Source organism: Helianthus annuus, chromosome 13 (genome assembly GCF_002127325.2).
Source record: "Helianthus annuus cultivar XRQ/B chromosome 13, HanXRQr2.0-SUNRISE, whole genome shotgun sequence".
NCBI classification, from domain to species: Eukaryota; Viridiplantae; Streptophyta; class Magnoliopsida; order Asterales; family Asteraceae; genus Helianthus; species Helianthus annuus.
This window is the reverse complement of record NC_035445.2, coordinates 155220770-155292858: the sequence shown is the minus strand read 5'-3', so window position 1 is coordinate 155292858 and position 72089 is coordinate 155220770. Positions and strand designations below refer to the sequence as shown.

The following is a 72089-nucleotide window of genomic DNA, read 5'->3' as shown; positions in this document are numbered from 1 at the left end:
TGGTAAACGACTGAATAGCGACGGACTATCGCCCTCATGATGTGTCGGGTCAGATTCGTCAGTGTGTGTGTCCCAATTTCATTCATGTAGCGCGTGTGACAACCCTCAAAATTTCAGGTACTGTACAAATCAATTAATTCTAATTATGTGCTTAATGACTGTTCTTGATTACAACTGACACTTTAAACTGCTTACTGATTTATGTTACATACATACATGTGCATCACTTTACATACAGTCGCTCCATTTATCTCATACAGACTCTTAGTGATAAACCTGATGCACAAAGCACAGTTGGCACAGTGAGCGGATAACTCAGACACATGCTGACAATGCCAGCACATAGACAGACACTATACTGAGGCCAGTATGAGCCAGGGATAGAGGACTACACTGGTATGGAGTGTAGGGAAGTGAGGACCATAAGGCTATGTCACTAGGCGATAGTTTGAGTGCTGGAAAGTGCCTAAAACTCGTTTTAAGTACAGAATTCTGCATTCTCAGCAACAATTCAGCTTTTAACACACTCGTACTATACAGATAATTGACTAAATGGTCCTGAACACTTTCCTAAGTGTTAGAATTAAAATTCGTTACAAAAAGATGCATAAAAGACACTATGCAGTACAATTAAACGCTTTAACGGGACAGTACGTAACCGAACAACCGGACATTACCCGGGACACCAAAATTTTGTCAGAAACATTATTCTATTATTTGTAAATAATTATGGTCATAAAAATCCCCACACACTATAGAAACATGACATACACCCACTATTCTAGAAAATACCCGTAACCTCCTAATTATTTACCTCCTAACTATCAAAGTTTACACTTAACCCCCCCCCCCTCACAAATTTTTGGCCCACATATGGGACCCACCCATAATCATCACTAAATCCCCACTAAATATTCCTTTTTAATGTGATTGGACCCCCTTTGATTGCTACAAGTGCCAAGAAATTTGACATCATTACATGTAGAAGAATATCATCACTTCAAAGATCCTACACTCTCTCACTTGCTCTCTCTCTCCCTATTTCGGTTCCCCCTAGCTGATTTCACCATCACCACCACTTAATCACCTTTATCTTCATCATACTCAAGCTCCATTCAAGCATTGAAGGTGGTTCATGAAGGTAGCAAGTTGAAGGAACTTCAAGGAAGCTTTGTTCTAATCTTATCATCACCTCTTTCACCATCATTTCTTGTTCACAAGTTCATCCCTAGCCCTTGTGCTAGTAGTAAGTCTTCGATCTAGCTCATGAATCATTTCTACGTTGATTGTTCGAAGCATTGTTGTTTGAAGCTTAAAATAAGAACACAAAGAGAAAGTGAACAAGGAACCTAAACACAAACTTATGTAATGACAAAATCTGGTTGTATTATGTTGGAATAAGTATGCATGTTGTTTGATCATTGATTTCTCGATAAATCCGTTGTTAGACCAACCGTTGACGCGTTTTTAGTAACTTTTACATTGTAAACAGCAAGCTGATTGGTATTTCCAGCCAACTTCAACAGGCTGTAACTGGACCATTTTAAATCGAAAAACTGATTTTCTGAAGCCTAAAATGTGTATTTTGGAATAACTAAACAAATGGCACTGGAATCGTATTTTTTCGAGACCGTTTACTATTTTTAAGGGACTGTTTTTGGACAGCAGCTCAAGCTGCATTTTTACTGTAGAAAAAGTGTGTTGTATTCGGAGTCATAACTTGAAACCTGAGTGAAACCGACTCATGGAATTTTTACAGTAGATGGTCACCGTTGTCAGGATGACCCTCCAACTGGAATTTCGTCAATCGGACTTACGGTTAATTTTTAGTTAATTATTCCGTAAACTGCAATCAGAAAGTAACAAATCTGATTGCATTTGGGTAAATGTATTTCTATAAAATATTGGTAACGAACTGGACCCTAATATTTTTACACAATAAAATTTGGATCTTATGAGTCATTCTGTAAAAATTTGGGAATTTTTGGAAAAGGTTAACTATTTTATAAAAATCCTCGAAAACAGTCCAGTTTTGGGTGATGAAGCTGAAATAAAGTAAGTAATGCTTTGTATGTCTATATGTCGGTTTGATTGTTGAAAATGATCTACGGGGTATATGTAAAAGAAAATGATATGCTATTAAAGCATGGACACCTCCATTTACAAAGGAGACCATGGCGAAATTTTCCGAAAATCCTAACACTTAGTAAATATTTTCTAGACAAGAGTTTACTAGTATATTTTCGACTATGTTTTGCAAACATAAAACTCGCCATAATTTTTGTAACAAAATACCGTTACTAGGATATTTTGGATGGATAACATTTTAATAAACGAAATTTATCACAACATATAACGTATTTATGAAACAAGTAGAAATATATTAGTTTGAAAGTTATGATATATTTTTCTAGAAGACAGGGAAATATACATTATGTATGTGTTATTTTCGGACAAATAAGCTATTGTATATTTTTCTAAAGTGGGACTTAGGAATGTATAATGTCAATACCTTAATCACAAAATACATGTATAAATACCTCCACCTTTGGGACGGAAGCACGAAGCTAAAATACTTGAGAAGTATTAATACAGAATTATTGTATAAACAATTATTCCAAAGCTAAAACATAATTATTATAACTTGGAATAATACCAGAAACGTAACTCAAAAACATAAATACAAAGGCAAGGCACGGCCCGTTCATCTAATAGACCCTAGTACATTTCTAGGCTTAGCTGGATACTATAGACGATTTATTAAAGATTTCTCTAAGATAGCTTTACCTTTAACTAAGCTAACCTGTAAAGCCGTTAAGTTTGAATGGGGATCTAGACAAGAGGAAGCTTTTAGGATTCTAAAGCACAAATTGACAAATACTCCAATTTTAGCTTTACCCGAAGGAACCGAGGATTTTGAAGTATACTGTGATACTTCAAAATTAGGATATGGATGTGTGTTGATGCAACGCAAAAAGGTAATTGCGTATGCCTCTAGGCAATTGAAAAAGCACGAAGAAATTTCACGACTCATGACCTAGAATTAGGAGCCATAATTTTTGCTCTTAAGATTTGGAGACATTATCTGTATGGAAGTAAGTTTACTATCTATATGGATCATAAGAGTTTAAGGTATATATTTGGGCAAAAAGAGTTAAACATGAGGCAAAGAAGGTGGATGGAAATCCTAAGTGATTACGACTGTGATATTCAGTAACACGAAGGAAAGGCAAACGTAGTCGCAGACGCCTTAAGTCGTAAATATCATGAAAAGCAAAAACGAGTCCGTGCTCTTAGGATAAATCTACAATTAGATTTAATGGAACAAATCAAGGAAGTTCAAGAAACGGCAATCAAGGACGATGCCGAAGGAATGAAAGGTTACCTAAAGGAACTAGAACAAGGAAAAGATGAAATTTGGAGATTCCACAAGAAACGAATTTGGGTACCTAAGCAAGGAGAGTTAAGAAATAAAATTTTAGAAGAATCACATAAATCTAGGTATACTGTACATCCAGGAAACAATAAGATGTACCAAGATTTAAGAAATAATTTCTGGTGGATAGGAATGAAACAGGATATAGCCGAATACGTATCTAAGTGTCTAACCTGTTCACAAGTTAAAGCCGAACATCAGAAACCTTCAGGACTACTACAACAGTTAGAAATGCCTGTATGGAAATGGGAACTCATAACAATGGATTTTGTTACTAAGTTACCCAAAACCAGAAAAGGTAATGATGCTATTTGGGTAATTGTGGACCGATTAACCAAATCAGCTCATTTTCTACCAATAAAGGAAACCTTTAGCATGGAAAGGTTAGCCAAGTTGTATGTAGATGAAGTAGTATCCTTACATGGAGTCCCCCTCTCCATTGTATCGGATAGAGATAGTCGTTTTACTTCCCGTTTCTGGACAAGTTTCCAAGAAGCAATGGGAACTCGACTTAATTTAAGTACCGCATATCATCCTCAAACGGACGGACAAAGTGAAAGGACGATACAAACCCTGGAAGACATGCTCCGAGCATGTGTAATTGACTTTGGTGGTAATTGGGATAGCCATTTACCATTAATTGAATTCTCCTATAACAATAGTTATCATTCGAGCATCGAAGCTGCTCCATTCGAAGCACTGTATGGACGCAAGTGCAGAACTCCCGTATATTGGGCAGAAATAGGAGAAAGTCAATTATCAGGTCCAGAGATTGTGCAAGAGACTACAGGTAAGATAACTCAAATCAAGGAAAGACTGAAGACTGCTAGAGATCGTCAGAAGAGCTATGCAGACAATCGCCGCAAGCCGTTAGAATTCCAAGTCGGAGACAAAGTACTATTAAAAGTATCTCCTTGGAAAGGAGTAGTACGATTCGGTAAGAAAGGAAAACTGAGTCCCAGATATATTGGACCATTCCCAGTGATCCAACGAATAGGACCAGTAGCTTATCGTTTACAACTACCAGAAGAATTAGCTGGAGTACATGATGTGTTTCATGTATCCAATCTCAAGAAATGTTTATCAGATGAATCCCTGGTAGTACCTCTTCAAGATATAGAGGTAAATGAAAAGCTGAAATTCGTAGAGAAACCTTTACAAATAGAAGACCGGAAAATCAAGTTTCTCAAACACAAACGACTAGTGCTAGTAAAAGTCAAATGGGAATCCAAGAGAGGACCAGAATATACTTGGGAACTGGAATCAGAGATGAAGCGAAAGTACCCTCATCTATTTCAGTAAATCTCGAGGACGAGATTTTTCTTAAGGTGGGGAGGATGTAACAACTGCCACTAAAATCAATAGTTAGGGCAATAATTAGACAATAAGAGAACCCTAATTGGGACACCCAAGTAATTCTGCACTAGCCCTAAAATTTTCAGAACAATCAGAATCAGGATCAGGGCCCCTAAAACTCGAGGGGGGTAACCCCTAGTTGAATAGTTATCTAAATATTACGTTGCTTAAAGCTGATTGGCCAATTTTGTTGATTCATGCAAGCTACTCCCGTGCATGGCAAGTCTAGGACCTATAGGTATCCCTTACGGACCGTAAGGGATCAGGCTTACGGTCCGTAAGCAAGGCCAAATTTTGGCTATAAATAGCCGACCTTGGGACTTGAACAGGGGACTTAGAACGACGTAAGTAGCCTCTGTGTACGTCGAGTTAGAACTGTTATACTACAATTAAACACACATGATCACGAGGTGCTGCCGCAATCAGGGTAATAACTCGATCGCTATTACGATTCAACGTCCGATCGATTATAACTATCAAATGATTGTCCGAGTGCTGCTCAAATTGAGCTTGTACTTTGTTATTCATTGTGATTTCAACTTGAATGTTTGAGTGTTGTTCGAATTCGGACTATGCTCTGTCATTCGTTGTGAATCCATTGAATTGTTAAGTATCGCACTTGATAATAGTTGTGAGGGTTTAATCTCGTGAATTGACGTAACTGCTGAATTAGTTACTAATCCCGTTTGTGTGTGCATTATTATTTAAATTAGGTTAAAAGGATAATCAGTAAAGCTTATACTCTGCTCGTAAATCTGCCATGTAAGTCATTCCACTTTTATAAACTCTTTTCTCACAGTTTGTGAGTCATTTTATCAACTGTTTTACAAAACTCCAAGTTATTTTCAAAGTTATAGTTACAGGGATTAAGTCTATGTAATCACCAAATTACAGCCGGTATGTGGGGTTTTGTATACATTACTTATTTCCCGTCACACTTGGACAAACGGGTGGCCAAGGGGTGATCTGACCACAGTCACAGACACCATTGGACAAATGGGCTAGCCAATGGATGGTCGAGTGACAAATACTGTGGGTAGTTGGTTTGATATCAGAAACATTGTAATTCCCCTTAATACTGTAGATTATAACAAATGTGTCGTTTTCAGTAAACTGAATGATTCACTCAGTATTTCCCCGCTGACAAAACCTTTTTCAAACATGTTTCAGGTGATATGGTATGAGCAAAGAAAAGTGCCGTGGAGCACTCCCAGCTTAGAAAAGTGGCTCAATGTAAATAAATAAATGAACATGTTTTGAAAATAAAGATTTCCCTGAGAAATCACATTATTGTAAATTTCGGGAATTTATCCCTAAGTTATGAAACGGGCAGTTTAAATTGTTAAAAGATCCTGTTTTAAAAAGACTTCCGTTGTCGCTTAAATTAAATACCACGGGATTCCTGTCCCGCGGCTCCTGAAACGGGTCAAACCGGGTCGGGGGCCGTGACAGGAAAAGGTGGTATCAGAGCCACTGTTTTAAGCTTACTAATTAAGCTCACTGTTCTAATTGATTTAAACCTATTACAATTAGGAAAATATTTATTTGTCATTCTGTGAATATATGTGTATTAACTGATTAATTGTTAAAATTACAGTATGGGTAAACAAAAGATTTCTGCTATCTACCGCAAATTAGATAGTACACCTAAAGAACAGGGAACCTCTTCTTCCACCAATTTAGAAGAAGGAATCTTTGTCTGTAAGGCAAATTATGAAAACCCACTTACACCAGAGAAAAGGAATTCAATCCTTAGAAAAGGTCAAGAGAAAAAGAAACCCCGAACCAAGAGAGTGAGGTTTAACCCGGAAATTCAGGAAATTAACAGTAATCCACCAAGGGAAAATAACTTAGATGAAAAATGGGCAAATCTGTATCTGCTCGCTACTGTAGCAGAAAATGCAAATCTTTAAACTTTAAACTCCAGAAATATTTACTTCCTAGTAAATAAATAAATAGATCTGAGTATGTTCTGTTTGCTGTTATGTTGTACAAATTGGTGTGCAATAAAAATGTTTATTTGTTAAGCTTTGTTCCAAAGTTTTAACTTCACATTTTGTTCATTTTGCATATATGCCGTACAGCATGAATGAGATGTCGGAAGCATTTCAGAACCTCAACCTCTATCCTGTGCCAATTGAAGTCTCCCACAACTTCACTGGTTACATTGCTGACATAGAGGAACCGCTAGAATTCCAAGCTCCACCGCTGGAAAAAGCAAAACCTAAAAAGAAGAGAAGATATGTAGGGTGGCGAAAGGTGCGCCGAAGGAAACCTAGGAGACTCCCTAAAATAGAAAATCCTGTGAGTGTGAGCAAGGGAAAAGAAATAGAAACCGGAGAAAGTTCCAAGCCAGCAGAAATAGGGATAGATTTAAAGCAAAAGGGAATAGAGATCGGAGAAAGCTCTAAACAGTCTGAGGAAATCACATTCCAGGACGAAATAGACCGCCTACTGGATAATTGTGATGTTCTAGAGCCTATCAACGATAATCTCTTTTCTTATCCTGCTACAGCCCAATTCCCAATAAACCTAGGACCAGCTATTCCAGACCCACTAGTTCACACCCGACCATTAGGCCAAATGGAGGAATGGTGGACCAATGACTGGCAATTCCAAAATATAGTTAATAGTCCCTATAGTTTTCTCCCACAGTTTGATCCAGAACCTATCCCTAATCCGCCAATGAGCTATGAAAATTTAGCTGAACTACGTCAGTTTGGTGAAGAACTGATAGGCACCGGGAATAGGATTCGGGAAATGGGGGAGCAGATTTCTTGGAAGTACGATGAGAGGGAGCGTCGTTACTGAAACTGCCAGTGAACCAAAAGATAGGAGGGGTTTGGAGAAGTTTGTTTGTATTATAACTAAAATAGTAAAACTGACTTTGTAAAATGGGCAATAAAACACTGTAAGATAAAAAGTGTGTATTGAAGCAGGTATAATATATAAAACAAAACAGAAGTCGAGGCATCGACAATTTTGGCTATGCTTGCATGTTATACTGATCTATGTGTTTATCTGTGATTCTGGTATTAATAATTAGACACTAATAATTTCTATTAATACTAAATTAGCAGATGGAAAACGCTAATAGTGAACCAGTTAATGAAGTAAATCAGTCTGAGCAAAATCAGGAAGATCAATATATAACTAGACAAGATATTGAGCACTTTATTGCTCAAGGGATAGCCAATGCTATTCCAGAAATTGTGGCTGCTGTTCAGAGACCTGCTGAACCACAATTAATTCCTAGTAAACGTATTCCGGAAGATAATGGCAGTAACAGCATAAATGGAGGCGGCAATCATGACGATCATGATCCGCAACAGGCCCCACTCCCTAAGAGAATGAAAGCTGCAACGCCTGGTTGCACTTACAAAGAATTTCTTGCCTGTAAACCCGCAGAATTTGCAGGTAATGATGGGGCAACTGCAACACTGCGTTGGTTAGAGAAAACCGAGGCAGTAATTGCAATAAGTAAATGTGCTGAGGAAGATCAAGTGATGTATGCGTCAAACTTGTTCAAAGAAGGGGCGTTAGAATGGTGGAACACGGTACTACAAGCAAAAGGAAGAAGGGTGGCCTATGCGATGAATTGGGAAGAATTTAAGAGTCTTGTCGAAAGAAAATTCTCTCCCGAATACGAGAAGGAACAAATGGCAAATAAGTTCCTGAGTCATCGTATGTTAGGAGTAGACTGTCGAGGATATACTTCGATATTCTTCGAGTATGCGAGAGTGCTACCTTCCCTGGCTTCGCCAGAACCGGTACTTATTTCCCTTTATATTTGGGGATTAATTGGAGAAATCCGTAACATCGTTAAAGCTGCGAGACCACGCACGATTGACGATGATGTGGAATTAGCTAATACTTTAACCGATGAACTAGTCCACACCAGAGAAGATGATCGCAAAAAGGAATTGGCTCAGAAGATTACCCAAGGGTTTCGCGTGGGTAATAGTAATAATAAGTTCCAAAAGAGGGGAACAGGGCAATCCTCATCTCCTCCTTTCTGCAGAAATTGCAAAAAGAAACACTATGGACAGTGCAATATATTTTGCAACTTCTGCAAGGCGAAAGGACATCGGGAAGAAGACTGCAGAAGGAAAACAAGAATTTGTTATAACTGCAGAGAAACGGGACATTTCCAGTCTGAATGTCCTAAGTTAGCTAAACCAGCTGACAGTAGAGCTAAAACGACTGAAGGAACTACTAAGAAAAATGCACGAGCATTCCAGCTGACCACTCAAGAAGCCGAACTCATTCCAGACGTGATAGCGGGTACGTTCTTAGTGCATAACGTCTATGCAAAAGTATTATTTGATTCTGGTGCAAACCAAAGTTTCATTAATACTGCATTCTGTCAAGCTCTTAACTTACCTCTAACTACCCTTAGGCAGATTTATACAGTCGAAACGGCAGATGGAAATTCTGTCAACATAGACAAGGTTTTGCAAGAAGGAAAGATAGAACTGTTAGGTCATAAGTTTTCTGCAAACCTATTACCTATGAATTTAGCCGGATTCGATGTAGTGTTAGGAATGGATTGGTTAATAGCCAACCATGCTAGAATCCTGTCTGATAAGAATTCTGTAGAAATCCGTACCCCCACAGGAGAAGTAATTCAAATTACAGGAGATAGACCTCGAAAGCCACTGAAATTCATTTCAGTAATGAAATTGGCTAGTTATTCAAGGAAACAAGAAATGGTGTATATGATTTCTGTAATCATTAACACTAAAAGTAAGGAACTTCAGGACATCCCTATAGTTTCAGAATACCCAGATGTTTTTCCAAAAGAATTACCTGGTTTACCACCTGATAGAGAAGTAGAGTTTAGAATTCATTTAATTCCAGGTACTACACCAACAGCTAAGACACCTTATTGATTAGCACTTACTGAGATGCTAGAATTGAAAAAGCAATTAGATGAATTACTAAGCAAAGGATTTATACAACCTAGTTCATCCCCTTGGGGTGCACCAGTGTTGTTTGTGAAGAAGAAAGATGGATCAATGAGAATGTGTATCGATTATAGGGAATTGAATAAAGTTACAATTAAGAACCGATACCCATTACCTAGGATTGATGATCTTTTTGATCAATTACAAGGAGCTGGGTATTTCTCTAAGATAGACTTAAGATCAGGATATCACCAGCTGAAAGTGCAAGAGGAGGACATACCTAAAACTGCTTTCAGAACTAGGTATGGTCATTATGAGTTTACAGTCATGCCCTTTGGATTAACAAATGCTCCAGCCGCATTTATGGACATGATGAATAGGATCTGTAAACCATACTTGGATAAATTTGTGATAGTTTTCATTGACGATATACTCATTTATTCCAAAAGTCAGGAGGAACATTGTAAGCACTTGCATGCACTCTTAACATTGTTAAGAAAGGAAAAGCTTTATGCCAAATTCTCGAAGTGTGAATTCTGGCTACAAGAAGTGCAATTTTTAGGTCATATGGTGAATCACGAAGGAATTCACGTAGATCCTGCTAAAATAGAAGCAATCACGAATTGGAAAGCTCCACGAACGGCTATGGAAGTTAGAAGTTTTCTAGGCTTAGCTGGATACTATAGACGATTTATTAAAGATTTCTCTAAGATAGTTGTACCTTTAACTAAGCTAACCTGTAAAGCCGTTAAGTTTGAATGGGGATCTAGACAAGAGGAAGCTTTTAGGATTCTAAAGCACAAATTGACAAATACTCCAATTTTAGCTTTACCCGAAGGAACCGAGGATTTTGAAGTATACTGTGATGCTTCAAAATTAGGATATGGATGTGTGTTGATGCAACACAAAAAGGTAATTGCGTATGCCTCTAGGCAATTGAAAAAGCACGAAGAAAATTTCACGACTCATGACCTAGAATTAGGAGCCATAATTTTTGCTCTTAAGATTTGGAGACATTATCTGTATGGAAGTAAGTTTACTATCTATACGGATCATAAGAGTTTAAGGTATATATTTGGGCAAAAAGAGTTAAACATGAGGCAAAGAAGGTGGATGGAAATCCTAAGTGATTACGACTGTGATATTCAGTATCACGAAGGAAAGGCAAACGTAGTCGCAGACGCCTTAAGTGGTAAATATCATGAAAAGCAAAAACGAGTCCGTGCTCTTAGGATAAATCTAGAATTAGATTTAATGGAACAAATCAAGGAAGTTCAAGAAACGGCAATCAAGGACGATGCCGAAGGAATGAAAGGTTACCTAAAGGAACTAGAACAAGGAAAAGATGGAATTTGGAGATTCCACAAGAAACGAATTTGGGTACCTAAGCAAGGAGAATTAAGAAATAAAATTTTAGAAGAATCACATAAATCTAGGTATACTGTACATCCAGGAAACAATAAGATGTACCAAGATTTAAGAAATAATTTCTGGTGGATATGAATGAAAAATGATATAGCCGAATACGTATCTAAGTGTCTAACATGTTCACAAGTTAAAGCCGAACATCAGAAACCTTCAGGACTACTACAACAGTTAGAAATGCCTGTATGGAAATGGGAACTCATAACAATGGATTTTGTTACTAAGTTACCAAAAACCAGAAAAGGTAATGATGCTATTTGGGTAATTGTGGACCGATTAACCAAATCACTCATTTTCTACCAATAAAGGAAACCTTTAGCATGGAAAGGTTAGCTAAGTTGTATGTAGATGAAGTAGTATCCTTACATGGAGTCCCACTCTCCATTGTATCGGATAGAGATAGTCGTTTTACTTCCCGTTTCTGGACAAGTTTCCAAGAAGCAATGGGAACTCGACTTAATTTAAGTACCGCATATCATCCTCAAACGGACGGACAAAGTGAAAGGACGATACAAACCGTGGAAGACATGCTCCGAGCATGTGTAATTGACTTTGGTGGTAATTGGGATAGCCATTTACCATTAATTGAATTCTCCTATAACAATAGTTATCATTCGAGCATCGAAGCTGCTCCATTCGAAGCACTGTATGGACGCAAGTGCAGAACTCCCGTATGTTGGGCAGAAATAGGAGAAAGTCAATTATCAGGTCCAGAGATTGTGCAAGAGACTACAGGTAAGATAACTCAAATCAAGGAAAGACTGAAGACTGCTAGAGATCGTCAGAAGAGCTATGCAGACAATCGCCGCAAGCCGTTAGAATTCCAAGTCGGAGACAAAGTACTATTAAAAGTATCTCCTTGGAAAGGAGTAGTACGATTCGGTAAGAAAGGAAAACTGAGTCCCAGATATATTGGACCATTCCCAGTGATCCAACGAATAGGACCAGTAGCTTATCGTTTACAACTACCAGAAGAATTAGCTGGAGTACATGATGTGTTTCATGTATCCAATCTCAAGAAATGTTTATCAGATGAATCCCTGGTAGTACCTCTTCAAGATATAGAGGTAAATGAAAAGCTGAAATTCGTAGAGAAACCTTTACAAATAGAAGACCGGAAAATCAAGTTTCTCAAACACAAACGACTAGTGCTAGTAAAAGTCAAATGGGAATCCAAGAGAGGACCAGAATATACTTGGGAACTGGAATCAGAGATGAAGCGAAAGTACCCTCAAATCAATAGCCCCAAAATTTTCTTAAGGTGGGGAGGATGTAACAACTGCCACTAAAATCAATAGTTAGGGCAATAATTAGTCAATAAGAGAACCCTAATTGGGACACCCAAGTAATTCTGCACTAGCCCCAAAATTTTCAGAACAATCAGAATTAGGATCAGGGCCCCTAAAACTCGAGGGGGGTAAACCCTAGTTGAATAGTTATCTAACTATTACGTTGCTTAAAGCTGATTGGCCAATTTTGTTGATTCATGCAAGCTACTCCCGTGCATGGCAAGTCTAGGACCTATAGGTATCCCTTACGGACCGTAAGGGATCAGGCTTACGGTCCGTAAGCAAGGCCAAATTTTGGCTATAAATAGCCGACCTTGGGACTTGAACAGGGGACTTAGAACGACGTAAGTAGCCTCTGTGTACGTCGAGTTAGAACTGTTATACTACAATTAAACACACACGATCACGAGGTGCTACCGCAATCAGGGTAATAACTCGATCGCTATTACGATTCAACGTCCGATCGATTATAACTATCCAACGATTGTCCGAGTGCTGCTCAAATTGAGCTTGTACTTTGTTATTCATTGTGATTTCAACTTGAATGTTTGAGTGTTGTTTGAATTCGGACTATGCTCTGTCATTCGTTGTGAATCCATTGAATTGTTAAGTATCGCATTTGATAATAGTTGTGAGGGTTTAATCTCGTGAATTGACGTAACTGCTGAATTAGTTACTAATCCCGTTTGTGTGTGCATTATTATTTAAATTAGGTTAAAAGGCTAATCAGTAAAGCTTATACTCTGCTCGTAAATCTGCCATGTGAGTCATTCCACTTTTATAAACTCTTTTCTCACAGTTTGTGAGTCATTTTATCAACTGTTTTACAAAACTCCAAGTTATTTTCAAAGTTATAGTTACAGGGATTAAGTCTATGTAATCACCAAATTACAGCCGGTATGTGGGGTTTTGAATACATTACTTATTTCCCGTCACACTTGGACAAACGGGTGGCCAAGGGGTGATCTGACCACAGTCACAGACACCATTGGACAAATGGGCTAGCCAATGGATGGTCGAGTGACAAATACTGTGGGTAGTTGGTTTGATATCAGAAACATTGTAATTCCCCTTAATACTGTAGATTATAACAAATGTGTCGTTTTCAGTAAACTGAATGATTCACTCAGTATTTCCCCGCTGACAAAACCTTTTTCAAACATGTTTCAGGTGATATGGTATGAGCAAAGAAAAGTGCCGTGGAGCACTCCCAGCTTAGAAAAGTGGCTCAATGTAAATAAATAAATGAACATGTTTTGAAAATAAAGATTTCCCTGAGAAATCACATTATTGTAAATTTCGGGAATTTATCCCTAAGTTATGAAACGGGCAGTTTAAATTGTTAAAAGATCCTGTTTTAAAAAGACTTCCGCTGTCGCTTAAATTAAATACCATGGGATTCCTGTCCCGCGGCTCCTGAAACGGGTCAAACCGGGTCGGGGGACGTGACAATATGTTATGCATTTTCTAAATTATTTTAATGGATGAACATCTTACGTTTTTATCATATAGCATTGTTGTGATTGTTGCTATGATATTAAGAAGTCACACCAAATAAACCACGCTTCCGCAAAAGCCAAGGTGTGACAGCGCGGGCCAAGACGGTTGCTCACCAGTGTTCGTCTATGTGAATGAGTGTGATGGTTATCATAATGCCTTTTTGTGTCAGGGCAAGTATCGCACGTGGTGCTGACGTTTTGTGGTGGACCTCCCCTTGGTGAGGGTGACCGGTAAAGTCGGTTTCTATCTGTTCATTCTAACAGTACGTACGAGGGTGTGTGCTCCCGTTGGGTAGAGCTGTAATCTAGCGGCCTAGGTGTTGAGGTCACCGTAGGAGTTTGTTGCGTTTGAGCTTGTTTGGAGATGGAGGTTGTTGGCGCACATCTGTGCATAAATGGCTTTAAGTATTGCTTGGCTTTTAATGAACCACAAGGTAGGAGATTCCCCCTCTGGTAATAAAGATGAAAATTGCGTCGATGGTCCAGTACCATGGCTTGTTGGGGTCACGTTCTTGTTGGTACGAGTACCACAGATGTGCATGCCCAACTTAAGTGTATTCTCCTTCGGTATGCTCGTCATCGGGTGGTTTTGGACGTGTGCGTTGTCCGCTACCATCCTGACTGAGAGGTTAAACCGAAATGAAGGAAAGCGCCTGTTTGATCTGCCATGATATCGAAAAATCCCGAAAAAAAGATCAAAGTTGTAGTAAAATCGGTGGGCGCCAATGAAGATACACCAACTTAATCCAAAGGTTAACTTGTGGGATTAGTCTTGTTCAAATAAGGTTAATCTTCTTTCTTTCTCGCCTAATAATTCCTTTATGCTACAAAACAATACAACACCATGAAGCTCGTCACAAGGAGGAGAATTAGGGAGTTCTCCTTGTACCCACCCTTCGGGTGAGAATAAGAGTGCAAGAGAGTGATCCGTAAACCTGTAGGTGAAGTCCTCTATTTATAGCCTGAAGAGGGTAACAAAGGAGATATGGGCTGATGGGCCTTGGGCTCGACGTCGACATTAACGAATATTCCATTTGTCCCCTTGGACACAACCGTTAGTGTCTGCAGGCCAATGGGGAGATGGCACATGTTGATTGGATCCACGTGGCCTGGTAGTTGTCCTTGTTGTCGGTTCTGTCATCAGCGGTTAATGGAGATCATGGAGAAGTGGTTGGCGCACGGTGATTGGTGACACCTCACTGTCCTTTTGTACTACTTATCTCTTGCACGATTGTTCATCGTGAGGCTCTACACAGCCTGGCGTGCACTGCTTGCGTCGTAGAAACTTGAGCAAAAGTTCTTGAAGGTGACTAAGTTTGAAGTTCAAATATTCAGTTCACTTGTTTTGGGTATGGCCTCATGCGCGCGACTTAGGCTTGTTTGTACGCATGTCGGCTCAGGGTTTGGGACCATACTCGTTAACACATGATCTAGCAACAGGCCTTAGAACACTACTTTTGGATGCACCTTTGTTTTTGTTGAACATAATTCAAATAAATTGATGTAATGGTGACTAGATTACTTCTGTGTGTGAATGAAATTTGAATGATTATTTTAAGTTTCTGGTAAACAGTGGATAGGTTATCCGAAAGGTCACACCCCGTTTCTACCCTTCCAATACGATGTAGGGTGTGATAATTCTATTAACTGATTGTCTAGGTTCTGCATGTTGATGTGACTATTATGCTCAAAAACATGAAAATTCTGCATGTAAAGATGTATTGTTTGACGCATTTACCAACAATTTGGGGGAATAAAGTTTCATAAATGTCACACCCCCAAAATCCACCCGCGGATAACACCCGCTTCGAGGGCGTGACTGACCAGGATCCAGCCACCAATTATACTAAGCATTGGTTAATATCGAAGTAATACTTACTAATCATGAGATTAGCAATATCAAGTTCAGAGTTTAAAGTTTTAAAGTTCAGATTAAAAAGTAGCGGAAGCATAAGTAAACAGTTTTAAACAAAGTTCGAAAGGTAGACATGATAAATGCCCAACAGACGGGCCGACGACCACTACACATCCCAAGCAGCTGCTCCAGTCACTGGCCACCTGCAAAGCATGCAGTAAGGGGGTCAACAATAATGCTGAGTGAGTTCACTAGTTGTCCAGTTTTAATTACCAAAACTCGTTTCACCAGTTAATTTATCCGTTTATACATGCCATGGGGAGCTACCCCAAAAGTTAGCGACTAAACTGTTTTCCAATACCGAACACTAGGTAACCGAATGCGTTTCCGCAGGATGCCCCGATGTCAATGTTCTATCATCATTGACGGATGCCTGAGTACATTAGTTCACGACCGATCCCATACCATGGCACGGTGTGAGGCTGGTAAGACCTAAATAGCGCTATCAACTAATAACCCGTTCGCCTGGCACCGGCGACTAATCGGTATTATGTAGTAGGGACTTGAGTGATAGAGTTGCGTTTAGTGCCGTTAGTTGCAATCCGTATAAACAGTAATTAACTAAAAAGGTTTCCCAATACAAGGGAAGATAAAGTAAGTTTGTTTCCCAATAACTAGGGAAGGAATGTAGACGGTATCCTCTTTACAAGGGGATAGGGTTATTTTAGTCTCGTGTCCCAAACCACCGGGACGCATGCTTTTAAGTTGTGAACTCACCTTGGGTTGCTCGGTATGATACGTTACTTGGTTAAGTATGTTGGTCACCACGTCCTAACATGGTTACCAAATATGGGTCAAGTCGGGTACAAGTAAACACGTATAGCATGCACGTATACAAACAGTTACAGGCAGAAATACAAACAGTAACATATACACATGCAGTAGCAGATCAAAGTGAAGTCCAGTCAACAGTAGGCCCAACAGTTGAAGCTCAAAACAACAAGACAAACGGTCAAGGCCCAATAACATAAAACAGCCCAGTCGAAACTAAGGTGGTTGCGACTCGCAACCGAGGTTGCGACTCGCAACTGCGGTCTCGGTCCGTCATGCTTTGGTTACGACTCGTAACCGGAGATTGCGACTTAGCAGGTTCGGTTGCGACTCGCAACCAGGTTTGATGCGTGCTGATTGCGACTCGCAACTGGGAGGTTTCGACTGGTCACGCGTGTTTTCGAGTAGCAACCAAAGGTTGCGACTCGCAACTGTGATAACGTGCATGGCAAACTTCTAGAACCTGCAGACTTGTACTATCCAATGAAATTGCATTTTCATGTAAAAGTTGTACCATTTCCACTAAAACATGTTTGTTTGTCTGATCATTAGCCAAAACAGATCAAATATACACATTTCAAAATATTTCAAAGGCATCCAAATTGTTCTTCATGTTCATCATCATTTTACATAACATTCAAGCAATAAACTGAAAATCATTCAAACAAAGACATATTACTAAAACCGTGCACTTAAAACCTCATAATCAAGCCCTTGATATGATCATTCGAGCAATTTGCACATATCCGAAACATACATTTATAATGGCCACAAACCATCTAAACTTCCTAACAAATCGAGATACACACAAACATCTTTTTAATCATCAACATTAACAAGCACAAACCAATAAGGATCATATAAAAGCTCAAACACTAACCGGTTACCCATTTAACACATTTTGATCCACACAAACATGTCAAACAAACATCATCCATACACAAGAATCATAGTAACACATAACATATATTTGCCCTAGTGACCTTATGAACATCTAGAAAGAGCTAAAACCACTAACCGGTTATAGATTCAAGATGTGCGGGTATGATGGATCGATGGATGAGCTTCCGGTTGGCGGTTCCGAGCTAAAGCCGAGTATGTTCTTGATGTTGGTTGAACCCGAGAAGAAGGAGAAGGATGAGAAGAGTGGTCTTGGTTGCTAGAACTTTAGGGTTTTAGGGTTTAGTGAAGAAGATGAGAGGAGAGTGTGAGAAGAGAGTGTGTAAAATGATTAAGGGAGGTGGGGTTGGGTTTATATAGTGCACCGAGTTGGGCTAGGGGTTTCCGGGTTGGGTTTCTCGGCTACACGGCCTTAACCGGCCCAAGTGCTTCACTGTTCACTCGAGACCGTGGTCTCGAGTCGGGTCTCGGGTTTGGTTCACATATATATAACACTTATATATATATACATACACATAAGTAAATCGGCACATAACACATAATAACAAATAGTTTTTCATATATTTTTACTGTTAGTCGATTACGTACACGTTCGTTACATCGAAAGGTTATCCGGAAAGATCCGAGGTGTCACATTATCCCCAAGTTTTAGGAACTTTCGTCCCGAAAGTTAAGGCAGCCACTGTCGAGCTAGTGTAAGTGAAAGCGTTTCAACGGGGTGTCACATCATCCCCCCGTTAGTTTGGAATTTCGTCCCGAAATTCGTTCGTAGCTTCAGTGCTGGGGTTTTCGTTAGGGAACAACTGGGGATACTTGTGCTTCATCTGGTCTTCCCGCTCCCAGGTATACTCTGGGCCACGTCGCGAGTTCCAACGAACTCGTACAAGAGGTATCTGGCTACGTTTGAGGATTTTGATCTCTCGATCAGTGATCTCAATCGGTTCCTCAGTAAAGTGTAGCTGTTCGTCAATCGTCAGTTCCTTAAAAGGAATCACAAGTGTTTCATCCGACAAACACTTCTTCAGGTTGGATATGTGAAAAACGTTATGTACCGCACTCAGTTCTTCAGGCAGGTTCAATCTATAAGCAACCTTACCGATCTTCTCGGTAATTTCGAATGGTCCGATATATCGCGGATTAAGCTTGCCCCGTTTACCAAAGCGAACCACACCCTTCCAGGGTGAGACTTTAAGTAGAACCCGGTCACCGACCTGGAATTCCAATGGTTTCCTACGCTTATCAGCGTAGCTCTTCTGACGGTCACGAGCTGCCGCCATGCGTTGTCTGATCTGGGCAATCTTTTCCGTTGTATCTACCACCATCTCTGGGCCCGTGATTTGACTATCACCGATTTCCGCCCAGCAGAGAGGTGACCGGCATTTACGACCGTACAATGCCTCAAAAGGTGCTGCCTGAATACTAGTGTGGTAGCTGTTGTTGTATGAGAACTCTACTAACGGTAGATGCTTCTCCCAATTCTTGCCAAAGTCGATCACACACGCTCTAAGCATGTCTTCTAGAGTTTGGATGGTACGTTCAGACTGTCCATCCGTTTGCGGGTGATAAGCAGTGCTCATATCCAAACGTGAGCCAAAGCATTTGTGCATAGCTTGCCACAGTTCCGAAGTAAATCGAGCGTCTCGGTCGGAAATAATTGAGGTTGGCACTCCGTGCCTCGAAACTACTTCCTTTAAGTAAATATCTGCCAAGGTAGAAAACTTGTCTGTTTCCTTAATAGCCAGGAAGTGCGCGGACTTGGTCAATCGATCTACGATTACCCAAATAGCATCATTTCCGCGTTGAGATCTAGGTAGCCCTGTAACAAAATCCATGGAAATTTGCTCCCATTTCCATTTCGGGATTTCTGGTTGTTGGAGTAGACCTGCTGGCTTCTGGTATTCTGTCTTGACTCTCGCGCAAGTCAAACATTTGCTAACGTATGTTGCTATGTGGGCCTTCATACCAGGCCACCAGTAGGTAGTCTTTAAATCATGGTACATCTTGTCCGAACCAGGATGTACTGAGTAGCGGGACTTGTGGGCTTCGTCCATCACGAGTTCGCGTAAATCTCCAAAGAGTGGAACCCAGATACGCCCTGTCACATAGTAAGCACCATCTTCTTTCTGTTCCATTTGCTGTCTCGATCCACGCAGAGACTCAGCCCTGATGTTTTCCGGCTTCAATGCTTCAACTTGAGCATTTCGAATCTGGGTAGGGAGGTTAGACTGGATGGTAAGTTGCAGTGCTCGCACGCGCTTTGGTACGGTGTCCTTTCGACTGAGGGCGTCTGCCACGACATTGGCCTTGCCCGGATGGTATTTGATGGCGCATTCGTAGTCGTTCAAGAGTTCGACCCATCGACGCTGTCTCATGTTCAATTCCTTTTGCCTAAAGATATGCTCGAGACTTCTGTGATCGGTGTAAATGGTGCACTTGGTACCGTACAGGTAATGTCTCCATATCTTAAGAGCAAAAACCACTGCTCCTAGTTCCAAGTCGTGCGTCGTGTAGTTCTTTTCATGCGTCTTGAGTTGTCGTGAGGCGTAGGCAATAACTTTCTCGCGTTGCATTAACACGCAACCGAGTCCATGAATAGACGCATCGCAGTAAACCACAAAGTCGTCAGTGCCGTCAGGCAACGTGAGAATAGGAGCGCTACAGAGGTTATCCTTAAGCCTCTGAAAAGCAGATTCCTGCGCTGCATTCCACTTGTAGGCGACGCCTTTCTGAGTGAGTGTTGTGAGAGGTTGTGCAATCTTTGAGAATCCCTGAATGAATCTGCGGTAGTAGCCCGCCAAACCCAAGAATTGGCGTACTTCAGTGGGAGTCTTAGGCGTAGGCCAGTTCTTTATCGATTCGATCTTAGCTGGGTCGACATGAATTCCGTTCTTATTAACTACATGGCCGAGGAAATGGACTTCTCGAAGCCAGAAGTCACATTTAGAGAATTTGGCGTACAGTTGCTCGTTGCGAAGAAGTTCGAGGATAAGGCGTAGGTGCTGTTCATGCTCTTCTTGACCTTTCGAATAAATCAAGATGTCGTCGATAAACACAATCACGAATTTGTCGAGGTAAGGCTTACATACGCGGTTCATAAGATCCATGAACACTGCAGGCGCGTTGGTCATTCCAAAAGGCATGACGAGAAATTCATAGTGACCATAACGGGTCCTGAACGCAGTCTTAGAGATGTCTTCGTCACGTACCCTCAACTGATGGTAGCCTGATCGCAGGTCAATCTTTGAATAGTAGCTCGATCCTTGCAACTGATCGAATAGGTCGTCGATGCGCGGGAGAGGGTAACGATTCTTGATGGTAACCTTGTTCAACTCACGATAGTCGATGCACATTCGGAATGTGCCGTCCTTCTTCTTGACAAAGAGCACTGGGGCTCCCCAGGGTGATGAACTAGGACGGATAAATCCTTTATCCAATAGTTCTTGTAGTTGCGTAGAGAGTTCCTTCAGTTCTGCAGGGGCTAGACGGTACGGTGCACGAGCTATGGGTGCTGCTCCAGGAGCTAGCTCGATTTGGAATTCGACCTGACGGTGGGGTGGGAGTCCAGGTAGTTCCTCAGGAAATACCTCGGGATAGTCGCGTACTACAGGAAAATCTTCAATCCTCTTTTCCTTATCGTGGGCGTGGGTGACAAGTGCTAAGATAGCGGTGTGCCCTTTCTGCAAACACTTCTGGGCTTTTAGAAGCGAGATAATGCCTGTGACTTCTCCACCTTTGTTGCCTTTGACGATGAGGGGTTGACCAGAACGACGAGGTATACGAACTGCTTTCTCTTGACAGAGGATCTCAGCGCGATGTTTGGATAACCAATCCATACCAATGACGACGTCGAAGCTTCCAAGTTTGACAGGGAAGAGATCGATACTAAACGTATGGCCAGACAATTCTAGGGTGCAGTCGTGGATCACGTGCGTGGCCTCGATGTTCTTACCATTAGCTATCTCGACGGTGTGCTTAGAACTTAATAATGCAGGCGAGTGCTTAAGTTTCTTACTAATGCGAAGGGATACATAACTGGCATCGGCACCGGAATCAAATAACACAGAAACATAACGATCATCAAGTAGGAACTTACCCGCCACGACGTTGGGATCGTTCCTCGCTTCTCCAGCTCCAATCACGAAAGCTCTGCCCCTTGCATTTCCAGCATTGTTATTCTGCTCATTGTTCCCAGCTCCCTGGTTGTTGTTGCGATTCTGATTCAGTTCAGGGCAATCCTTTCGCATGTGCCCTGTTGCCCCGCATTTAAAACAAGCTCGGTTGTTTCCCTGCTGCTGTTGCTGTTGGGGTTGTTGCTGATTCTGCCTTGCTGGGAACTGACTTCTGCAATCCTTGGCTTCGTGCCCCATCTTGTGGCATCGCTGACACTGACCCTTGTTACATGCCCCATTGTGGTGCCTGTTACACTTGTTGCACTTAGGGTAGTTTCCCCGGTAGCCACCCTGTTGCTGAGCGCCTTTGTTGTTGTCAGTTTTCCTTTGCTGAGCTGGGGCTTGAGTAGGGTTAGCATCCTTGCCCTGATTTCCATCCCACTTTCGTTTTCCATCACTAGAACTTCCTTCCGCAGCACTGATCCTTTTGGGCAACCTGCCCTCTTCCACAGCCTGATCCGTGAGTTTGTGAGCAAGTCGAACGATCGGCTGAATGGTAGTGTGGTTGGCTGAAGTTACATGGCTTCGGATTTCTGGGGCCAGACCCTTGATGTACAGTTCGATCCTTCGGTACATGGGTCGAGACATGTTTGGACAAAGAGCAGCATAGTCGTTGGACAGCTTGGTGTAGGTCTCAATCTCTGACCCAACCATCTTGAGTTCATAGTACTCATTCTCCAGCTTGTGGATGTCATCCCTGTGACAGTACTCTTCCTTGATCATATCCTTGAAATCTTCCCATGCAGTAGCGTTTGCAGTCTCCAAACCAAGCATTTGAATTTGCGCTTTCCACCATGAAAGTGCGCTTCCCTCTAGAGTACCAGTAGCAAACTTCACCCAGTTAGCAGTTGGGCATTCACAGACAGCAAAAACAGCTTCGACCTTCTCAATCCAGTGCAGAAGGCCTATGGCACCCTCCGTGCCATTGAAAGGAAGAGGCTTGCAATCCATAAAGGTCTTGAAGGTACAAACACGTGGTTGCACAGGTGCAGGCTGACCTGTTGTGAGGAGTGAAGCGAAATAGGTTTAGAGGCGAAAAGACGATGCGGCGGTAGGATCTAAACATCCTAAGACAACGAGTTTACCTATAGGGTGAGCTGCGAAAGCTGCAGCCACAGTGTTGAGCAGGCTAGTGAACTGAGCCGGGGTCATGTTGACGTTTCCTCGTCCGCGTCCACTCATTGTCTTCATAACCAGAAAACATAGTATGAGTGCGTGATAGCGAGAATAAGATAGAAGAGAGAAGATGTATCTATCTAATCAGGCAACTAGTACGTATAGCAAGCAGAAAGCATAAGACAAGTAAGCAAGTAACTATGGGTCCGAGCTATGAGGTCAGATAAGTCGAGCCTTGTACTTGGAGTGTAGGGTCGTCACGAGTCACGGGTTATAGTCTGGTTTTTCTCAAAAAGATTTTTCCCCTTTTTAAAACCAAGTTCACTATAACCAATGGCTCTGATACCAATCTGTCACACCCCCAAAATCCACCCGCGGATAACACCCGCTTCGAGGGCGTGACTGACCAGGATCCAGCCACCAATTATACTAAGCATTGGTTAATATCGAAGTAATACTTACTAATCATGAGATTAGCAATATCAAGTTCAGAGTTTAAAGTTTTAAAGTTCAGATTAAAAAGTAGCGGAAGCATAAGTAAACAGTTTTAAACAAAGTTCGAAAGGTAGACATGATAAATGCCCAACAGACGGGCCGACGACCACTACACATCCCAAGCAGCTGCTCCAGTCACTGGCCACCTGCAAAGCATGCAGTAAGGGGGTCAACAATAATGCTGAGTGAGTTCACTAGTTGTCCAGTTTTAATTACCAAAACTCGTTTCACCAGTTAATTTATCCGTTTATACATGCCATGGGGAGCTACCCCAAAAGTTAGCGACTAAACTGTTTTCCAATACCGAACACTAGGTAACCGAATGCGTTTCCGCAGGATGCCCCGATGTCAATGTTCTATCATCATTGACGGATGCCTGAGTACATTAGTTCACGACCGATCCCATACCATGGCACGGTGTGAGGCTGGTAAGACCTAAATAGCGCTATCAACTAATAACCCGTTCGCCTGGCACCGGCGACTAATCGGTATTATGTAGTAGGGACTTGAGTGATAGAGTTGCGTTTAGTGCCGTTAGTTGCAATCCGTATAAACAGTAATTAACTAAAAAGGTTTCCCAATACAAGGGAAGATAAAGTAAGTTTGTTTCCCAATAACTAGGGAAGGAATGTAGACGGTATCCTCTTTACAAGGGGATAGGGTTATTTTAGTCTCGTGTCCCAAACCACCGGGACGCATGCTTTTAAGTTGTGAACTCACCTTGGGTTGCTCGGTATGATACGTTACTTGGTTAAGTATGTTGGTCACCACGTCCTAACATGGTTACCAAATATGGGTCAAGTCGGGTACAAGTAAACACGTATAGCATGCACGTATACAAACAGTTACAGGCAGAAATACAAACAGTAACATATACACATGCAGTAGCAGATCAAAGTGAAGTCCAGTCAACAGTAGGCCCAACAGTTGAAGCTCAAAACAACAAGACAAACGGTCAAGGCCCAATAACATAAAACAGCCCAGTCGAAACTAAGGTGGTTGCGACTCGCAACCGAGGTTGCGACTCGCAACTGCGGTCTCGGTCCGTCATGCTTTGGTTACGACTCGTAACCGGAGATTGCGACTTAGCAGGTTCGGTTGCGACTCGCAACCAGGTTTGATGCGTGCTGATTGCGACTCGCAACTGGGAGGTTTCGACTGGTCACGCGTGTTTTCGAGTAGCAACCAAAGGTTGCGACTCGCAACTGTGATAGCGTGCATGGCAAACTTCTAGAACCTGCAGACTTGTACTATCCAATGAAATTGCATTTTCATGTAAAAGTTGTACCATTTCCACTAAAACATGTTTGTTTGTCTGATCATTAGCCAAAACAGATCAAATATACACATTTCAAAATATTTCAAAGGCATCCAAATTGTTCTTCATGTTCATCATCATTTTACATAACATTCAAGCAATAAACTGAAAATCATTCAAACAAAGACATATTACTAAAACCGTGCACTTAAAACCTCATAATCAAGCCCTTGATATGATCATTCGAGCAATTTGCACATATCCGAAACATACATTTATAATGGCCACAAACCATCTAAACTTCCTAACAAATCGAGATACACACAAACATCTTTTTAATCATCAACATTAACAAGCACAAACCAATAAGGATCATATAAAAGCTCAAACACTAACCGGTTACCCATTTAACACATTTTGATCCACACAAACATGTCAAACAAACATCATCCATACACAAGAATCATAGTAACACATAACATATATTTGCCCTAGTGACCTTATGAACATCTAGAAAGAGCTAAAACCACTAACCGGTTATAGATTCAAGATGTGCGGGTATGATGGATCGATGGATGAGCTTCCGGTTGGCGGTTCCGAGCTAAAGCCGAGTATGTTCTTGATGTTGGTTGAACCCGAGAAGAAGGAGAAGGATGAGAAGAGTGGTCTTGGTTGCTAGAACTTTAGGGTTTTAGGGTTTAGTGAAGAAGATGAGAGGAGAGTGTGAGAAGAGAGTGTGTAAAATGATTAAGGGAGGTGGGGTTGGGTTTATATAGTGCACCGAGTTGGGCTAGGGGTTTCCGGGTTGGGTTTCTCGGCTACACGGCCTTAACCGGCCCAAGTGCTTCACTGTTCACTCGAGACCGTGGTCTCGAGTCGGGTCTCGGGTTTGGTTCACATATATATAACACTTATATATATATACATACACATAAGTAAATCGGCACATAACACATAATAACAAATAGTTTTTCATATATTTTTACTGTTAGTCGATTACGTACACGTTCGTTACATCGAAAGGTTATCCGGAAAGATCCGAGGTGTCACAATAAATGGTATAATTCTTGGAAATTCCGGGTGATACTACAATTTAGGATGGTACTGGCAACACTAGTATGATTTTTTTATAGAATATCAAAGGTTCAGTTTGCTCATCAAATTGAAGTTCTAGTCTTTGTGAAGACGATTTTGCATGAGATATCAGGATTAAGTTTGTTCATTGAAATACTCTTCTCGTTTTTTTGGGAGCTTTTAACGACGATCATTGGCAAGATCGTGATAGGGGTTGATTGTGACGACTCTCATGGAAATAGGGCCGTTCAAATCGCTCGCCGTTCATCGCTCGCTTGACGTTCATTCGGAAATTGCTCGGAAAATGCTTGTTCGATTTGACGCTCGGTTGTAAACGAGTTGCTCTGCTCGGTTCGATTTGTAAACGATCCAAGCATGATCAAAGGTCTGCTTGGCTCGGTTCGGCTCGAATTATTATTTTTAATTAGTATACATATACATATACATATACATATACATATACATATACATATACATATACATATACATATACATATACATATACATATACATATACATATACATATACATATACATATACATACACAAACATGTATATATACATATATATACGCAAATATAAATTATACATATACACACACACCTATATATACACACATTACACATACATATATACTTACATACAAATTAAATTTATAATTTTATATATACCACTCTATTAGATTTTGGTCTATTATATACAAATTTACAACTATATCCACACGTACTAGCCCAACCACGCCAAAAAAATGTAATATGAAATCTAATAGTTAAACCCTAAATCGATAAACGACAGTTTGCTCATCGCCTCAATTTTTCATGTCGTTACCCTAAGTCGATCATCTGATGCTCTTAACGTCATTGTTCGTGCATTATGATCATCGTCTTATCGGCCATAACATTTTTATTCATAAGAAAATATTATTCAATGAAATGTGCTTGTTTTTAAAGACATAAAAACTTGAGACCTAACATTGTCACTATCTCTCTCAGCAAATTTAAATTGGGCGACACAGTTGCCCAAATCGCTCGAACTTCGCTCGACGCTCGCTCGGAATATTTTTTGCACAAAGAATGCTCGCTCGATTTGAGGTTCGGTTTTAAATGAATCGTTCCGCTCGGTTCGGTTTGTAAACGAGCCAAGCACGAGCAAAGGTCCGCTCGGTTTGGCACGGCTCATGACCAGTCATGGAAAGGACTTCCTAACTGATATTCAACATATCATTAAATCTTTGAACTAATCTTTAGGGAATAATAATGTTAGAAGATCATTGTGCATTACGGATTGTTCTTCATGGAGAGGATGCTGGGTTAATCAGGTTCGTTTACGGGTCATAGGTCGACACGTTATCGGTCACGTTTCAAATGGTCAACATGGGTATTTATGTCATGGTTTATTCTAATAGTTTATTAGGTAGAATTGGTATATACCTTTGACCGTATCTTCAGGAAGTTTACGTAAGGATATGCATGGTGCACATGGTGGAAGAGTGGGTCTCATTGTACCTGTATTCTAGGAAGACTTATCTATTTCTGTTGTGTTTGTTAGTGTAGTAGGCTATATATGTGGACATTTGTTTATTGAATAATGACCTCTCCTTTCAATTCGAATATAACAGTTATTCTATTTCTTTTCACCTCCTGTTATCATCTTTACATATACACATCTACGTAATTTGTGTGTGTATTTTGGGGCCTGGACTAACATTTGATATCAGAGCCTAGGGCTCGTATCGGGGAAGCCTCCGCCACTGGCGGGTGTGTCGATTGGTAGAGGGCAGGTGTGAAAGAAGGTCCGGAGTTGCAAACAGAAGGTGAAGAAGGGTCAGGACAGCAGGGTTCTGTTTCTGGTCTGTTTAGCAGCCGTAATCGGAGGCGTTATGGTGTTTCGGTTGGCCGTTGTTGTAGTTGACGTACCGGTTAAGATGATGGGGGTGACCGGTGATAAACACTTGTTTTCTGGAGCTGCTAGTGGTGATTAAAGTAGGAAGTTAAAGGGTTGCTCAGTTATTAGTTGTGGGTTTGAACAACTGGTATATATCCGGTGACAACAACAGGTGTCGCAGGTGCCTTGATCGGGTTGTTCGTGTTAAGAGGAGTCCGACGTGGTGCGTGAAAGGCGAGCAGAAAGTATCCGTCAAAGCAGGTGGCTTTGGATTCGTCTCGTTTGGCATTTGAAAGAAAACGGAAGAAGTGAGTGACTTGTTTTCTTTGTCGGTGGAGAGCCTCTTGAACAAGGGTGATCGGAGAAAGATAAAGAAAGGAAAAAAACACGGTGTAACATATGGTGTTGGAGTTCAGATCGGGTGGCTTTGGATATGACCGGGGTGAGGTCGTTGATCCGTGAAAAGTCATGATGTTAGTGAGCGTTTCCAACGTGATGCCATGTGAGATGTTACAAGTGTGGTGGTTTTAATTCGGGCTGAACCGGGAGACTTTGGACGTGATCCAAGTGAATATTGGGTGTCCGGTAGAAGTCAAGATGGTTCGGGAAAAACGATGATTCGGGTGTCGTAAACGAGTGGCGTAAACAACCGATTAAGGGGGTGAATGTTGGGTTAATCAGGTTCGTTTACAGGTCATGGGTCGACACGTTATCGGTCACGTTTCAAATGGTCAACATGGGTATTTATGCCATGGTTTATTCTAATAGTTTATTAGGTAGAATTGGTATATACCTTTGACCGTATCTTCAGGAAGTTTACATGAGGATATGCATGGTGGAAGGGTGGGTCTCATTGTACCTGTTTTCTAGGAAGACTTGTTTATTTCGGTTGTGTTTGTTAGTGTAGTTGGCTATATATATGTAGACATTTGTTTATTGAGTAATGACCCCTCCTTTCAATTCGAACATAACACTTTTTTCTATTTCTTTTCACCTCCTGTTATCATCTGTTCATATACACATCTACGTAATTTGTGTGTATTTTGGAGCCTGAACCAACAGAGGAGTATAGAATTGATCTTAGACCATAAGATTTATTCCAATAAAACTAACCTTCGGGGATAATGATGTGATAGGAGATCCCATTGCATTACCCGAGGAGTGTGTCTTTACTGTGGAGATTTGAAAGACCGAACCTTTATCATTTGCCAACCAATAGAAATGATTGATCTGACATAAAGCTAGCTTAGGTAGAGGTGATGGTAGTCAATTAAGTTTGAGTTTCTGTCTGATATGGATATGCGTATTTTGACGAGGGAGGTCTAGTACATCGTCTAGTTGATTGGATTGCATCATCAAAATTCATGTCAAAGTTTATGCATACCCGAAAGCTTCAGCTACGGGGGGATGTTAAAAACAAATCGGTGACTAAAGATTGCATGTTATTCAGCAACGACAACTTGTCGTTGTTTAAATAGGCTATATTAGTCATGTGTTGTACATGTATTTGTGTTTAGAGATTATACTAATGAACGGTTGCCATTCGCTAGAGATGTCTAGTGAATAAGGTCCCTGCGCAAGATGAAGTCAGCGAATGAACTCCTATTCGCTAGGGGATGTTAGCGAATGGGAGTTGGCTTATGTATTGAGTAAATTCAGTTGTGCTTGTAACAAGTTTGAGAGGGAGATCACACTTGATATTCCAGATCCTTCACGATGTAAACTATTTCGGTAATCAAATCCGAGTCGATTGTTTAACCGTTTTCCATTTCCCTATTTGATTGTAGTGTTTATCTCATACTTCGTTAGTATCAGATTCAATCACTGAAAGCTATCTTTTATATCCTAGACGTGAATTTACTAAAAGTAATATTTGTTTATATAAAAATTAAGGGGGGCGCCCGCCTACCCATGGCAACACTTGGGTACACCCCTATTGACCCACACCAGCAACACTAGGGCTGTACACGAGCCGAGTCAAGCCGAGCTAGACCGAGCTCGAGCTCGGCTTGAACTCGATTCGAGCTGGCTTAGCTCGAGCACGAATTTCAAATCGTGCTGAGATTTGAGGCTCAAGCTCGACTCGATTAGAATTCGAGCTAGCTCGGCTCGGCTCGATCTAGCTCGAACTAACAAAAAACCACAAAATTTACTACTTAAAAATGAATTTCTTCATAGACTAAGGGCCATATTTGCCATTTAATTTAACTATATAGCTAAATATAAAGTATAAATAGTTAATTTACTTTGTACATTGTCTTTACCTTCTTTTATAGGGGAAATACTACCTTCGTTTTTGTTTTCTAAGCGATGTGGGACAAAAAAAAATGAAGGATATAAACCTTTTCGAGCCAGTTCACGAGCTCACCAGCCGTGCCAGACCAAGCTCAAGCTCAAGCAACGCTCGTGTACAAACCGAGCCAAGCCGAGCTGGCTCGTTAACAACCGAGCCAATTTCGAGCCGAGCTTTCTTCGAGCTTTTTTCGAGCGAGCTGTGAGCCACGAGTTTTTGAACACCCATTCCCTTAACTCAAAGTGCAGAGCTATGAATAGAAAAATATCAAAGTTTACCGGTATTAAACAACCTTTTGTCAATTTACCGGTATTTAAACAACCTTTTGTCAGTCGGCTTTTGTCAGTCAGCCAAGTGGTACAAGTGACGCGGATGTTGTCAAATGCATTGTGAAGCACTGTAAGAACCGCAATGCCCCATCATGATAAACAAAGTAGACAAACATGAAATATCTTCTTTAAAAGTTGTAAAGAAAACAAAGTAGATATCTAGTGTGTAAGTTCGACTAAATTAACTTAATCAACATTCATTTTCAACTTAATTTACTAGTAGTTTTTAATGGTACATAACTACTAAGTTGATATACATATTGACGTAATACACACACACAAAAAAAAAAAAAAAAAAAAAAAGAAACCTATACTCCACAACTAATAAATCTGAAGGCTCTCACTATCTGCACACCAAGTCAGGCTATCTGCACAATTAGGGTTTGCATACGCTACGTATTGGTCAATACGCAGCGTATAGGGTTACCTGAATACGCTGCGTATTGGTCAATACGCAGCGTATATAAGTGGTAGGTGGACGACCAGACAGTCAAACCTAGTACCATGTCAAATCAGTCTTACATAGGGTGCGTATTGATCAATACGCATCGTATTGATAGACTGATTTGACCTGATACGATGTTGTCCAGGGCACGTGAATAAAGTAATACGGTGAGTAGGGATCAATACGCTGCGTATTGACATGCCAGATGAAAGTCTATTTATCCCTCCATTCATATCTGTTACCCATCACCCGACATATACTTTGCTTTCCTTTTCATCTTCTTCTTCAGTAAATTGTTAGTTTTTGGTTCAACCTTGTTAAAATGTCATCATTTTGGAAGGATAATTATTTCGGTAATCGTTATTCTAACGACACATGGGGATCAAATGCTGCCAATGAGGAGGAGGAGGTTGTGTCTGGAGTCCCTGTTAATCAAGAAACACAGTTGCCAGACTTGAACAAGACTCCCACTCCACCTGTTGATGAACCAAATTACCCGGCGCATCAAGTGTGTCCAGATTACGGATACGGGTATGAATCTCCGTACGTGCAACAAAGTGGATACGGTGTTGAGAATGCACCTGTTGATGAACCATATTACCCGTCGCAGCAATCGTATCCGGGTTATGGGGTATACGGGGATGAAGGTGGATACGGAAGTTACAGTGGATACGGTGGTGATGGTGGATACGGGGGTGAAGGTGGTTATAGTGGATATGGGGGCTACGGTGGATACGATAGATATGGGGGTGACGGTGGTTACAGTGGATACGGGGGTGAAGGTGGTTACAGTGTATACGATAGATCTAGGGATGAAGTTGGATACGGTGGATACGAAGAACATGGTGGATATGGTTATGAGTCCCGTAACACATCACTTTATGAACCATCTACCCCGGGCAATCCATTTCAAGTAAATGAGGTATCACATTAAAATAATTATTGTTATTATTATTATAATTATAATTGTTATTATTATTATTATTATTATTATTATTATTATTATTATTGTTAAAAATAATATAATTATAATAATTATTGTTATTGTTATTATTGTTAAATACTTTAATTATAATTATAATTGTAATTATTATTATTATTATTATTATTATTATTGTTATTATTATTATTATTATTATTGTTGTTGTTGTTAAAAATATTATAATTATAATTATTATTATTATTAAAAATTGTATTCTTTTTATAATAATAATCTAGTTAGTCTAATTAACAAAATGGTTAGTTTAAACCTAACTTAGTTAGTTAAATCATAGTTATATCCTAACTAGGTTAGCATTTAATACAAGGGACCACTAACTGAGTTAGAGAACTTAGTTAGTCCAGTTAAGTGCCAAAAACAATATAAAGTCCCTGAAGTTTCAAATTTTACGAAAATAGTCCCTGAAGTTTCAAAAAATTGATAAAACAGTCCCTAAAGTTTTGAAAATTGACAAAAATGGTCCCTGAAGTTTCGAAAATTGACAAAAATGGTCCCTGAACTTTCGAAAATTGACAAAAATGGTCCCTGAACTTTCGAAAATTGCAAAAATGGTCCCTGAACTTTTGAAAATTGACAAAAATGGTCCCTGAACTTTCGATGAAATCTTTATATGAAAGTTAACCTTGTTAAATCATTCTGTTAAAATAGTTTCAATAATAACCATATTAGTACCTGAAGTATGAGTTTCGATTATATTATTATTATTATTATTATTATTATTATTATTATTATTATTATTATTATTATTATTATTATTGTTATTATTATTATTAATGTCTTTTTGACACAAATGGTCCCTGAAGTTTCGATTATATTATTATTAACGTAACTTTTTTTAGCGTTTCATGTCTCTAACTGATTTGAAGAATTGGGTACAAGAAACGGGAAAGGATAATGGTTACGTAATTGTTACCCGCCGATCAAAAAATATTGGCGGTACTACTGGGATGGTATGGCTTGTGTGCGACCGTAGTGGTGAACACCGTAGTAAAGCAACAGTTAGGAAAGCTGGTAGCAAAAAAATCGGCTGCCCATTTTCATTACTCGCCATCCGGGACGTGATGAACGACACGTGGGAGTTAAAAGTGGACTGTGCGAACCATAACCACGAACCTACGACGAGTCTGTTGGGCCACGCTTTTGTGCGAAGATTTACTAAAGCCGAATACAAGCTAGTGGAGCAGCTAACTGCTCAAAACATGGAGCCACGTATCATATTTCAAACCCTAAGAAAGCAGTTCCCCGACAGCCTGCACGTTCAGAAAGACGTGCAAAATGCGGTACAAAAAATTAGAGCGACAATAATGGACGGAAAGAATCCTATTCAGGCACTGGAAAGCCTGCTGCATGACCGCCGATTCATTTACGACACCCGACAAGATCCCAAAACAGATGTCGTAACAGAGATTTTCTTTGTTCATCCTTATTCAATCACTATGTGGCGTGCATTCCCGCACGTGATGTTGATCGACGCGACCTACAAAACAAACCTCTACAACATGCCATTTGTCCAGGTTGTGGGTATGACGTCGACTGGGAAGTCTTTTTGTATCGCACATGCCGTTATTTGTAAAGAACGAAGGGGTAACTACGTGTGGGTGCTTGAGCGGATCAAGTCAATATTGCATGAATGTATGATGCCGCGTGTGATAGTCACGGATAGGGAGCTTGCCCTAATAAACGCGTGTTCTAAAGTATTCCCGAACGCAAAAAGGCTTCTATGCCACTTTCACATCCAACAAAATATAGCTAGAAAGTGCAAGTCAGGGTTCGATAAAGAAGATTGGGGGAAATTTATGTCGTACTGGCGGACATTGTGCGAATCTTCATCAGAGGCCATGTACAAGTACAACTTGGAGAAAATGTATAACCGACTCGTGGTTGCCAACCGAGAAAGTAAGTGTTCCTTCAATACGCAGCACACCCAATCTATTATATTTCACACACGCTTTTACATTTCATTATTTTATTTTTACAGGTGTCTATGATTACGTCTACGAAAACTGGCTCAAAGACTATAAAGAAATGTTCGTTTATGCGTGGACCGATAAGTGTCGCAACTTTGGTCAGCGCACCACCAACAGAGTTGAGAGCCAGCACGCAAATTTAAAAAGATACATTACGCGCGGGAGTTCATTGGAGCGAATAGCAAGATGCATCATTGATATAGTTGAAACTCAGTACGATGAAATACAAAAAAGTTTCACTGAGAGCATCGAAAAAACGATGAACCACCACAGACACCGAATGTTGGACAACCTACGTGGAAAGGTTTCCCATGAAGCACTTGATTTGCTGGAAAAAGAGCTACTGAGGAAGATGGATGTGTTGCGGAAACTTAACGCATCATGTGGTTGCCATATGTGGCTTAGCAAAGGCTTGCCGTGTGCTTGTAGGCTGGAAAACTACACACGTACAGGTAAAAAATATTAAAACCACAAACCTTTTGTTATTTTGTACGATTTAGCTGTTTCTCACACCGTATTAACTTAACTGTGCAGGGCGTATAATACAACTCGACGAGATAGATGTATTCTGGCGTAAGCTTGACTTGCTCCCTTGTAAACTGGTAGACGAGGAGGTCGATATTGTAGCAGAGCTCAATAATGTGCGGCAACATTTAGAGGCGCAGTCCCCCGTTCAGCAAAAGAGTATGCTTTCAAAGATAAAAGCGGTTTTCACCCCGAAATCGTCAACCAAGAAACCACCGATCGTCCAGCAAAACACTCGCGGTCGGCCTACATCAAAGAAAGTACAAGAAAGGCTAGATGAAGCTGCGAGGTTAGACCAAGCTGCGAGATACAGCTCCTGTGGCGAGGACAGCAACGTAATTACCGCTTCCCCCAAGCATAGGTACGATTTACCCCGACACAGCTCATACGTACCGTCAGAGGGCTCTCGTGGAACTGGTTCGTTTGTGAAGTCTGAAAAACCTAAAATGCAACCAAACAGTTCAACAAGTTCTAAAAAGAAGGAGACGAGGGATGATAAGGTTTTTCCATTAATAAAGGGGGACGAGCACTTGTTATGCATTAAGAGGTTTAAGAATCAAATTCCATCAGAGTTTCGCTCTTACATATCGCGTATACAAGATGTGACCCCAGACGGTCATTGTGGGTACAGGTCTGTGGCTGTCGGGTTAGGTTTTACGGAACACGCATGGCCCAATATTCGAAGAGATTTACTACTGGAGATTGACCATAACAAACCGCGTTGGAAGCATGTATTCGAAACATATAACGAAGGAGACTTTAAACGAATACGTAAGAGCATCGAATGGCATTCAGTGAAAGGGTGCGATCAAAGTCACTGGATGGAAATGCCCCAGGTAGGGCTTCTCATAGCGCAAAGGTATAATATTGTCCTCCACGTGCTAAGCATTGAATGGAGCTCTACCATCTTCCCATTAACGGATGCCCCACTAGATCCACGACCTCAAGCGATAACGCTTATACATGTTCACGGGGGACACTTCATACATGCTAAGTTGGAAGGAGACTACCCCATGCCTTTAGTGAACCCGATGTGGTCGGCACATCGATCAATAGCTGCGAAACGGTGGGAAGAAATGTATACACCGCGGTTAGAGCACTACTACGAGTTAATGCATCCTAAATCAGACCGAGACAAAGACAGAGAACCGAGTTTAAATGTTATCGAAGATTAAGCGGAAACTTGTATTTTTGTAAATTGTAGAAATTTTTTAATTTATAAAGTTTTTATCATTTTTAATTTTTATAATTCAAATAATATCATTTTTAATTCATTTATAATTTATAATTTATAATTTATAATTTATAATTTATAATTTATAATTTATAATTTATAATTTATAATTTATAATTTATAATTTATAATTTATAATTTATAATTTATAATTTATAATTTATAATTTATAATTTATAATTTATAATTTATAATTCAAATTTTTATAAACATAATTTTTGGATTATTTTTAGTTTCTCTAAATACAAACCAAGAAAAAAAAAAAAAAAGGTCTTCTAAGGTGCGTAGGGATCCCTACGCATCGTATGTTATCCAAATGACAATAAAGCCCCTCTTTTGGCTTCCTTTAGCCTCAGAACAAGGGTAAAAAGGTAAAATGAGGCTAAACAAGGCAGCGTATTGATCAATACGCATCGTAGGTTAAAGGCGGACAATTTTCCCCCCAAATTGAAGTTTGAAAATATAAATATGTTAAATTACGATTTTGCCCTTCTTTTAGGGCTATACGAGGCTAAATATAAGGGCAAAAAGGTCATTTTCGGACCTTTATATACGCTTCGTATGGGTCTCTACGATGCGTATATAATTTTCATCATGATGACCTTTATGCCCTTCTACAGATGCTTCGTATAGGCTAAACAGAAGGGTATAAAGGTCATTGTGATGACCTCTTATATACGTATCGTAGAGATCAATACGAAGCGTATATAGAGGTGGACAATGACCTTTTTGCCCTTATACTAAGCCCCGTATAGCACTGATAGAAGGGCGAAACCGTAATTTCAGACTTGGGCATACGATGCGTATTGATCTCTACGATGCGTATAGGTTCTGATATAAATCAGGAAAACCCCTACGCAGCGTATGTTCTTCCCCAAATTACATACAAAACCTCTACGAACCCCTACGAAGGCGACTACGTATTTCCGACCGTATACACGCGAATTCGAAGTATAAACGAGGTATATACTAAACCTATTTAAGTAATTTTGATTTTTTTGGTATTTTATCCGTAAATTAGGGCTGTATCATAGGTAAATTAGGGTTTACAGTGAATTAGGGGTGTTTGTTTGATTTGTTTGCTTAGGGTTTACAGTGAATTAGGGGTATTTGTTTGATTTGTTTGATTAGGGTTTACAGTGACCATTTTTGTAAATTTATCAAACCTCAGGGACCATTTTTTGTAAACTTATCAAACCTCAGGGACCAATTTTGTAAACACATCAAACCTCAGGGACCATTTTTGTAAATTTATCATCCGTAAGGCGCGTATGGGCCTAACGGGCAACGACGGACTTAGTTTCGACGCTCGTTAGGCCCGTACGCGCCTTACGGACGACGTCGACTAAATAATATTTTTTTATTATTTAGTCGACGTCGTCCGTAAGGCGCGTACGGGCCTAACGGGCAACGAGGTTTGATGTGTTTACAAAATTGGTCCCTGAGGTTTGATAAGTTTACAAAAATGGTCCCTGGTGTTTCCAGGATTTACAAAAATGGTCCCTGGTCAATTTCTGAAACACAAGGGACCATTTTATTAAATCCTGGAAACACCAGGGACCATTTTTGTAAATTCATCAAACCTTAGGGACCAATTTTGTAAACACATCAAACCTCAGGGACCATTTTTTTAAACATAAACTTAAATTGTTTTTTTTTTATTATTTAGTCGACGTCGTCCGTAAGGCGCGTACGGGCCTAACGAGCGTCGAAACTAAGCCCGTCGTTGCCCGTTAGGCCCGTACGCGCCTTAAGGATGACGTCGACTAAATAATAAAAAAAATATTATTTAGTCGACGTCGTCCGTAAGGCGCGTACGGGCCTAACGGGCAACGACGGACTTAGTTTCGACGCTCGTTAGGCCCGTACGCGCCTTACGGACGACGTCGACTAAATAATAAAAAAAATATTATTTAGTCGACGTCGTCCGTAAGGCGCGTACGGGCCTAACGAGCGTCGAAACTAAGTCCGTCGTTGCCCGTTAGGCCCGTACGCGCCTTACGGATGATAAATTTACAAAAATGGTCCCTGAGGTTTGATGTGTTTACAAAATTGGTCCCTGAGGTTTGATAAGTTTACAAAAATGGTCCCTGGTGTTTCCAGGATTTAATAAAATGGTCCCTGGTCAATTTCTGAAACACAAGGGACCATTTTATTAAATCCTGGAAACACCAGGGACCATTTTTGTAAATTCATCAAACCTCAGGGACCAATTTTGTAAACACATCAAACCTCAAGGACCATTTTTTAAACATAAACTTAAATTGTTTTTTTTTTTTAAAAACAGAAAAATATATATTTTTAAACAGAAAATATATATTTTTATGCTTTCACTTGTCTTTATGCTTTCACTTTGTAAACAGAAAATATATATTTTTAAACAGAAAATATATATTTTTTTAAACTTAAACTTAAATTGTTTTTTTTTTAAAAAAACAGAAAAATGGAGGAAATGGATTTCGAAGTAGATATTCCGGAGCAGCCGCAGCGGAAACGGCGGGCGCGTCCACCGCCAGATCCTCTAGAGAATCACCCGTATTTGGAGTTTCCTCTGGAGTCCGAGGCTGCGCTCCGTTGCGAGAAGCTTCGGAAGATGCATATTGGTGAACACTTTGCGGTTTCGTGGAAAACCCTCCGGAAGCTTGAGGTTGAAGATTGGGTGCGGGGGTTTGTTCCCGTTGATTCACCGTGGGATCGTCTGTTTGAGCTATCGTTTACGCCGACCTACAGGGAGATACTAGTCGAGTTTCTGTCGTCGTTCGAGTTTCATCCTCGTCGGCCAAATGAGGTTGTGGACCCCGCGCAGCCCCCTCCCCCGCCCGAGGTTTCTTTTCGCATGGCTGGCCAGGCGCGCGAAATGTCACTTGCACAGTTTGCGGTGCATAGCGGTTTGTATACGGAGGCTGAGATTGCTACGGATCTTTATACGAAGGTACGTTTAACACAAATTTTGTATTGTTATTATTATTATTTTTAATATATAACATTTAAGATTTAATATTAATTTAACGTTTAATAAACATTCGTGTAAACAGAGGCTCGTAATGATTGATAAACCCACGCTATTAGGGTTTTGGGATCTGATCGCGGACATCCGTCATTGGGACCACCACCAATCCAAGGGGAGGAGTACGCTGATTGAGGATCCGCTCTTCAGGTACGTTAGTTATTAAACAGTTTTTTTAAACAGATTTTTTTAAAAGAAAATTTCTTTTTTTAATTATTTAGTTGATTTTTGTCAATTTTTGAAACATCAGGGACCATTTTTGTAAAAAATAGAAACTTTAGGGAACAAAGTGTAAATATATCAAACCGTCAGCCGTTTTTGTAAAAAATTGAACGACGTCTAAACCGGCAGCCGTTTGGGGCTGGGTTTGCAGCCGTAAACCGGCGTTTAAACGGCTGCAAACACAGCCCCAAAGGGCAGCGAATTCGCAGCCGTTTGGGGCTGCGTTTGCAGCCGTTTAAACGCCCGGTTACGGCTGCAAATGCCGCCGCAGACGGCAGCGAAAACGCAGCCGTTTAAACGCCCGTTTACGACTGCAAACGCAGCCACAAACGGCAGCGAAATATCTGCCGTTTGCGGCTGCGTTTGCAGCCGTTTAAACGCCCGTTAGGGACCTACGCGACTTACGGTTCGACTTCGACTAAATAATAAAAAAATATAATTTAACGACGACGATCATAGTTTTGACGCTCGTAAGGCGCGTACGGTCCTAACGAGCGTCGAAACTAAGTTCGTCGTTAAAATATATATATTTTTTTTATTATTTAGTCGAAGTCGAACCGTAAGGCGCGTAGGTCCCTAACGAACGTCGAAACTAAGTTCGTCGTTTTATATTTTAACGACGAACTTAGTTTCGACGCTCGTTACGGACCTACGCGCCTTACGGATCGACTTCGACTAAATAATAAAAAAAGTATAATTTAACGACGATCTTAGTTTTGACGCTCGTAAAGCGCGTAGGTCCGTTCGAGCGTCGAAACTAAGTTCGTCGTTAAAATATATATTTTTTTATTATTTAGTCGAAGTCGAACCATAAGGCCCGTAGGTCTCTAACGAGCGTCGAAACTAAGTTCGTCGTTTTATATTTTAACGACGAACTTAGTTTCGACGCTCGTTAGGGACCACTTGTGTCAATTTTTGAAACATCGGGGACCATTTTTGTAAAAAATTGAAACTTCAGGGACCAAAGTGTAAATATATCAAAAAAGGGACCATTTGTGTCAATTTTTGAAACTCCAAGGACCGTTTAAACCAAATTTCTTTTTAAACAGGATTTTTTTTAAACATATTTTTTTTTTAATTTTTTAGTCGAAGTCGAACCGTAACCGGCGTTTGTACGACGTCTAAACCGGCAGCCGTTTGGGGCTGCGTTTGCAGCCGTAAACCGGCGTTTAAACGGCTGCAAACACAGCCCCAAAGGGCAGCGATTTCGCAGCCGTTTGGGGCTGCGTTTGCAGCCCTTTAAACGCCCGGTTACGGCTGCAAATGCCGCCGCAGACGGCAGCCAAAACGCAGCCGTGTGCGGCTGCGTTTGCAGCCGTTTAAACGCTCGTTTACGACTGCAAACGCAGCCGCAAACGGCAGCGAAATCGCTGCCGTTTGCGGCTGCGTTTGCAGCCGTTTAAATGCCCGTTAGGGACCTACGCGACTTACGGTTTCCATTTAATCGATGTCGTCTGATTATTATTTACTGACTGGTTTCCATTTATGCAGGTATTTGCACAAGATGATTTCCACTTCGATCACTGCTCGAAACAAAAGCCGGGAGTGGTGTACGAGTGGTGACTTATTCTTTTTGTATTGCCTCTTATACAAGAGGCCGTGCGCTCTCGCCTACGGGTTGGCGCAGTATTTCGCCTCCGCGCATCATCGACAGGAGCGCGGAATGCTATTCGGCGGCGCTTACGTGACCAAGATAGCCCATTCGTTGGGCTGTCATCCGGAGAACGACCGCGGCCGTGTAGGCCCGGCGGCACAGCCAAAGCGGATGGGGATGAACACAATAAACGGGATGCATATTACCAAAGACTTTCCATGCGGGAAGCGGTTAAAGAATCTGGACGGCACGCAATACCAGCTTAAGGAACTGCCAGAAGAGTTCCCTCTGATTTATCCCCCGCGGGATCCGGAGCCGCCGGAGCCGCATGAACCGGCCGCCGTTCTTCCGCGGCCACCACAGCCGCGTGGACCACCCGGGGCGCCCCAGTTCCCACGCCATGTTATGCCCGGTCCTGACCCGTCACATGAGCGGCTGCTTCGAAACGTTGAGAGAAACAATTATTTGTTAGAGTGGGTGGCTGCGGCGCTGCAGCAGCAGCGACAGCATGACGGGTTACCTCCACTACCCTTCATTGCGGATGCGGACTGGGATCAGCATCAGCGGCAGCAGCAGCAGCATCAGGAGCAGCAGCAGCAGCATCAGGAGCAGCAGCAGCAGCATCAGGAGCAGCAGCAGTAGTATTTTATCATTTTGTTATGTATGTACAAACTTTGTAATGTATTTTGTTATGTATATATCAAACTTCGGTGTAAACAGTTTCACATATTTTGAAATGTTATATTTTGAAATTCAGGCAGGTTATAAAAAATTCTGGCAGGTTATTTAAAGTGTTTTGTCGTTACGGACTTAGTTTCGACGCTCGTTAGGCCCGTACGCGCCTTACGGACGACGTCGACTAAATAATAAAAAAAATATTATTTAGTCGACGTCGTCCGTAAGGCGCGTACGGGCCTAACGAGCGTCGAAAGTAGGTCCGTCGTTGCCCGTTAGGCCCGTACGCGCCTTACGGACGACGTCGACTAAATAATAAAAAAAATATTATTTAGTCGACGTCGTCCGTAAGGCGCGTACGGGCCTAACGAGCGTCGAAACTAAGTCCGTCGTTACCCGTTAGGCCCGTACGCGCCTTACGGATGACGTCGACTAAATAATAAAAAAAATATTATTTAGTCGACGTCGTCCGTAAGGCGCGTACGGGCCTAACGAGCGTCGAAACTAAGTCCGTCGTTGCCCGTTAGGCCCGTACGCGCCTTACGGATGACGTCGACTAAATAATAAAAAAAATATTATTTAGTCGACGTCGTCCGTAAGGCGCGTACGGGCCTAACGAGCGTCGAAACTAAGCCCGTCGTTAAAATTTTAACGACGGGCTTAGTTTCGACGCTCGTTAGGCCCGTACGCGACTTACGGACGACGTCGACTAAATAATAAAAAAAATATTATTTAGTCGACGTCGTCCGTAAGGCGCGTACGGGCCTAACGAGCGTCGAAACTAAGTCCGTCGTTGCCCTTTAGGCCCGTACGCGCCTTACGGATGACGTCGACTAAATAATAAAAAAAATATTATTTAGTCGACGTCGTCCGTAAGGCGCGTACGGGCCTAACGAGCGTCGAAACTAAGCCCGTCGTTAAAATTTTAACGACGGGCTTAGTTTCGACGCCCGTTAGGCCCGTACGCGCCTTACGGACGACGTCGACTAAATAAGAAAAAAAATATTATTTAGTCGACGTCGTATGTAAGGCGCGTACGGGCCTAACGGGCGTCGAAACTAAGTCCGTCGTTAAAACCCGTTAGGCCCGTACGCGCCTTACGGACGACGTCGACTAAATAATAAAAAAAATATTATTTAGTCGACGTCGTCCGTAAGGCGTGTACGGGCCTAACGAGCGTCGAAACTAAGTCTGTCTTATATGTAGTAACTGCGTACAGGCTTAACGAGTGTCTCTGGAATATAACAGGTTCTGTGTGAATTTAAAGTTCAGAAGGCTTTATACGCTGCGTATTGACCAATACGCAGCGTATACGAAGTGTCAGTATACGGTGCGTATAGGTCAATACGCAGCGTATTAGCAGTTACTACATATAAGAATTAAGTTCCATGTTCTAACAGCTCCGGAACGGAGGATAAACTGGTTAAGGCGTTACGGTTCTAAATGATAGGTCACGAGTTCGATACATGCTAAGGGCCGGTTCTTTAAAGAAGACCCCCTTTTTATATTGATTTTATATATATTTACACTTTGGTCCCTGGTGTTTCATTTTTTATAAAAATGGTCCCTGAAGTTTCATGAAATTACAAAAATGGTCCCTAATGTTTGATAATTTAGATAAATGGTCCCTGATGTTTCCAGGATTTACAATAATGGTCCCTTATGTTTCAGAAATTGACACAAAATGTTTTCAGGTATGAAGTGTCAAATTTTACTAAGTTTATATACGTTGCGTATTGGCCAATACGCAGCGTATAGAAACCTGGCAAAAATTTGACACTTCCAACCTACCAAAATGACCCCAAATGTGCATCAGTTTTGTATATGCTGCGTATTGGTCAATACGCAGCGTATAAAGCCTTCTGAACTTTAAATTCACACAGAACCTGTTATATTCCAGAGACACTCGGCCTGTACGCAGTTACTACATATAAGACGGACTTAGTTTCGACGCTCGTTAGGCCCGTACGCGCCTTACGGACGACGTCGACTAAATAATATTTTTTTTATTATTTAGTCGACGTCGTCCGTAAGGCGCGTACGGGCCTAACGAGCGTCGAAACTAAGGCCGTTTAACGACGGGCTTAGTTTCGACGCTCGTTAGGCCCGTACGCGCCTTACGGAGGACGTCGACTAAATAATAAAAAAAAATATTATTTAGTCGACGTCGTCCGTAAGGCGCGTACGGGCCTAACGGGCGTCGAAACTAAGCCCGTCGTTAAAATTTTAACGATGGGCTTAGTTTCGACGCTCGTTAGGCCCGTACGCGACTTACGGACGACGTCGACTAAATAATAAAAAAAATATTATTTAGTCGACGTCGTCCGTAAGGCGCGTACGGGCCTAACGAGCGTCGAAACTAAGTCCGTCGTTGCCCGTTAGGCCCGTACGCGCCTTACGGATGATAAATTTACAAAAATGGTCCCTGAGGTTTGATGTGTTTACAAAATTAGTCCCTGAGGTTTGATGAATTTACAAAAATGGTCCCTGGTGTTTCCAGGATTTACAAAAATGGTCCCTGGTCAATTTCTGAAACACAAGGGACCATTTTATTAAATCCTGGAAACACCAGGGACCATTTTTGTAAATTCATCAAACCTCAGGGACCATTTTTGTAAATTTATCATCCGTAAGGCGCGTACGGGCCTAACGGGCAACGACGGACTTAGTTTCGACGCTCGTTAGGCCCGTACGCGCCTTACGGACGACGTCGACTAAATAATAAAAAAAATATTATTTAGTCGACGTCGTCCGTAAGGCGCGTACGGGCCTAACGAGCGTCGAAACTAAGTCCGTTTAACGACGGGCTTAGTTTCGACGCTCGTTAGGCCCGTACGCGCCTTACGGACGACGTCGACTAAATAATAAAAAAAATATAAGAATTAAGTTCCATGTTCTAACGAGTGTCTCTGGAACATAACAGGTTCTGTGTGAATTTAAAGTTCAGAAGGCTTTATACGCTGCGTATTGACCAATACGCAGCGTATACAAACGGTCAGTATACGCTGCGTATAGGTCAATACGCAGCGTATTAGTAGTCACTGCATATAAGAATTAAGTTCCATGTTCTAACAGCTCCGGAACGGAGGATAAACTGGTTAAGGCGTTACGGTTCTAAATGAAAGGTCACGAGTTCGATTCATGCTAAGGGCCGGTTCTTTAAAGAAGACCCCCTTTTATTCTGATTTTATATATATTTACACTTTGGTCCCTGGTGTTTCATTTTTTATAAAAATGGTCCCTGAAGTTTCATAAAATTACAAAAATGGTCCCTGAAGTTTCATAAAATTACAAAAATGGTCCCTGATGTTTGATAATTTAGATAAATGGTCCCTGATGTTTCCAGGATTTACAATAATGGTCCCTTATGTTTCTGAAATTGACACAAAATGTTTCCAGGTATGAAGTGTCAAATTTTACCAAGTTTATATACGCTGCGTATTGGTCAATACGCAGCGTATAGAAACCTGGCAAAAATTTGACACTTCAAACCTACCAAAATGACTCCAAATGTGCATCAGTTTTGTATACGCTGCGTATTGGTCAATACGCAGCGTATAGGGACCTTGTTTTCTGTGCAATGATTGGTAATCAGGCACTGAGATCCATGGTTTATCTACGCTGCGTATTGGTCAATACGCAGCGTCTAGGGTTAACCTTATAGGCTGCGTATTGACCAATACGCAGCGTAGATAAACCCTAACTTTTGCTAGGGTTTGGTGTGCCAATAGGCACTTTAGTGTGCCAATAGGCACACTCAATCTGAAAGGTGTTGTGGGGCTTATAATCCAACTAACACTACTAGAAAACAAGGCAATTGCGACTTAATTTTGCGACTAACATAAGACGGTCGCAAAATTAGCGACCGATTTGTGACTAAAACCAAAACAATCGCAAAATTAAAGACCAATCCAGATTCGATCGCAAAACGGTCGCAAATTTTGTGACCGTATTTTTGTGGTCGGAAAACAGTCGCAAATCCGAGAAAAATAAAAAATAGCAAAAGTTACGACTGTTTAAAGCAATCGCAAATAAAAAAACAAAAAAACAAAAGTTGCGACCGTATAAAACGGTCACAAATACGAGAAATATATAAAAAACAAAAGTTGCGACCGTTTAAAGCGGTCGCAGATATAAAAAAATAGAAAAAGCAAAAAATTATTCATCAGTGTTTAGGGTAAAAACTGCAAATAGGCATAAGTTCTGGGTTAAAACTGACTGTAGCCATAAGTTTAGAAGCATCAACACGGAGTCAAAACAGATCTACAGATCTGTTAATCAATCTTTCATCATCCTCATCTGCGACTCACGATACATCTGCGACTCCGGCAATCATCCTCGTCATTCATCGATCTGATACCGTACATCTGGTATACTCTTCATTTCCTTTAATAATCCGACTCAATGTTATCAATCCGAAGACTGATTCCAGTTTGAAACCATGTGTTAACTTCGACGACTGATTCTGAATACGTGATTAAAGAAATCCTCTCACCAATCTGATTTTGAGGAGATCTGCCGCTCGAAGAAATCCTTTCACCGATCTGATTCTGGAGACACCGATCTTCATTCCTTTAAGGTTAGGTTTCGTCTATAAGGTTATATCATTGTTAACGGTTCAGATTCATGATACTGATTGAGTTCTAGTTTTAGGTTTTACAGAAATTAAAGCTCCTGACTCTGTATGTTTCATTGATCAAATTTTAATCATAGGTTCTACGGAAATTAGGATTATTCAACAATTGAATCTGTTTTTATGTGTTGTGTTTCTGAAAGTGAAATTAGGATTATTCGACAATTGAATTTCAGTTTTAGGTTTTACAGGAATTAGAGGCCCCGACTCTGTTTTTCTTCGTGTTTAATTGTGTTTTGGAAAGCGAAATTAGGATTACTGATCTGATTTTAATTTTAGGTTTTACAGATATTAGAGCTCCTGATCATGTGTTTCTTCTTGCATGTTCGTATTCAGTTGTTTCTAGGAAAGTGGAATTAGGATAAGTAAGCGAATATAATTCGTGGTTTGAATTTTAATCTTAGGTTTTACAGAAGTAAGAGCTCCTGACTCTGTTTTTCTCGTGTATTCATATCAATTTGTGTTTAGAAAATTGAAATTAGGATTAGTTAACAATTTGAATCACCGGTTGAGTTTTAAATTAGGCTTTACAGAAATTAAAACTATTGGCTCTGTTTTTCTTTTTGTGTGTTCGTATTCAATTGTGATTAGTAAAGTGAAAGTAGGATAAGTCAACCATTCGATGCACTGATCGAATTTCGGTTTGTGTGTTCGTATTCAGTTGTGTTTAGGAAAGAAATTAGGATTAGTCAGCTATTAGATTCACTAATCGAATTACAATATACAAAGCAGCACGGTTTGTTGATTATATAGTTATAACACATTTGCACAAATGAGACTTGTTTCTGAAGAGTCCTTGATGGAAAACGTTCCCTTCATATCTACATCTTCATATACATACACCATAATCCATATAACCCTTCCTTATGAATCTGCATCTTTCCCACCTTGTCTGACAAATTTCCCCCGAACACGTGGCCTCTGTTCTGCCAGCTTTTTTCGGCTCTGATATCGCACCTTCAAATACCGGGTCGGGAGTCCTATCATTGGCATGGGTTGTTGGGCAGCTCGGCTCGGTAGTTGGACCGACTTTTATGATTCTATTTGCTTTGGTCATTCTCTACACTTCTAATTTGCTATCGGAATGTTATAGGTCCGGTGACTGTCACGGACCTAGAAGCTATACTTACATGGAAGCCGCCAAGGCTCGTCTAGGTACGTATAACCTATTGTCCTATTATAACATTACCTCTCTTTCTCATTCATTGACGGAACCACAACTTTTAGTCAAGAGTTATCATAAGGGACTCATTGCTACTAGTTACAACTAGGGTTGCAACTTATGTTTTCATTTGTAAAAATACATTTTATATAAAACAAATCCAATATAGATTCCGGTGACCATGGGTCACAGGCCATCTTGACTCCTTTTGGTTCTACCTGCTCTCACTTGAATTCATAAAAAATAAGAATAAAAATACTAAACTAATATGCATGTTTTTGTCTTTCTTGTTTTCTTTTTTAGGGGGGAATAAGGTGAAAATATATGGCATGATACAATACATCAACTTATTTTGAGTAGCAATTGGCTACACAATTGCAGCCTCAGTTAGCATGATGTAAGCCATTATTTAATTACTTGTCTTTATGACCTACATTATGCTTTTACAAAGTATTGATTATCTAAGCAACCTAACTTGACATGACTGCAGATTGAATCATTGAATATTGTTGGATTATGATGGTTTCCTTTTTGTTGTTGATCGGTTAAAAGAATTAATCAAATATAAGGCATATTAGGTAATGATATCTAGCTTCAAAGTTCAAACTCACACATAGTTGTTGTTTTAAAGCATCTATGAGGTTACAACTATCATTATAGGAAGAATATCCTAAAGCCGTGATCATTTGCACTGTTGTGTGTGTTTTAGGTTCCAGTGGCTCCGTTGCAAAGGCCGGATGAAATGCAATCAAACAATTCATGGATGCACAACCCTCCGGCTATGAAGACACGGTTTTTGAGTAAGGAATTCCGACGATGATTACTTGGAGTTATGACGGAAAAGAAGTGGCTGTCGAAGGCTCATGGGACAATTGGAAAACAAGGTAAACTAAATATATAAAACAACTTATGCTTCACTTTTTTAATTACAACCCTTTTTATATTTGAGGAATATGTGATCGCTTATAGAGTCATGTGGTGCTTTGTCTTGATCAGGAAGCCGTTGCAGAGATCGGGAAAAGATTTCATCATATTAAAGGTTCTTCCTTCAGGCGTTTACCAGTATAGATTCGTTGTTGATGGTCAGTGGAGGTATTCCCCTGATGTACAATGGACCAAGGATGAAGCCGGCAACACTTTCAACATCTTAGATTTGCAGGTATTTTCTTTGCAAACTACATGTATCATGTCTTATCGAATCTTGATATGAAACGTGATATAAGTCTTTTGAAATTACATATATTTATTCAATATATCATGTCTGAAAAATTAGTTCCGTTTGTTCGATTATCATTTTAACTGGCAAGATGAATCTTGATGATCGAATTTGATTCTTTATTGAATCTTGATATGAAACGTGATATAAGTTGCCAAATAATTTGTTCATATAAGCAGGGGTGGCAATTTTGACCCATTTACTCTGGAATGGATCACTTTGGGTTTGGTTTTACATCCATCGTGTCAAACACGTAGAATAAAAAGGTTAGCTGAAAAGGTAAAAGGTCAAATGCATTGCACTGGTCAAACGTCGTATGAAAGAGTAGCCATATTTGATTCGGTACACTATTTGTTTATAACCAAGGTGAACAAATATGGACAAGAAGTGTTTCGGGTCAACCCATCCTGACCCGTTTTAATCCATAGTAAAAGAGTACTTGTTTTGAAACTTTATCTAGCATTATGGTTGTTGATGGCAGGAATATGTACCTGAAGACATTGGAAGCATATCTGGTTCTGGTCCAGTTGGCCTGCAAAAATCTTATGGACTTTTGCTGAATTCGATCACAAGTCCTGGGACTTTATATTTTCTTGATTAATTCTTTTAGTCAAGTGTAGTTGAGGGACTGCACAAGCTCTTCAATTGCCGGATGTTACCCTCAAACAAAAGGTATACGTAAAACGCTTATTTATCGTCATTATTACTGATTACTGATGCCATTGATCTAGCCAGAATTATTTATCGTCTATATTACTGTTATGCTAGGTAGGATTATCTTTCAAAACAGGATCATTCAGTTCTTTTGATTCTGCAAAAACACATATGATTTTTGTATTTATTTTGTTCGACTTTTAAAATAATGTATGTTTCAATTTCTTGAGATTATTTGCAGGTGGTTTAATTTTGTTTTATTTTTTCGGTTTGCAGAAAATGCTGTTGCTGTGTGGACTTCCACCAGAAAGAGGAGGATTAAAGGGCAGTTTATTCTACATATGTGGAGGTTTAGGCTGTGTTTATGAGTGCATTATTAACTAAATGTGACAGGATAATTAGGTGGTGTTTGTTTTTTGTCAAAAGTACTTCCCAACCTCTTATGTCTGCACCACGCAGATCACGCGCAGACGTTTAAGTACTGTTTCACTATGCACTAATGTTTTGTTATAATAACTTTGGTATTTGATGTTTCAAGTGGGATGTTTTATATAATTGTGATAATTTGATAATATGTAAAATTTAAAATTGGCATTATATGTAGGTTAAAATAGAAAATGAATAAAAATAATTTTTAAAAAATAAATAAAAACTGCGACCGCAAAAACGGTCGCAATTTTTCAAAAGGCAATCAGTTGCAAAACGGTCGCAGTTGGTAAAAGACAAGCGGTCGGAAAACGATCGCAGTTTGTAAAAGGCATGCGGTCGGAATAAGGTCGCATCAAGACCATCGCAATCGAAGTCCCACAAAACCAGGAACAGTCGCAATATTTGTGACCATTATTAAAGTCGCAAAACCCAGGTCGCAAAAGATAGAAGCAGTCGCAACTTAGTCGGAATAGAGCAATTGCGACGGGTGTTTTTCCGATTGTAGTTCCGGTCGGAAAACAGTCGCAATAGGGCAATTGCGACTGGTTTGCGACCAAAATTGCGGTCGGAAAAACCTAGTTTTCTAGTAGTGTAATAGATTCATATGTGGATCGGTGAAAGTGTGGAATGCGCTTAAAAATAGGTCAATAATTCTCAACTTAAATTTGATGATTTTTCTTGATTTTTATTTAAGAAGCAAATTATGAATCACACTAATTTCCTAGGTGTCGAATATTTTATTAAAATAATTTTAGAGGGTGTGTATCTTTGCCATTAAAAAAATATATTGATCAAATCCCATAAATGAAATTTCCTACTTGCTACTTATACCACAGCCCATTCTTCCTTGGTCCGGCGGCCAACAACATTATACCAGTTGTATTATACATTACAGAATTAAAGAATTCGAAATTCACTTGATGACAAACGCTTCACGTTCTTTACAAGCAAGTAGTCAATTATGGTGCCTGAGAAATAAATAAATCAAAAATATTATAACTTAATATCTAGTATCAAGTTAAAGATTACAGTCCACTAGGCACTACGCACATGTGGATGTAGTCAACTTGTTGGTTAATGAATATCATGTTAAAAGCCTTCACACTGCTCCTACTCCATGCATACCTGCATAGAACTACAATCTTAGTGTTTGCTTGTGATGATGGCTCAACCTAGTGGTGCACCTGTATTCCCTCCATTTTCTGTCATCGGTCCTCAGTTCGTTACACCAGAACCACTTGAAATTATAGTCAAGAAGTATCCTGGTAGAAACCTTATGATCACTGATACTAATCATACAATCATGTTCAGAGTAAAAGAATGTAAGACCAACCGTTTACAGCTCGCGCTACTTGACGCTAATGAGAAGCCAATCGTGATGCTCCAAAAGGTAACTTTAAGCTTCTACTTCTTAAATCATAGTTGTTCCATGATTTGTTTTTGATATTTGCTGCTGAAATCGAGATCGAAATGTGAAACAATAATTGAAACAATAATACTGATAGATGATACTTTATGTATAGAGAATAACTCCTACCAATCTCTTTTTTTTAGAAAGTAGGATAGAAGCCAGTTTTTTAAACCGGTTGGAAAAAAAAATTACATATTTAATAGTTGTTATTTAAAAAACGATAATTTAGGATAAGATATAGTTAGTTGGTTACTTATTTAGGTTTATAGAACAAGTAAAATAAGAGAAGCAGGAAAAACAATCTTGTGCTCGTATAATTGTGACATGTGTAGTTAGAAGTTATTTATTAGAGCCTCTACGTCAACAAACCTCCACCACAGCTGCAATATCAGGTTGCACATAATCTTGTGCTCCCATTAAGTAGTGATCAATGATTACAAGTACATGAGATCTATATATAGACTAGCAAAACTTGCCAAACAAGATACTAAGCAAACTGAGCCATTGAGGTTAGGCCCAGCCAAACCCTTCCCCTTGCTCCTTAGAATTTTTGGCTGCCCAAATGTGGGCTGAAGATAACATATCTCCAACAATCTCCCACTTGTTGTCTTCAAACCAACAACTACACCATCTCTAGTGTACTTCTGTAATGAAAATCCACCTTAATAAATGTCCCTAATTACCCTGGTCTTCTTAACATTATTCTTGGCAACGCTTTAGCTTATCCAACACTGTAGACTTGTACTGCTCTTAGCACCCGAGATATTCTTCAAACTGATTGTTCCTTTATTGATCAATCCTCTCACGAAATGATACCTCATCCCGATGTCTTCCCACAATAGATCGATTGGATTCTTGGAAAGTCTCACTACACTCTCTTTGTCATTGTATAATGAGTATTAGACTGCTGCTTATCGAATTCTTGAAGATAAGTCTTGAACGCAACTAGTTGTTTGCGTGCTTCAGCAACAACCATGTACTCGAATTTTGTTGTTGATAAAGCCACATTTTTCTACAGTCTGGACATCCAGCTCAGTGTTTATACTCGCGTTGTAAAGACATATCGTGTAGTGCTTTTAAATATCCTTTTATATCCACCCAAATCATCAACATTATAACCTTGAGAACTCCTACTTCTCATGATTCTCAAAAATTTCACTACTACTTCTCATTCATATGGCTTTCACAACTCAAAATTTTCCAACTAAAAAATTCTCAAAATTCTTTTAAAAATCACTTGTTCACATTTAAATATATCTCTAATAGACTATATTTTGTTAAATTTCAGGCTTTTAGTTTGCATAATAGATGGAATGTATTCAAGGGTGAAAGTGTATCCGATTCGGACATGATATTTACCGCAAAAACCGAAACGATGAAATTTAAGGCCAATGTTATCATGATGTTGGCAAACAAAATGAGAAGCAAGGATGTTTGTGATTTAAGGATTAAAGGGAGCTGGTCTATGGGAAACATCACAATTTATAAGGGAGATTCTTCAACAGTAGTAGCACAGGTAGTTAAGAACAATTTTGGTATCTACAATATTACATAAAACTTATTTTGAACCTCATTAATGTGACTTACTGATCTTGTAGATGCATAAACCGCAAGACACAAAGTACGCTGCGAACAAGTTTACGGCCACAATCCAACCTAACATGGACTATGCATGTGTGGTTGCACTTTTTGCAATTGTTGAGTATGAAGAAAACCCGACTCTGATAGGTGCTGCAGCTAAGATTAAATCTTATGAGAATACTATAGATACTGTTGGTAATTTCATTACCAAAAAATAAGTTTATTTATGTGTCGTTGTTAACTATTTTGTTGTCTCATAGTTAAATATTAATGTTTTCCCATAAATCATGTGTATTCTATTAAAGTTGGAACCTTCAATCTGTTTTTAGTGATCATCTAAATATGTCGTCAGTTCCATCTCTGATGCTCAAGTGGACTAGTGGATTAATTGCCCCATTTATAGACATATTTATTTAAATGATAAAATTGTTTTATTACAACTTTTTTTTTTTTTGAAAAGTAAACTTCATTAGAAAACACACCTCCGACCCAAACGAGCAAAAGGCCAAACAACAAAAACAACACCCCCGACCTAAACGGGCAAAGGGCCACCAATTACAACATATACAACGTGTATTTACACCAATCCCCCCAACTAATATATTTACATGAGGTTCTATTTCTAACCCACCCATAACCCCTCGATTAACCTCTCCTAGAATATCTAGCGAACTTCGTCTAGTCTACTTGAAAACCAGATCATTCCTTCCTTTCCAAATACACCAACACGAAATCATCACCAAACCTTTAATGATGCTCTTTTCTTTCTTGCAAAGACGTGAGAAGTTGTGTATCTCCAAAATGTCTTTGAAATCGAAAGCATAAGTTTGAAGAGATTAACAGTTAAATTATCAATGGAAGAGTTAAAAAAAACTTGCTATTAACAATAACTAAGGTCGTAGTCATCCGCACGTTACGTTGGGATGTGATTGGAATTCAGGACGTATAGCACACCATGACAACTAATGAATATTTGTAAAACTAAACAAAATAATATCTAAATGTATCATTCTATTTCTATCGTAACTCAACTTGGAAGATCAAAAAAAAAATAAGAAAAGGTCAAACAATACTAAAATAACAAAGTAAATAAAGGTAAACAATAGAAACTCTGTTGGTTTCGGTGCACTCGTTATAGCAAAGAAAAAGAAGAGCTAAAATATATGCCCAAATGAGTATCGGCGTGTGCATTGAGAAAATAAACTCAAAAAAATACACCAGCATACTTGTTATAGAAAAAAAAATAGTTAAAAAATATATATACAAAACTGTATTAACGCGTTCGTTAAAAAAACTAAAGAAAACATGTGTATGTTAGCAAAAAGCTAATGGCACACATTAGCATGACACACAAGTCATCTTTTATTACCAGTGTTTGAGGGTGGGGTGGGGGGGAGGCGTAAGACAGTGCTAACTGAACGATGATAAAAAAAAACAGGACTCGCGTAACTCGCTTGACCTAAAACGTAGAAGACGTTGAATATATACTAGCTTTATTAAAGTTTAAAAGCTGTAACTTTATTAAAGTTTGTGGTAGAAAAGTAATTTAGTTAAAGTAAAAGAAATAGAATACAATCAATAAACTACTTGAAGTGCAAATGAAAGTTTACACAATTACATTAAATGTAAAAACACCATAAGAAAAATAATTACTATTTATGTTCTCTTCTATTATATATAGAGGTAGAGGATTCTGTAAAAAAGTGCTCAAAGTGTGAGAAGTGTATTATAACACTATATATAATGCTATATAACACCATATAAACACCGTATAACAATATATAACACCATATAATACCATATAACACTATGTAACACTATATAACATTATATAACAAATATAACACTATAGTTTGTCTGATAGCATGTCTATGATAGATGTATAGTGTTATATTTGTTATATAATGATATATAGTGTTACATAGTGTTATATGGTGTTACATATTGTTATACGGTGTTTATATGGTGTTATATAATATTATATATAGTGTTATAATATACTTCTCACACTTTAATCTCTTTTTACACTATCCTTACCCTATATATAGATAATTTATATATAGATATTTTCTTAAGCTCAGACTAGAAAGCAAACCAATAGCCTTATAATCCAATCATCAAGCGAATCAAGAATGATATTATAATTATAATTATAATCAACTTAAAAAGTATAGTAAAACATCATATTTTATTTTACAAAATATCTAAGAATAATAGTTATTCAATATAATATAATTATATTAATTAATGAATTAATAATGATAATAATAGTTAACAAGCAAACGTGAATGAATAGTAGGGATGAGCTTGGTACCGACCGGTATCGGAACCGAAAGTACCGGTATCAAAAATCCTCAAAAGTGCGTACCGGTACCGGTACCGAATATATCCGGTACGGTACGGTTCGGTGCCGGTATTTGAGGGTAAAAACCAGTAAATACTGGTACCGAACCAGTACCGTACCGGACCGGTACCGAACCGGTACCGAAAATGTCAAAAGTCGGTACCGAAAAGGTACCCCGTTCGGTAAATTCGGTATCCGTACCAGTTCGGTTCAATACCGGGTCCATTTTGCTCATCCCTAATGGATAGTGTTTTCTTTATTTTTCCAAAAATATCTAAAATCATAGCCGCTCAATTTGATACATCGAATAGTGACACACGGATTCTTTCTGACCATAATTTCTTAAAGAGAAAAAAATAAGCGAAAATCTCCTCTTTCTAACAACAACAACCATACCCAGTAAATCCCACAAATAGCAGAACTATTGGTAGGGTCTGGGGGAGGTGGGATGTAGGCAAACCTTTCCTTTATTCAAGAATAGAGAGGTTGCTTCCTGAGAGACCCCCGGCTCCAAAACAACCAACAGACAGGTAGACGAAAAACGGGTAAGTAAATCACGTAGCAGTAGGTCGATAAGTCATCAGTAAGCAACATATATGCGTATATACAAGAAAATCATCATACGTTGGTCTACCTCATATGTTTTCAAAGTTTTCTAAAGTAAATCACGTAGTAGTAGGTCGATAAGTCATCAGTAAGCAATATATATACATATATACAAGAAAATCATCACATGTTAGTCTCCTCTTTCTAAAAAGTTTTCTCTCTCATATGTTTGGGTTTTCAACATCTTCAATTGTGGCAAGAAGATGATCCTCCAATGATATTATACGTGAGCATTTAACTAAGAATGATTAGTGTTAATATATGAATTGATCTAAAAGTTGTTATTCAGGAATGATCACCTTCTAAGAGCATCCGTAGTGGGCGGGACATCACGCCGGAATCAGCTATGGCGCCCCATAGCGCCGGCCCACACCGAAACAGGGGGCGCTATGGGGTAGAATTTTGGAGTCGGCGTTATCCTCTTCGCGGCGCGAAGCTGGAGCTTTTCAAAAATCAGACCAATCACGCCAATCTCACCGGCCAACCTTGTCGGTCCGATGAAGTGAAGAAGAAGACGTCGGCGTGAAGGTCATCGGAATCTCCGATGAAGTGATCGGAGAAGATGATCGGAGCAGCAGATTTCCGATAAAGCTTCAACCTTTGTGGTTTTTGCTCAAAAGAAAGCCAAGAAAACAAGAAAGGTACAGTCTGCACGTTTTGATGATGATTTGGGGGAATTGGTTTGTGGGTAAGTGTTGATTGGTTTGTTTGGTGTTGTTGGTGTAGATTATTTTGGTTGAGGATGTTACTGATGTGGGGAAGAAAGGGCAAACTTTTGGATGTTAAGCTGGGTTTTATAGGAACTTAATTAAAAAAAATGAAAATTAATTAACTGAGTAATGATGAGGTAGTGGCTTTATGACTACGGCCTCAAGTGGCATAACGCCCCATAAAGCCCCTGTGTGACGTGGCACGACACGTGTCGCATAACGCCCACAAAGGGGCTTTATGACTACGGATGGTCTAATAGTTAACAAACAAATGGAAATGAATAGTGTTTTCCGAAGTTTTCCTGAAACATTAAAATCACAGTCGCTCAATTTATTAATTCGTTGTCACACTAATTTCCAAGGTGTCGAATATTTTATTAAAATAACTTTTAGAGGGTGTGCATCTTTGCCATTAAAAAAACTAGGTTTAAAGAAGTTCGTCACCTTGTAGTGAATTTCTTTTGGTATTTAGTCTGTGTTTACAGTTGTTTTGAAATCACTACGAGTGTGTTGCGAACAGAACTTTTAACAAAAATAAAAAGAAAATGTAGAAAAAAACACTAAAAGATAATCGAAAGAAAATCAACCAAAAAAGTTGTATGGTAACCATGTTGTTCGTATGAAACACTTGGTCAGAGATGAGCAAATTGTTCTGGATACCGGTACCAAATATGCCGAATCGAAAGATATTAAGTACCAATTCGGTAACGACTTTTGGCGTTCCTGGTACCGATTCACTACCGTTTTTTACCTTCATATACTGGTACCGTAACCGGTATTTTCGGTATCAGTACCGATTGTGTATCAGTTGGCACCGAGCTCATCCCTACCCCTGAAACTAAAAATCAAAAAAATTAAAGTTGAATAAAATCAACAAAAAAAGTTGTACGATACCGTTGTTCGTACGGTAACCGTGATCAGGGATGAGCAAATGGTACCGGGTAGCCGGACTGAATTTCCCGAACCAAAAGATTTCCAATATCAATTCGCCACTAACTTTTGGCGTTTTCTGTATTAGTGCCGGTTTTTACCTTCATGTACTGATACAGAACAGGACTGTACCGGTATTTTCGATACCAGTACTGGTTCGATATCGGTTGACACCAAACTTATCCCAACCCCTGAAATTAAAAAAAGATTAAAGTTAAAAAGTAAAGAAAATAATTATTAATATAATATTAAAATAATAAAAGTATTGAAAATATATATTTTCATTTTGGTTCGTTTAATAATAATAATAATAGTAATAATAATAATAACTGGTTAATTAATATATAGTAATAATAATAATACATGATGATCAATCCCATAAATGAAATACCGCAGCCCATTCTTCCTGGGTCCAGCGGCCAACAACATTATAACGACCGTTGTATTATACATTACAGAAATTAAGAAGTATTTCACTTGATGACAAATGCTTCACGTTCATTACAAGCAAGTAGTCAATTATGGCGCCTGAGAAATACATAAATCATAAATATTATAACTAAATATCTAGTATCAAGTTGAAGAAAAGATTATATTGACAGTCCACTAGGCACTACGCACATGTGGATGTAGTCAACTTGTTGGTCAATGAATATCATGTTAAAAGCCTTCACACAGCTCCTACTCCTTGCATACCTGCATAGAACTACAATCTTAGTGTTTGCTTGTGATGATGGCTCAACCTAGTGGTGCACCTGTATTCCCTCCATTTTCTGTCATCAGTCCTCAGTTCGTTACACAGGAACCACTTGAAATTATAGTCGATAGTTATCCTGGTAGAAACCTTGTGATATCTAATATTAATCATAAAATCATGCTCAAAGTACAACCATGCGACACATTCACCCATTATCAGTCCGTGCTACTTGACGTTAACGACAAGCCCATCGCGATGCTCCAGAAGGTAAGTTTAAGCTTCTACTTCTTAAATCATAGTTGTTCCGTCATTTGTTTTTGAGCTTTTTCTGCTGAAATCGACATTGAAATGTGAAAGAATTTAAAGAAGAATTGAAACAACACTATTGATGGATGATACTTTGTGTACAGGGAACTAGATTACGCGTGTGCTACACGGGTTGAACAATGTAAAATATATAATCATAAGTAAATATATTTTTTTTATAAATGAAATTAAATATTCCATTAAATAAGGTAAAAGTTAGATTGCTATCATAGTTCACAAATCTAGCTATAAACAATATATAAATCTTTAAATAATACAACATTTAATATTTTATTTTAATTTTACCATTAAATGTGCTATACGCAAATATAATATAAAATATAACAATTAAAGTAAATAAGCAGCTAACTGCTTGTGTTTGGTATGTTTTATTTTGCTCTTCAACCATTTGACTTAAATTAGATTACTATCCTCTATATATGCAATGGTTTCCAAACCACCATTTCTAAGTACATGTACTTGGTTTCGTCATATACCAAATGAATAAATAATTAATGTGCAATACACATATAAAGCAAACAATATTTTGAAATGTCACTTTAATCTTCATCAAAATTTAAAACCTAAAACCAAATTAACAACTACTACCTCCGTCTCACTAAAAGTGTCATATTTTGAATTTTCAAAGTCTTTATTTATAAACTTTGACTTTAATTATATATTTTTGTGTTATATAAAACTTGATGAAAATTAATCCAATAAAAACACTTGTAAAACACACTTCAATCATATAACTTTCATCAAATATTATCTAACGCAAACAAAATTATTTAAGGTCAAAGTTTATAAATAAAGACTTTGAAAATTCAAAATAGGACATTTTTAATGGGACGGAGGGAGTACTAAAATTAGCAGGCTACAAAATGATTATATTTTTTACGGCGAATAAATATATTAAAATCCTAAAGCTAAATCAAACGCTTGCATAGAAAACCAAAAGAGAAGCCTTTAATAAAAAAAATATTGGAAAATGAATTAGCGGTTGGACATTGCACGTTTATTCTTACCAAATGAATAAGCTCAAACGAATGCATATATTTTCTAGTTATTTAAAATTAGACAATAAGCGTTTTGGGTTAACCGTGTACAAAAATGACGAGTTTTGACCCATTATCTAACCCGTCTAATCATGTTATTTTACCACATCTACAAAAGCCCGAAAGTAAACACAACCTGAAGACAACCATTTCTTCCTCTTGTAAAGTTGACTTTTCTTTCTTGAATTTCAAGTGTATCTGCAAGAAAACTAATCATCCACATGTTGTTACTATTTAATATCTTTATTATTTATTTATTTTTACACTTCATTCATTTGATACTTTCATTCTAAAATGACACTTTCTAACAAAAACAAAGTGAACCCACTAAAATTCGGCCTATTCTGACCAATTACCTGGCTCGACCCATCCGTTATTTATCTATGATAGGTTGTACACACTTTTTGTTATCCGTAGTTTTTTACTTTTAACCCCAACACTATGACAGATTTTACAATCTAATCTAACACTTTTTTACTTTTAACTTTAATCCCTTATACTTTTCAATTATTATATATTTTTCCTTTTACGTTTCGGTCTAAATTTTGCGACTAAAACCGCCGCAATGAGATATATGGTTCAACGTGTTTACTCCACTTTTTTTCCGGTTTAGCGGCTCCGCCACAACCCACGGGTTCTATATTGACTTAGTTATTGTTTTCTATGTTTTACGTTTCATGCGCATCGTTTAACGTTTTTACGTCTACTTTCATTCTTTTTTTCAAATTCTTCTATTTATTTTTATTATACGAGTTTTCGGTGTTGGTGGTCACTGACGGTGGTGTTGTATTGGTGCTACTTGACACGGTTTTACGCCCTCGCCGCAACGCAGGGGCTTAATACTAATTATACATATAAATAATACATTCACATTCAAATGTATCTCTAATGGACTGTATTTTGTTTCAGCAATTAAGTAGTACGCATAGCAGATGGAATGTATTCAAGGGTGAAAGTAAATCTGATTCGGACATGATATTTACCGCAAAAAACGAAAATATGATCCAGCTTAAGACCAATATTAGCATGATGTTGGCAAACAAAATGAGAAGCAACGATGTTTGTGATTTGAGGATCAAAGGGAGCTGGTCGAAGGGAAACTTCACAATTTATAGGGGAAATTCTTCATCAGAAATGGCACGGGTAGTTAACATAAATTTTGGTTATCTTCAATGTTACATATAACTCATAGAGAACCTAATTAGTGTTGTGACTTATCCATCTTGTAGATTCATAAACCGCAATCAAAGAAGAAGTACGAAGCAGCGGACAAGTTCACGGTCACAATCCAACCTAACATGGACTATGCATGTGTGGTTGCACTCCTTGCAATTGTTGACGCTAATGAACACCCTGATGATAATACTGCCATGTATACGGCTGCTGCTAAAGGTTCGCTTAGTTCGGCTAGGAATATTGGTGATTTTCTCCAGGTGTAGTTCCATTTTCCAAATATAAGTTTATGTATTTGTCACTGTCAACTATTTCGTTGTCCCATAGTTAAATATTAATGCTTTTCCATAAAACATTTGTAACCGTCACTTTGTTTTAGTTATCACCTAAATCTGCCGCCATTTCCATCTCAGATACTCATGTTTTAGTAGCTTGTGGATTAGTGAAGCAGGCCATTTGTTTAGACTTTATATAAAGTTAATTGCCCCGTTAGTGGGAGGGGTGGTTATCACTTGCAAAAATTCCATCACTCACAACATCCAATCAAGTTCCATCATGTCCTCAACCATTATTCCATCACTCAATCTTTTTTAGTGGCAATGGTCATCACTCACAACACCTAACAATAAACACTCACACCCCCTCACATCCATTTATCACAGAATAGGCCATAACCCGTGAAGTTTATCACGCTAATTAAGTTCCACGCGTGAAAATTGAGAGGTGGGGGTGGTGTGTTCATTTCCATCACTCGTTATAAAGTGCCATCACGTGCAAACAAAGAACCACCCCGCCTCCCCTTAGAGACATGTATTTATTTTTCATTTATTTATTTTTTATTAAAACACTTGTTAAATTTTATATTATACGTGAACCGGCCGAATTACATCAATATCGCAGGTAAGCGAGCAACAAGCTGCGCCGCTACCCATTTCTGAATAGCAAACCCTAACCTATTTAAATGATAAAATGGTTTTATTACAACTAACTCTGACAGTTTGAAGAGATTAACAGTTTATGAACCGAAGAGTTAAGAAACTTACATGTTATTAACATTATTTTTTTCATGATCGGACACGATAGCGAACCATATTTATAGCCCGAACACGATTCAAGAATCTAATACTAATAAAAAGGTCCCTTTAATGCCACATGGCATTTTTTATAATAAAATTTCACTAAAAGACCATGTGTCAATTTATCATTTATCTCAATCATAATAAATAACAAGTAAATTAATATAAACACTATTAAATGATTGAATTTAATATATATATATATATATATATTAAAATAATCTTATATTCATGATTATATCTTTTCAATATTCTTAATAATAGTTATCTATTTACCTATACTTTAATATAATACCTCTACTTTAATAAATAAAAACATACTTATTAAAACAAGATGGGATAACCAAAAATATATACATCCATCCATCACTATTTGATGTAACAAAAAATTCCAAACCTCATCATGTTTATAATTTGTTATTATCATTTTCACAAATCACATGTTCAGGAGTGAATTCACACCGGATCGTACATCTGGGATGATCGCGTACATTTTGTACGATAAGAGCCATTGTACGTTAACTTGCCTCTATACATATACATATACATATATATAATCTCAGATAGATAATGAACTAATTCCATTCCATCTTCTACTTTGATAACAGTTTTTAAAATAACAAAATATTAATTTGAAATAAAATACACTAATCCTTTTATATTAAAAAAAAGAGTAAACTTCCGTTTTGCTCCCTGTGGTTTGGTCACTTTAACGGTTTTGCTCCAAACCTTTAAAAATAGCCATTTTACTCCCTGATGTTTCGGTTTTTTGCCAGTTTGCTCCTCGCATCTCACTCCATCCAAATTGTTTGTTTTTCCATTTTGCTCCCCGCAGGGAGCAAACTGGAAACAAAACCAAAACATCAGGGAGTAAAATGGCTATTTTTAAAGGTTTGGAGCAAAACCGTTAAAGTGACCAAACCACAGGGAGCAAAACGGAAGTTTACTAAAAAAAATCTTACTTCGTAAACGCATCATTTAAAATGAGTGATGTTATATTTTTTTAAAATTTCGTATGCATAGTTCATATTAGGGTTATATGTATTCATATCAAAATTTATATTTATTATGTGTGATACAAGAAATAATATGAAATATAAAAAAATCAAAATATAAAACTGTGTCAAGTAGTACCAATGCTATAATACTGTCAGCGACCACCAACACCGGAAAAGCTCGTAAAAACAAATTAAATAAAAACGAAAAAATAACGTCGAGCAAAAAGCAGACGTAAAATCTTTGACTCACGAACGCTCGTTGTAGAGAAATTAAACCGAAACGTAAAACATTGAAAAAAAATAACTAAGTCAATCCAGGACTCGCGCGTTGGTCGAACTTGTTAAACGGAGAAAAATAGATGTGCTGCGACGGGCCAATCAAACGGCAATATGCAAAAGTCTCAAAGCACAAGGTACAAGTGGTTATGCACAAAAAAACTTGCTTATTTATATATGGAATAATAAAAATAAAATAATAATGTTTGATAAAAGAAATTACAAATTAAATCTAAAAAGTATTATAAAAGATAAGGAGTATCTTGCTATGCCAAAGCCTAAAAGATGTATATTTGCAAGGGAAGAATTTACTTTATTGATATAGCTAATATCCTGGAAGAATTAGATCCCATTCCCCTTTCTTGGGTAATGAATTAGAATTTGTACCTAGATTTCATCTAAAAACATGAAAGTATATTACTAACTTTATTTGCAACGTTAGCCATTCAAAAAAAAAATTACTAACTTTATTTCTCGATTTACAATAATATTCCAAGTTTAGCTTACTATATTATTAGACCCGTGTACTACACGGGTTTAAGGATACAAATTTATAAATTATTTAAATTTATATTCTCTACAAAAATTTACATAAGTGAATTTTTTACCATAGATGACACAACAGTTGGTCGTGTAAAAAAACCGATTCTTTTAGAAACAAACCAACTTTACATAAAAACTGTCCTATACTTTTATTTATCGTCATGGCAAAACATAGGGCGAGAGGAAACTGTCTTCTTTTCAATTTAAACGGAATCCTTCTATTTGGCGGTATTAAACGAAATCTAGCTAGGGATAAATGTTTAAGTTCCAATATTACTTCCGGATAATATGAGTGGTTTGGCAAGCCTAAAAATATAACTTCATTTAGGACATCCGGTGAGTATAAACTTGCATCAAAATTATTATGAAGATATTTTATCCTTAAACCCCTTTATTACACCGGTCTAATAACATTAAAGCGTTTTCAAAGCATAGAAGTAAACCGGTTTTCAAATATCGGATTAACCTATTCTTTACCATTTTTATTATTATAATATAAAATTGTAATTTATTTAATAGATGTTTAACATATAGTAAAAAAAATCCTTTTAAAGAATAAGAAGATGTTGTCACATTGACATTATTTGAAATTGTTTATTATAAGTAGAGTTGTTACTAATAAGTAACTACATATTTTAGATAAGTTAAAAGTAAATAATCATTATCTAAGTAAACAGTAAAATATTTGTTACTTTTAGTATTACTAATTAAGATGGGCCAGTTGTTTTTGTGATAAATTCAAGTTACTTGCATGAACCATTATATTGTAATAGAAATTCGTTTATATAAAGTTTCGTTACTAATTAACATAGGTGGTTAGTAATATAAAGTTTTTTAAAGATTATATAACTATATCATTTATATTGTAAAAACTCGTGTAATACGCGGGTCTATAAACTAGTGATATTATAATCATCAACATAGAAAGTAAAATAAATAAAAATATCTCTAGTACATCATTTTCTATTTTTTAAAATATTTGAGAACAATAATATAATATAATATAATATAATATAATATAATATAATATAATATAATATAATATAATATAATATAATATAATATAATATAATATAATATAATATAATATAATATAATATAATATATACTCTATAGTTAATAAACAAACCACAATGAATAGTGTTTTGATCTAACGGTTAGTAACATGTGGGTTCTTTCTGATCGTAATTTCTTAAAGAGAAAAGATAAGTTTGGGTCTCGTCTTTCTAAAAGTCATTTTCTCTTTCATATTTTAGGGTTTTCAACCTCTTCAATTGTCATAAGAAGCTAGGCCTCTAGTGATATTAGTTGTGAGTATTTAACTAAGGATGATTATCGTTAATATAAAAATTGATCTAAAAATTGTTATAGGAGAATGATCACCTTCTAATTCTTCAACATCAATTTACGACTATGGTGACGGGTTAATTTGAAATTCCCAAGATTTTGATCTTGTTCTTCATAAAAATAAAGAAAACACAATATTCAATCAATTCGGATCAATTAGTGTGCGAAATCCACTAATTGATCCATCAAACACAAACACAACGATTTAATTTACACCGATTTTTGTTGATATCATGTGAATTCGATTACAAAATTCAAATTTGAAGATTCTAGGGTTTGGGGGTTTCTAGAGGGAGAAACTATGGAGTGTGCGTGAATTGTGGTGGAAGATTATGGAAGGGTTATGACATAACATGCTAAACACCTAGCTAGTAATCAAACTCTACACAAATCATTCTCGACGTAAAAAACGAGTAAAACGCGTATAAACAAGATCTTGAAGTTGTTGACACAAATAGTGCACCGCATTAGCGACAACTGGATATATCGTCTGTCTTTATTTGTCCCGATCTTGCCACTTCATTTTGGATTGTCATTTAAAGATGTGTGAAAAACTCTGCATAAGCTAGTGCTATCTTTTTTAATCTTTCAACTTAAGTGCTTTAGAAGATGTAGGAGGGGATCCTAACTTGATATCTTTTGCTAAATGAAGAACAAGTTCACGTTTGTACGTTGTTAGTTGTTGAAGTATCCCATGATCTTCATAAATTCTTTACTCCGGTGAGTATCTCGAATTCTGCACCTCATACGTTTTTTAACACCTTAATTATATGTTTACTATCACAAACATTTTCTCGAACGTAAGACTCGTTCACACTACCAGACAAATCTGTGTTTATCTGAAATGCTTCCGTGCACTTGTGATTTGCTCTAAATAATACATATGTTTATATACATATTCCTACACTTTTGAGTAATTTTATGGTTGTTTGCAATAAATTCTACTCGTATTTGATTCATATTTAAAGTTTGATGATTTAAAGTGAAAATGAGCTAAAACGAATGGGATATTAAATTTATTGATCATGTTTTAAATTAATAAAAGAGTACATAACAAGTTTTGTCCTTTATGTTAACACCATTTTCCAGGCGTTATCTTTTGTTGCAAAAGTTGACGAGTTTTGTACTTAATGTTTCAAAATTGTGCACGTTATGTCCTTTAGCCCTAACCAAGTTAGTTTTTTTAGTTAAATCTAGTCGTATGCCTTGCACATGAGGATATTCTAGTCATTTCACCTTCCGCAAATTCATCCCAATACAAGCCCTGGATTTTATAATCATAAAACTATTGATGTGTAGACGATGTTTTATAAAATTATGTTAGTGCTTTTGATATGTTAGTACTTCAGGAACTCGGCAAGAACAAACGGAGTATGGCCGGAGTTATTGTATTCTGGCGAATATGCAGAAGATCGTATAGAAAATTTGAGAATGATTGAAAGTTGGTGTGAGTTAGAATGGGACCTGGGGTCATGTAGTTATATAATCCGATACAGTTTATGATAGAGATCAAGTTGGGACTTTTGGAGTAGGAGTCGATCGGACAAACACAAAAGACCAGTTTTACAGGATGAAACTTTATTATTAAGTTGATATAAGGTGGAGATAAGTGTTCAAACAAAAAAACGCATTAAAACTCTGTTGGAATTTTATAAATAATATAATATTATGAGTTAATATAATGATTATTTAATAAGTAAGCCAAGATGAATGAGAGATCTTGAGCATTAAGTTTGTGTGTTGAAACCATAAATATATGGGAAATTGAGCTTGTCTCACGTAGGTGGCGAGATAAACCTTTTGTAGATTTATAATTAGAATTCTCTACACGAATGTATTCTTATGTGACAACTCACACCTATTGGTAGCGAGGATGGTGCGAAGCACCCGACACGGGCAAGTGACGAGGGCGATGGGCTCAATGTGGCGCTTTGATTGCGCACTTTGCACTTCGCACGCTCGCATCACCGTTTAGAGCCGCATTTACTATTTTTTAGATGTGTCTTGGTTCGTGTGGCTCAAGTCAGTAGCTTGGTGTGGTCAGGTAGAGATTGTTCAAGTTCTTACATGTCAAATGATTAAGTCACAGAATTCATTGTGCCATTGAATCTAGAATTTATTTTTATTGCATTTTGTATTCAATAGAGACTTATCATTTCGAATTCTAATAATCAGTTTATATACAAAGCTTTGTACTTTGTTTTAGATATATAGAGAATAGAAATTCGTATGGTTCATAGCACACACATTACTTCCACAGAATTTCCTAACTTTGCTTCCCTGAGAACTCTTGTTTCAAGTATTCTTTCAGGTGCTTGGCTATCCCTGGCAGTATAATCTACTCTCACTGTTGTACCCTTGGAAACAGACGGGTTCACCTGGGTGCCCCGAAATCTGTTTTAAGGGAAGCGTGATCTTCATGTACCTCACTCACTATTTTTTTATGTTTTCTTTTTTCCTTTATAATCTGTTCTCGGTTAGTTTACATTTTGTATTGTATTTTGTTTCATTTTAGTTAAGTTCATGTTTACGTAAAGTAATCCAAATATTGATTAATAAAATTGTTATTTTATTTTATTTTCTAAATGGATGTCCTACAAACTTCAACAGATTTTTAAAACCCGTTCACTCTTTTTGTTTTTAAAATTTACAAACAGTTTGTTTTCGTTATTAGCAAACTTTTGTGGTTTGCATTGGTTTTTTGTAAATCAATTCACCTTTGTCTGAGAGGATTAACATTTTAGTTTGGTTTTGTGTAAACCAAAATTTTGGGAAAACTAATTATTTTTGTATCTTGTTTCAGAAATGGCCACTATTCCTGCTTCTACATCAACAACTGTTGGATCCACTTACACTACCATGGGACCATTAGTTGGTACCCAAGCAGCCCAAGTTGTGGCGAATCATGGTGAGAAACTAGAAAAGTTCACTGGTTTGAACTTTAAAAGATGGAACTAAAGATGTTGTTTTATCTGACCACCTCTTGATCAACCTTGCGACGTTCTTGACCAAGACCCCTCTTGTTCTTGCTGAAGGGACTAGTGATGTCCAATCTGTGAGTGCAGTTGATGCATGGAAACATTCTGAGTACCTACGCCGCAACTATGTGTTGAATGGCCTTTCAGATGCATTGTATAATGTGTTAGGATTGAACCCTAACAGAGGAACAGATAATGTAAAGCCAAAACCGGATCTCATCAGTGGACCATCAATAAGCAGCAGTTTATCCTATGCTCTCCCCTTGACAGTGGTTATCTAACAGCTGATGGATCTTAAGTGCTGCTCAACTACAACAACTGATAAACCAAACTCTGATGATTATCCAACGACTGCTGAAGACAAACACTGATGCTCTATCTACTGCTGTTTCCTAAGTACTACTGAAGACTCAAGCACTGCTCTCTCAAAGACTGATCACCTTTGAAGAATGCACTGAAGATTCAACATCTGTGCTCAGGCTACAACAGTGGAACGTGAAGCAGTAGTTTTCCTTAGTTTTGCTTTTTACTACTTATCAGATGCTACATGTCAGTAGTTTGTATAGAACAGTGTTTATAGTTTGTTAGGTCGTTAGATGTCACTATCATGGTGACGTCAGCTGAAGCTCATCAGTAGTTTGGTCTGCTTATAAATATGACAGTATTCTGTACTGTTATACTTGATCGTTTTGAGTGAGTTCTTCTCCTCAATTCAATCCTTTCATCTTGTGAAACCAGCTCTGGTGTATCAGGCTGAGGGGGAGTTTGGATTGTAAGCTTGCATTGTAATCTTTTGCTTTTATGTGGATCTTTTGACTCAATGAAAATCAATTGTTTATCAATCTATACTTTCCTTTGATTGTGTTTACAAAGTTTGCTACTCATTTCCGCTGCACTCATATCATTTCATATGTTCTGATTAATCATTTTATGCAAACAAACACAATCATGATGGCCCCAGATCCTAACAATTGGTATCAGAGCTTGGACAGTCAAATTCGATCTAACAATCAATTTGACATAACAGTTCAGCTCAAAATTTATTGATACTAAGGTTGGTTGTATTTAGTTGAAAAACAGAGTAAAGTGTGAATCATGGTCAAAATGGTTATTCAGATACTCTGTAAATCAACCAAGATGTCATATGACACACAAATCTCACACAACAAGTGTTATCATGCATATGTCACTCATAGTTTTCAGATCTGCAAAATATCTGATAAAATTATGGGTTTATTCGATGTTTTCAAAATTGATTTCAATTGTTGTTTCGATATTTGTGATGTTTTCAATAAACACTAAAGTATGTACCTCAGTTCAGCAGAACTTGTGTTCATTTAAAACACTAGTATACTGCAGACATAGAAAAGAGGGAAATAAAACTTTAGTCAAAATCTCTCATGTGCTCAAAGGCAGGTTGAGTACCTTCAAAAGGACCAAATCAACTTTGTCCAAAACACATTGAGAAAATAAGGTGTCAAAACAGTCCTAATCATAGGTAATGTGAGATCTGTAATAAAACATGATCGAATATGGTCAGATCTCTCAAAACATTGCTTCAAGTGATTATGGACAAAGTATGTTCAAAATATAATCTCCTAGTGAGTATTTCTGAACATATGAATAAAAAGGGTAAAACGGGAAAAGGAAAATGAGCAAATCTCAAAGCGTGGCTATCTCAAAACTTTTGAAATCAAAAGAAAAGAGTATAAGCATAAAACACTCTTGAGGTTAAAGTTAGGTCATCAGTGGTCATTATGCAACTATGTGCATTCATCAATACAGGAATTGATCTGGTAACAATGGCATCTCCAGTGATTGTGCTTAAAATGAATTTACAATCAATTAACAAGAAAATGACCCAAACAGTGGTCAAAATGACTCGAGAATGACATGATCATAAATCTTCATGAAAAGCTGTCTGACCCCTTTGATTATCTTCAAAACATCCTTTATTTTTTTGTTAAGGTGTTTTCTTCTTAATAAAAACAAGATATATTTTATCTTTTTATAGAATATATTTTGTTCTTTTACTCATTTTTTTTTTTGTAAAAGCTCAATCTCTGGTGAGGATGTAATTTCCTTATTTTTTTGTGAGATTACTATCCTTAAATCTAATCAAAAGGAAATGGCACACATATCAAGATCATGTTAAGCTCAAGTTAGGTTTTCACTAATCATAAATTGATTGCAAATTGACTTAGACTACTGAGATACTCATGTTCTAGTTCCAGTAATTAGACACAAAATGAGCAGCTCTAGTAGAAATGTCTTCATCATCTGGGATGCTAAACCATTGTCTAAAATAATAGACATTTGGCAAAACCTTGAACAAAATTCCATGTAGATAACTGCTGGCAATTTAATCTTGATAATTTACATCTAAAATGTATTTTGTTAAGAATAGCATCTCAAATGCTCAACAGATGTTAGATAAGATACTGTGCCTTCACAAAGCAAAATCAAGTTCTACATCTGAACAAGCAGATGCTAACATTGTTTGTCAAAAGTTGAAATACGGCTGCACTATCAGTTGTTGAAACAACTTTATTTTCTACCACTGTTGTTCCTAAAGTGCTGTTGTGCCTCAACATCTGCTCACTAAAATCTGTCCACTACTAAGTGTCAACCTCTGTTCTTCAAAAACACTGATGTTTAAAAATCTTTGTTCCATCCACTGATACATCCACTGTTTCATTTTATTACCGCTGTAACTACTGATACTTGATCCATCAGTAGTTGTCAAAACAACTGTCCTCCATTATTTACCATTCCATCAGATGTTTGACACGTGGTCAGTTTTTAGCCTTCAGATCAAAATAACCGCTGCCACATCAGCAATCACTTTTTCCCTAAATAAAACCCTGATTAAATCCAAACAGAGGATTACACTGTCGAATTGAATTCCAAACATTCTCTTCACAAAGCAGTTTCCCTCTCATAACTCCAAAAATATTCTTCGATCTTTCATCAAAAATGACGAAACCAAAATCGAAAACAAAATCAAAACCATCATCTTCCTCCACAACAGCAGATGCCACTCAAATGGCCGCTGAAACACCGGAGATTCGCTACAAAGCTCCACACAACTATGTAGGTATACTCACAAAACCTACCGATAACCACACCTTCGACTCCATCCTTGACATCCTTTCTGCATCAAAGTACAAAACTTTGATAACCGCAGACGTTCCTATTTACCTTGATACCCAGAGAGAGTTCTGGAAAAATGCCACCCTTGAAAAACAAGGAGATATCATCGCCGCCATCAACTCCTCGATACAGGGTAAGAAGGTACAAATCTCACCAAAATCTATTTCTGAAACCTTTAAACTTGATGATTTGAAAGGAAAAACCTCATTTACTAAAGACGAGTTGGTAAAGGATTTCATGAATAGGGGCTATGCAGAACAACCAAATAGGGATACCCTACAAAAGGGTTACTTCCCTTCTGCACCCAGATTTTTATTCCACACACTGCTTATGTGTGTATCTAATAAAACAACGTCTTTTAATGAGATACCAACAAAAATCCAATGCCTGGGGTATGCTATTTTAAACGATAAAAACTATAACTACTCCCAGGAAATATTTGATGATTTGGTAAAGAACGTTGATAATAAAGCATTTCTGCTCTTTCCAAGATTTCTAAGCTACTATTTTGAACAAAAATTTGTAGAGAAAGATGCAGAATTGCCCAAACAAGGTGTCTCATTCAAAATAAACTGTTTAACAATTGAAACATTTTCAAGAATGATGGCACCCATAAAATTAAAAACAAAGGAGGCTGAGCAGGTTTTAGAAACTGCTACTGATCCTCAAGCAACAACTGCTGAGCCCACTGCTCCAGGTGATCAAAGTAGCACACCCACTGCTTTGAAACCCACACCTGCCACCAAAAAGACAAAAGGAAAATTATCCAGAAAACCCACCAAACCTACACCAAAGGCAACTCTGGAAGATGAGATCCCAGAGTCAATGCCAGTGACAACACAAAAGTCACACGAAACCACTGCTGCTACTTCCTCACAGCAGATGGAAGAAAGATCTCAACCTCAACCTAAAACTCCTCCTGCATCCTCACAAAAGGATCAGGTTGTAAGCACAGGGACACCAAATTATGAAGCTCTGTATCCACTCGGATCCATCTTCCACAGTCCTGATCCCAAGGACATGTCCACTCGGATCCATCTTCCACAGTCCTGATCCCAAGGACATGTCTCTTTCAACACCCATACCCTCACCAATCATATTGCCACAATCGATAATACCCCTGTTGCATGCAGTTGATATGGCACATACACAAACCAGTTCCTCTCTATCACCTATTACTGAGAGTATACCTCCACAAGTGACTGGGTCTGATGCTCATACCTCTGCTAACCCAGCAACAGCTGAGGAGGTTACACCCCCTGAGTTACAAGTAACTCTCGATGGTAGTTCAAGTGGAGCAGCAACTACAACTGATGGATCAACAGATCTTCAGTTGGACAGTTGTTACATTACTAAGACTCCCTTAAGGAAATTTCTTCCATGGCAACATCGGTAACCACCAGTGAGTTATCTTTAACTGCTGGTAACCTCAAAGGATTATCGAGTACTGAAGAAAGAAGTCCCCAGTACCAGAAAAAGGGGCATCAATGGATGACTTTTGGGCCACAGTTCCTAAGTCACACATTGATACAACCACTGCTGGTGGGGATTCAGATGATTCTGTTAATTCAGGTGATGATTCAAAATACAACGAATTGACGGCCAGAGTTGAAAATCTGGAATCTTCAGTTGCAGAGATAAAAGATATGGTGCAGCAGCTGTTAAAAGCTCAAAAAGCCCAGTCATCTGCTCCTCCTGCTCAAGCACCTGCTCCACAAGCATTTGCTGCAAATGAGCTTTGGAATATTTTCCAACCAATGCTTGAACAACAGCAAGAAATGGCTGATAAAAAGCATGCTCTTCAAGTACAAATGCTGACCAACATGGTGGAATCAAGGTTCAAAGACACTCAAGCAGACATCAAGGCTATAAAAGCTAGCATACAAAAGACTGCTCAAAGTGATAAAGTTCCATCTGCCATCTTCTTCATGGATACACCCCTGGCAGAAAATGCCAAAAAGGGGGAGAAAATCAAGCTGAAAAAGAAAGGCATAGAATATGGGTTGTACATTGAACCAGAAA

General features: G+C 38.5%; 5 protein-coding genes and 1 long non-coding RNA gene across 7 annotated transcripts; 5 read left to right on the top strand and 1 right to left on the bottom strand.

The window, feature by feature from the left end:
- Positions 1-30690: 30690 nt before the first annotated feature.
- Positions 30691-35294, top strand: LOC110902000. The gene is made up of 4 exons (XM_035981666.1): positions 30691-31484; positions 32402-33458; positions 33541-33981; positions 34064-35294. Exons 1-4 carry the CDS (start codon positions 30885-30887, stop codon positions 35227-35229), a joined length of 3264 nt encoding a protein of 1087 aa, XP_035837559.1. The 5' UTR covers positions 30691-30884; the 3' UTR covers positions 35230-35294.
- Positions 35295-36137: 843 nt separating this feature from the next.
- LOC110902001 lies at positions 36138-38286 on the top strand. The gene is made up of 3 exons (XM_022148747.2): positions 36138-36250; positions 37728-38220; positions 38281-38286. The coding sequence occupies exons 2-3, from the start codon at positions 37732-37734 to the stop codon at positions 38284-38286; spliced, it is 495 nt and encodes a 164-aa protein (XP_022004439.1). The 5' UTR covers positions 36138-36250; positions 37728-37731.
- Positions 38287-47288: 9002 nt separating this feature from the next.
- LOC110903418 (SNF1-related protein kinase regulatory subunit beta-2) lies at positions 47289-48398 on the top strand. The gene is made up of 3 exons (XM_022149380.2): positions 47289-47465; positions 47578-47740; positions 48279-48398. Exons 1-3 carry the CDS (start codon positions 47398-47400, stop codon positions 48396-48398), a joined length of 351 nt encoding a protein of 116 aa, XP_022005072.1. The 5' UTR covers positions 47289-47397.
- Positions 48399-49723: 1325 nt separating this feature from the next.
- Positions 49724-55871, bottom strand: LOC118485502. The gene is made up of 2 exons (XR_004876397.1): positions 55122-55871; positions 49724-52022 (listed from the first exon to the last, which is right to left on the bottom strand). It is a non-coding gene; the product is annotated as an uncharacterized LOC118485502 (long non-coding RNA).
- LOC110899808 (protein LURP-one-related 10) lies at positions 50006-52229 on the top strand. 2 transcript variants are annotated; one of them, XM_022146698.2, is made up of 3 exons: positions 50006-50270; positions 51580-51807; positions 51890-52229. In XM_022146698.2, the coding sequence occupies exons 1-3, from the start codon at positions 50040-50042 to the stop codon at positions 52088-52090; spliced, it is 660 nt and encodes a 219-aa protein (XP_022002390.1). In that variant the 5' UTR covers positions 50006-50039; the 3' UTR covers positions 52091-52229. The 2 variants fall into 2 exon arrangements, with proteins under 2 accessions (XP_022002390.1, XP_035837558.1); XM_035981665.1 differs by lacking the exon at positions 50006-50270 and adding an exon at positions 51264-51358.
- Positions 55872-57010: 1139 nt separating the features above from the next.
- On the top strand, positions 57011-60108 carry LOC110899723 (protein LURP-one-related 10). Its single transcript, XM_022146613.2, has 3 exons — positions 57011-57426; positions 59433-59666; positions 59753-60108. The coding sequence occupies exons 1-3, from the start codon at positions 57193-57195 to the stop codon at positions 59960-59962; spliced, it is 678 nt and encodes a 225-aa protein (XP_022002305.1). The 5' UTR covers positions 57011-57192; the 3' UTR covers positions 59963-60108.
- The last annotated feature ends 11981 nt before the right edge of the window (positions 60109-72089 follow it).

Coding starts and splice junctions, on each gene's coding strand:
- LOC110899723 (XM_022146613.2), top strand. CDS start 57,193: ATGATGGCTCAACCTAGTGGTGCACCTGTATTCCCTCCATTTTCTGTC. Junction 57,427..59,432: donor CCATCGCGATGCTCCAGAAG/GTAAGTTTAAGC, acceptor ATTTTGTTTCAG/CAATTAAGTAGTACGCATAG. Junction 59,667..59,752: donor CTTCATCAGAAATGGCACGG/GTAGTTAACATA, acceptor TCCATCTTGTAG/ATTCATAAACCGCAATCAAA.
- LOC110899808 (XM_022146698.2), top strand. CDS start 50,040: ATGATGGCTCAACCTAGTGGTGCACCTGTATTCCCTCCATTTTCTGTC. Junction 50,271..51,579: donor CAATCGTGATGCTCCAAAAG/GTAACTTTAAGC, acceptor GTTAAATTTCAG/GCTTTTAGTTTGCATAATAG. Junction 51,808..51,889: donor CTTCAACAGTAGTAGCACAG/GTAGTTAAGAAC, acceptor CTGATCTTGTAG/ATGCATAAACCGCAAGACAC.
- LOC110902000 (XM_035981666.1), top strand. CDS start 30,885: ATGTCATCATTTTGGAAGGATAATTATTTCGGTAATCGTTATTCTAAC. Junction 31,485..32,401: donor ATCCATTTCAAGTAAATGAG/GTATCACATTAA, acceptor AACTTTTTTTAG/CGTTTCATGTCTCTAACTGA. Junction 33,459..33,540: donor CGTGGTTGCCAACCGAGAAA/GTAAGTGTTCCT, acceptor TTATTTTTACAG/GTGTCTATGATTACGTCTAC.
- LOC110903418 (XM_022149380.2), top strand. CDS start 47,398: ATGATTACTTGGAGTTATGACGGAAAAGAAGTGGCTGTCGAAGGCTCA. Junction 47,466..47,577: donor TGGGACAATTGGAAAACAAG/GTAAACTAAATA, acceptor TGTCTTGATCAG/GAAGCCGTTGCAGAGATCGG. Junction 47,741..48,278: donor TCAACATCTTAGATTTGCAG/GTATTTTCTTTG, acceptor TGTTGATGGCAG/GAATATGTACCTGAAGACAT.
- LOC110902001 (XM_022148747.2), top strand. CDS start 37,732: ATGGAGGAAATGGATTTCGAAGTAGATATTCCGGAGCAGCCGCAGCGG.